A 72,089-nucleotide genomic window follows, 5' to 3' on the forward strand; every position below is an offset into this window, starting at 1 on the left:
GTTCCTTGGGAGGTCTAGTTTCCAAAATGGGGTCACTTGTGCGGGAGCTTCAATGTTTAGGCACACAGGGGCTCTCCAAACGCGACATGGTGTCCGCTAATGATTGGAGCTAATTTTCCATTCAAAAAGCCAAATGGCGTGCCTTCCCTTCCGAGCCCTGCCGTGCGCCCAAACAGTGGTTTACCCCCACATATGGGGTATCATCGTACTCAGGACAAACTGGACAACAACATTTGGGATCCAATTTCTCCTATTACCCTTGGGAAAATAAAAAATTCTGGGCTAAAAATCATTTTTGAGGAAAGAAAAATTATTTTTTTATTTTCATGGCTCTGCGTTATAAACTTCTGTGAAGCACCTGGGGGTTATAAGTGCTCACTATGCATCTAGATAAGTTCCTTGGGGGGTCTAGTTTCCAAAATGGGGTCACTTGTAGGGGAGCTCCAATGTTTAGGCACACAGGGGCTCTCCAAACGCGACATGGTGTCCGCTAACGATTGGAGCTAATTTTCCATTCAAAAAGTCAAATGGCACGCCTCCCCTTCCGAGCCTTGCCGTGCACCCAAACAGTGGTTTACTCCCACATATGAGGTATCGGCATACTCAGGAGAAATTGCCCAACAAATTTTAGGATCCATTTTATCCTGTTGCCCATGTGAAAATGAAAGAATTGAGGCTAAAAGAAATTTTGTGTGAAAAAAAAAGTACTTTTTCATTTTTGCGGATCAATTTGTGAAGCACCTGGGGGTTTAAAGTGCTCACTATGCCTCTAGATAAGTTCCTTGGGGGGTCTAGTTTCCAAAATGGGGTCACTTGTGGAGGAGCTCCAATGTTTAGGCACACAGGGGCTTTCCAAACGCGACATGGTGTCCGCTAACGATGGAGATAATTTTTCATTCAAAAAGTCAAATGGCGCTCCTTCCCTTCCGAGCCTTACCATGTGCCCAAACAGTGGTTTACCCCCACATGTGAGGTATTGGTGTACTCAGGAGAAATTGCCCAACAAAATTTAGGATCCATTTTATCCTGTTGCCCATGTGAAAATGAAAAAATTGAGGCAAAAATAATTTTTTTGTGAAAAAAAAGTACTTTTTCATTTTTACGGATCAATTTGTGAAGCACCTGGGGGTTTAAAGTGCTCACTATGCTTCTAGATAAGTTCCTTGGGGGGTCTAGTTTCCAAAATAGGGTCACTTGTGGGGGAGCTCCAATGTTTAGGCACACGGGGGCTCTCCAAACGTGACATGGTGTCCGCTAAAGATTGGAGCCAATTTTTCATTCAAAAAGTCAAATGGCGCTCCTTCCCTTCCGAGCCCTGCCGTGCGCCCAAACAGTGGTTTACCCCCACATATGAGGTATCAGCGTACTCAGGACAAATTGGACAACAACGTCCGTTGTCCAGTTTCTCCTTTTACCGCTGGGAAAATAAAAAAATTGTTGCTAAAAGATCATTTTTGTGACTAAAAAGTTAAATGTTCATTTTTTCCTTCCATGTTGCTTCTGCTGCTGTGAAACACCTGAAGGGTTAATAAACTTCTTGAATGTGGTTTTGAGCACCTTGAGGGGTGCAGTTTTTAGAATGGTGTCACTTTTGGGTATTTTCAGCCATATAGAACCCTCAAATTGACTTCAAATGTGAGGTGGTCCCTAAAAAAAATGGTTTTGTAAATTTTGTTGTAAAAATGAGAAATCACTGGTCAAATTTTAACCCTTATAACTTCCTAGCAAAAAAAAAAATTATTTCCAAAATTGTGCTGATGTAAAGTAGACATGTGGGAAATGTTATTTATTAACTATTTTGTGTCACATAACTCTCTGGTTTAACAGAATACAAATTCAAAATGTGAAAATTGCAAAATTTTCAAAATTTTCGCCAAATTTCCGTTTTTTTCACAAATAAACTCAGAAATTATCGACCTAAATTTACCACTAACATGAAGCCCAATATGTCACGAAAAAACAGTCTCAGAATCACTAGGATCCGTTAAAGCGTTCCTGAGTTATTACCTCATAAAGGGACACTGGTCAGAATTGCAAAAAATGGCAAGGTCATTAAGGCCAAAATAGGCTGGGTCATGAAGGGGTTAAAACATTTTAACAATAATAGTACAGCACGTTCACAAGTTTATAAGGGAGGGAGGGTGGGACAACAGCTTTCAAGGGTCAGCCGGGGAGAAAGAGGGAGGCACTGGTCCCGGGCACTAGAATTTAACCCCTGAGGGTGTGGCCAGACTCCCCTCTTTTTCTCGGTTGGTCCGCTGGGCATCCCAATTATGACATCACCTGGGGAGTAGTGGGAGGGGGGAATTAGGCACTGCACAGTTTTTTCATCTAGCTATCCCTTAGGGGCTCTGAAGTCAGAGGCACGCACCTTATACAGTACCGTGCCTACTAGACTGCAGAGACCCTTGTGTCGTAAAAAGTGCCTTCCCCCATCCCACCAATCCATAATAAGAAATACCGACAAGCCTGGATGGGTTGAACAGATCGGTCACAGTTTATTACTTGAAAAGTAGAGAAGGGCAATTACAATTCGCAACGGACTCATTGCTGAAGGCCCCGCCGACGACCGCTGGGCCAGCAAGCCGATGAGAGGTTACGAACCTTTGTCCCCCTCTACCTACCGCCACGGAGGATCATGTGTATGACCTACACAGGACTCCGACCTCCACACAACATCACTAAAGCCTGTTCAACACCATCCCGCAAGCCGGCCAAGAATATGTCAAGCCCGACGTCCGTGAGGTGGATGCCGTCCAGTCATAGTAAAGCTGAATTGTCCCCTTCTAGATCTTGGTGGCGAACCACAATGCCGTAATTTTCTCTCACAAACTTCGACATCTTCGTGTTAATCTTTTTTCTTGATTTATCGATGGCTTTAACGTCCTTGGCTCTGTGCCAAACCGCTCGAGGTATTATCTCAGACCACACCACCACCATATCCGGTAATAAACAGACAAACCGCTCAATGTCCATTGACATTACTGTGTATAGCTCAGCCCCTTTCCGTTTGCCCAAATCATTGCCTCCAGCATGTAGCACTAGAACCACCGGCCCCTTGGCCCTCTTCGCGATGTTGACCATCTCCGGGAAGATCTGACGCCACCGAAGCCCTCTGATGCCTCTCCAATTGACTTTCAGCTTCGGGAAGCCAAAATTTGCTCCGCCCGGCCGCAGTTTGGCCCTTTCGCACGCCCAGCAGACAAAAGAATGCCCCACTACCCAAACTGTAGGCTTACAGCTGCCTGTAAGAGACAAGATGTGTTAAAGCAGGTCTGGTCTTATGTATCTGGCAAAGCATGTGGATTTCCAGCGGCCCATTTTCTGCACTTCGACTTCAGATACCCCCGCTCTAGCTGCTTCGGTAGCCGCCCCTATTTGTAAGGAATGTGTCCCATACTCTTTCGGGGTAACCCTGACTGCCTCTAAGCACTGTTTAAAAATTGCGTGAAACTGATATTTAGTAAGAAAGGGCCCGTCAGTGTGTGAAAGAATAAATCTACCCGCATGTCTTACTACCGTATAGTGTTTGACTATTTTTATAGGGCATATAGGGCCGTCTGACGCCTTGACCAATACCCATGTCCAAGAAAGCTATATGTAATATTTGCGCTAAGGTCACCTATATGAAGCCATAAATAGTTAAAATGCTAGGACATGTCATAAGCAAGGTTCTTCGTTAAAGACTAGGATTAACAAGATGTGTTTACCTTAATATCAAGGAAAAGGAAAACTGTATCCAGTGCTGGCATGCGGAAAGGTCCTTCACTCATGCACTTAAAGGTTGGTATCTGAAGCCTTCTCTGAATCTCTGTTCTAAAAATATCCAATATGTTGCAGAGCAAATGGTGGTATAGGAGACGCTGTCCCGGCCGGTGACTAGCGTACTCCCCCAGAGCTTGGTAACTGCCGTGAACAGGCAGTGGCGGCCGCGTGTATAGAGCTGAAGCCGACAAGGTGCAGGACCTTGTGTGACGTCACAGTCACGTGATGTGTACACGTGACCAGCTGCGGAGCTGCGGAGCTACGAGTATCACACAGGACCAACTAATCCTACGTGTTTCAGAGTCACTGACTCCTTCATCAGGGATGGTGCTGTGTGCAGGATGTGTGCTTTATATAGCGTGCCGCTTTTTTTTTTCTTTTCCTTTTTAAATTATTGCTCATTGGATAAAAGCAAACAGTTCTATCTCCGTGTTTAGACCATGGGGTGCCAGAGTATTCAGTTCAAATATGTACCTCATTTCTTCTCTTGACATTTGGTGAATAAAGTTGCCACCCCTCCAGTCTTTTTTCACTATTTTCAGTCCAGTGACTGAAATGTCCTCAAGTGAACCTCCGTGATATTTGGCAAAATGTTAAGATAAAGGGTGTTCCGAGAATTTTTTACTAATATTGCACAAATGTTCCCTAATCCTTACATACATAGGGCGAATGGTGCGACCTATGTATAATTTCTTACAAGGGCACATAATGCTGTAGATAACTCCTTTAGTGGAACAGGTGATGAAATCTTTAATATTAATTACTGTTGACTGATTGGAGATGGAAATTTGTTTTCTTGTGCCTAATTTCTTACATGATAAGCATTTTTTGCATGGGAAGAAGCCATTGGGGCGTTTTGATAAGAAATGCTGATTTTTTTTCCTCTTTCTCCAGAGGTCTACATATCGTTGGAGCAATCAGATTCCCAAAATTTTTTGCCCTTTTGTAGACGAATTTTGGACGCACTGGTAGTGACTCCCCAATTACCTTATCCTCTTTGAGTATATTCCAATGTTTATTTACAATCTTGTTCAGCAGTCCACTTTTAGAATTATATTGCGTTATAATTGGAATCTCGTAATCTCCCCATTTTTCTCCATTCATTTTTCCTGACTTCTTATCTATCTGCATCAGGAGCCTTTCCCTCTGGTGTTCTCCAACCTGTTCCTTAGTTTCTAACAGGAATTTTTTGTCATTCAAAAGTTCCTGTTAGAAACTAAGGAACAAGTTGGAGAACACCCGAGGGAAAGGCTCCTGATGCAGATAGATAAGAAGTCAGGAAAAATGAATGGAGAAAAATGGGGAGATTACGAGATTCCAATTATAACGCAATATAATTCTAAAAGTGGACTGCTGAACAAGATTGTAAATAAACATTGGAACATACTCAAAGAGGATAAGGTAATTGGGGAGTCACTACCAGTGCGTCCAAAATTCGTCTACAAAAGGGCAAAAAATTTGGGGAATCTGATTGCCCCAATGATATGTAGACCTCTGGAGAAAGAGGAAAAAAATCAGCATTTCTTATCAAAACGCCCCAATGGCTTCTTCCCATGCAAAAAATGCTTATTATGTAAGAAATTAGGCACAAGAAAACAAATTTCCATCTCCAATCAGTCAACAGTAATTAATATTAAAGATTTCATCACCTGTTCCACTAAAGGAGTTATCTACAGCATTATGTGCCCTTGTAAGAAATTATACATAGGTCGCATAATTCGCCCTATGTATGTAAGGATTAGGGAACATTTGTGCAATATTGGTAAAAAATTCTCGGAACACCCTTTATCTCAACATTTTGCCAAATATCACGGAGGTTCACTTGAGGACATTTCAGTCACTGGACTGAAAATAGCGAAAAAAGACTGGAGGGGTGGCAACTTTAATCACCAAATGTCAAGAGAAGAAATGAGGTACATATTTGAACTGAATACTCTGGCACCCCATGGTCTAAACATGGAGATAGAACTGTTTTCTTTTATCCAATGAGCAATAATTTAAAAAGGAAAAAAAAAAAAAAAAAAAAAAAGCGGCACGCTATATAAAGCACACATCCTGCACACAGCACCATCCCTGATGAGAGAGTCAGTGACTCTGAAACGCGTAGGATTAGTTGGTCTTGTGTGCTAATCGTAGCTCCGCAGCTCCGCAGCTTTGCAGCTGGTCACGTGTACACATCACGTGACTGTGACGTCACACAAGGTCCTGCACCTTGTCGGCTTCAGCTCTATACACGCGGCCGCCACTGCCTGTTCACGGCAGTTACCAAGCTCTGGGGGAGTACGCTAGTCACCGGCCGGGACAGCGTCTCCTATACCACCATTTGCTCTGCAACATATTGGATATTTTTGGAACAGAGATTTAGAGAAGGCTTCAGATACCAACCTTTAAGTGCATGAGTGAAGGACCTTTCCGCATGCCAGCACTGGATACAGTTTTCCTTTTCCTTGATATTAAGGTAAACACATCTTGTTAATCCTAGTCTTTATCGAAGAACCTTGCTTATGACATGTCCTAGCATTTTAACTATTTATGGCTTCATATCTTCATATAGGTGTCCTTAGCGCAAATATTACATATAGCTTTCTTTGACTAACCACTTCTGGGACGATTGGGAGTGATCTCGTCCATATATTTGCTGCTTATTCACCTGGAGCAACTAAGCAGCGCCGTATGGTTCATTTTTAGACATATTCAATACCCATGTCCCCCTCCCGGTTGGATCGCATTTGGATCTCCGTACTCTAATGGGCAGAGCTTCGCTGCATATGATGAGGTCTTCGTTGATTAACCCGCCTACTGATGCCGTTTTTGACTGTGGCACTAATTCGCTTATGCGAAGTGCCCCGAAGAAGGCGATAGCGAATGCTGCAGATATCAGTGTTGCCGCGTATTGTGACTTGCACACTGATGAAGATATTGCAATAATGTTGTGCAGTAGCCTTAAAGAAACTGGGCGACGGCATTCCTGACTAGGTTGAAACCTTTTCCAGCCTTTAACGGCTTGCTTGATGAAAAAATATTTGGTTACGTCCGCCCACCCCAGCAGCTGAAAGAAGAAAGCTATTCCAGATAGATGACGTTGCACTAATGTCCCTGACGCACCTCTACGCTTGAGCCGTTCAAAGAGTTCTACTAACACGTCGCATCTCGCAAGCAAGCACTACTCCTCCCACGCCTTACCGTAAACCTGCCAAGTAGCCAGTTTCACTGAAGCACGGATCAAGGGCATCAGTGACTGGCCACCGTGTCCAAGAGGGAAGGAGGACACCGTAGGCCCGATGGCTGTGCATTGGGAAGGAAGACTTTGAAGGCCTGCCAATCGGAAGATAACAAAGAGTTAACAATTTTATCATCTACAATCGATGTAAATCTGGCATGGCACCAGATATTGTGTTTGAGGCATAATAGTGCTAGGCGGCGCAACAGTGTGAGTACTGGCTGTGAAGAAGAGGACATGCTGTTTAAGGTTTTTGCTGTTCTCGGCTGCTTGGTTAAAAATCTGATGTTCGTATTTTCCAATTGGGCACCCCATAGCTCAACTGATGTTACTATCGCCAAAATTTCTACCAGTGCTGGGTCATGGCCCCATGCGGCCGTGGTCCATAGATCAGGCCAGGTGCCTTTGCACCACGGGTCCTTGTAGATTGCTGCAAAACCATCTGTGATATTTCCACCCACCACTAGGTCTAAATCTTTGCTTGGCGTCTCCCGTGCCATGACGCATGTATGCCCATTGTAGGATTCTAGGAATGTCCTTCAGACCAGCAAGTCTGCCTTCAGGGAGCAGTTGAGTCTAATTCCGTGGCTCGGCTGGGCTATGCCCTTGGTTGCTAGTGATAGTCGGCGTGAAAAAGCTCTGCCCGCTGGCCTTACGCGACAGGCAAAGTTGAGCAATCCTAACAGAGACTGTATCTGCTGTAGGGTGACTTTTTTTGCTTCGTGGAAATTTTTAACCATTTGCAGAGTTTTTTGCAGTTTATCCGCTGGTAATCGAAAAACCATTGCATTGGTGTCTATTTCGATACCGAGAAAAGGCAGAAAGTTACAAGGGCCGACTGTTTTGTCCGGTGAAAGTGGTACTCCGAATTTACTAGCTAAAAACTTAAACTTTTGGAGAAGGAAGGAGCAGAGTCTAGAGTTCCCGGGACCAACGAACAAAATATCGTCGAGGTAGTGAATGAATTGTTGAATTGCTACCGGTTTTGTATCGTGCTATCCAGTCTAGGAAGGTACTGAAAAGCTCAAAATAGTGACAGGAAATGGAGCAGCCCATTGGTGGCACATGTCGAAGTAAAATAGCTTGTCCACCTCACAACCTAATAAATGGAAACACTCAGGGTGAACGGGCAAAAGGCGGAAGGCTGACTCTATGTCGGATTTCGCCAGCAGGTCCACCGGGTCCAGCTGCGCGCACGAGCTCGACAGCCCTGTCAAAAGAAGAGTAGGTTACGGACGTCTCTTCCACGGGTATCGCGTCGTTAACCGATGCGCCTTTTGGGTAAGAAAGGTGATGTATTAGCCGATATTTTCCTGGCTCTTTTTTTGGAACAATACCTAATGGCGAGATCCTGAAATTCTTGAATGGCAGTGATTTAAATGGGCCCGCCATCCTGCCCAGTTCTACTTCTTTTTGGATTTTATGATGTAAAATCTCGGGGAATTCGCGTGCCGATTTAAAATTATTTGCCGTAGTCGGTGTGTGACTGGGTTTGAAGGGGATATAAAAGCCGTATTTAAAACCGAAATAAAGCAGCTGCGCCGCTTCTTTATTGGGATAAAGGTTTAGTCATTAAAAAGTAAGCAGGCCCCAGGTCCGCGTGCGACCACTGCATGCTGCTGAGTAATAAGTGGTCGCTGCTGAAAAGGGGGGCTGTTTTTAGGACAGCATGAGTCGCAACCATACGTCCGTCGCTTTTACCCCCCTGCCCAAATCTGGTTGCATGGCCAACCGCCTGCGGAACTCCTAATCGTACCGCTTCCATGCCGACCCGTCGTGACACTTATATGAATTATAAATTAGGTCCTGATAAATAAGTAATTTGGAACAGCCTTCTGGATGCTTTTGGCTCATGATGCAGCCGAGAACCATGAAAGCCTGAAGCCAGTTATTCATCGTTTGCGCTATTTTTGGTTTGTTCCTATCTTGTAATCGCTCGCCTATCCTCCTTTCCTTGTCTACGGACTGTTGATCTGCCGATAATAGTGACCATATGTTTACGTATTCATTATCCCATATTTTCTGTTTTGTTTCTAAGTCGACATGTGCTCCAAATGGGCTAACTCCACAGAAAAATACATCCTTGTGAAGACTAGCTGCTTGGGTGGTGCTAGTGTTAGTTGGTACGCCTGGGTGAGTCAACGGCTGAACTAGGGCCTTGATAGCGGATGCTAGCTCGCTTTCTCCCACATTTTGTATTGTAGAGTGCTCACCGAAATGAAGGAACTCACCACTGTCAGGTGCAGCCAGAGTGTCTCCGGACGGAGGGACTCTGGCTCTGGCCGTGGCGTTCTCCTGGTGCTGGCAGCCAGCCCAGGAAGATGAAGATGGGAGGCCAGTGGCCAGCGCCGTGGCACGGGGGTGTTGTCCACTGCATTGCGTCTGGTGCCGAGCGACCCCTGGTGTGGGGGGAGCATCGGCTTCTATTGCCTCGATGGTTCGGTGCTGGCTGGTGGACCGGAGAGGCATGGGTGGGTCTCCCTGTGCGGCAGCCAGCGGAGCACGTGACGGATAAGATCTGCCATGTGCTCGGGGATGAGAGGCTACTGCTGCCGGTGGGGCTACGGCCCCCGCCTGGTTGGTGATGGGGGGTGTCGATGTCTGTTCCCTCTGGGTAACCACTCTGGGTGGCCGGTGAGACCGCTGTCTTTCGGCATGCGACCGACACCGCCAGTTGTGACTCCCTGATGTGTCTGATCCGTCAGTTGTGGATGGCGAGCACCATCTGGAGGAACGGGATCTACGGCAGCTCCTGTATGAGCTGTGTCGGCGTCTGGAGTGGGAATGCCAACAGCTAGAGGGACAGCGAGGATGGTGGCGGGAATCTTCTGATGAGGGTGAAGACGATCTGCGGCATCTATGCCTGCAATCGACATGCCTAGGGGTTGTGTTGGGGGCACTTGGAGTAGGGGGGGTCATTATTCTGGCTATGGGGCGTGAGTGGCGGTGTAGGGCGTAGAGCAAAGGAAGTTGCAGCGACTGTTAGACTTGCACCGTGGGGTGAGCTTAATGGGGCGGGGGCTGATAGGAAACTGCTAGGGATTTGCCTTTGGGACCATGGAGGTGTTGGTGGCGCATAATTTATTGTAGCTGTGTCCGTGCTTGGTGCGACTGTGTGCGTGCTTGGTGCATACTCTGCTGGCTGCAGAGCGTGCTTAGACCGGTCATCACGCTCTGCGGCCATATGGTGGGCTCTGGCCCCTGACCACCCGCCCCCTCGCACAGGCAATGCTGATGTGCCTGCTGGGGGGACATGGTGGGCCAGGAGTGGGCTGGCCAGAGGTCCACGGTGGTGTAGCACTGGGGTGGCTGGGGTCGGTGCAGTGCTGCGTGGCATGGCACGGTCCTGGCCTGTCAGGTAATTAGGCCTGGGCACCGAGAAGAAGGGAGAGGAAGTGAGCGGAGCTCCAGTTGCTATGGCTGCAGGACCAGAAGTTCGGGCCCGTAAACCGTAAGTGGGTAGGACTTTGCCCCGGCGCGCGATTCTGAGCCTGCCGGCTGAGCCCGGGCCCTGGAAGACACCAAGTGTGGCCCGTACATGACGCTACGTGACCAATCAGAAGCTGCGGATGTCTTCTAAGGTATTTCAAGCGCTTGAAAGACCTTAGGTGACGTCACGGCTTTGTGATTGGTCGCGTAGCGGTCACACGACCGCTACGGACCAATCAGAGCACCGTGACCTCATCTAAGGCCCTTCAAGCGCGCATTCTTAGGTACAACGGCTCCCGGTTACGGCGGTAAAGTCCAGGCTGCGTCGGAGGGTGAGTATATCCCTATTTTTTATTTTAATTCTTTCTTTTACACATTGATATGGATCCCAGGACCTGAAGGAGAGTTTCCTCTCCTTCAGACCCTGGGAACCATACAGGATACCGTCCGATACTTGGTGTCCCATTCACTTGTATTGGTATCGGGTATCGGTATCGGATTAGATCCGATACTTTGCCGGTATCGGCCGATACTTTCCGATACCGATACTTTCAAGTATCGGACGGTATCGCTCAACACTAGTAGCCAGTGTAATAACTGGCACAAGATGGAGGCATCGGTGAAGCGGCTGGACAGAAATATGACCCTGGCTGCTGCATTCAAGATGGATTGGAGAGGAGAAAGTTTGGTAAGAGGGAGACCGATCAGAAGAGAGTTACAGTAGTCCAGACGAGAATGAATAAGAGCGACAGTAAGAGTCTTAGCAGTTTCAAAGGTGAGAAAAGGTCGAATTCTCGAGATGTTTTTAAGATGGAGGTGTAAAGGAAATAGGGAGTAAAGGAAAGTTCAGTGTCGAGTATGACCCCAAGACAGCTGGCATGCTGCTTGGGAGTTATGGTTGAACCCTACAGGGTAATTTCGATGTTAGGTAGAGTGAGGTTAGTAGAGGGGAGAAACACAAGAAGTTCAGTTTTGGAGAGATTTAGTTTCAGATAGAGGGAGGACATGATGTTAGAGACAGCAGGCAGACAATCCTTGGTATTTTGAATTAGGGTAGGGGTGATGTCAGGGGAAGAAGTATATAATTGGGTGCCATCAGCATAGAGATGATACTGGAACCCAAATCTGCTGATTGTTTGTTCTAGGACTGAGCCCTGCGGAATCCCGATAGTAAGGGGACGATGAGAGGAAGAGGAGCCGGCAAAAGATACAGTGAAGGAGCTGAAAGAGTTAATCCAAGAACTAAACACATTGATGTGAAGTTTCACTTCTTGAGAGATCACCAGAAACAAGGAATCCTAAATTTAGAGTACTGCCCAACTGAATATATGACAGCAGATATGTTTCACAAAGGCATTGAATGCTGAAAGATATCAGAGACTGATGAAGAAATTAGGCTTAACTGAATAAGTCCTTACTGTTGAGAAAGGGTGTTGGCAGATATGCAACAGATACAGACTTATTTGTGTGCAAGAGGAGTTTACACCTTTCTCTGGTGAAAAGGTCTTTTACACTTCCTGTTATGCTGTATTAAGAAGCTGATGCATGTACCTCATGTTCTGTGAAGATAATTTGAATTACCCCATATAACTGTACTCTGACAAGTTTCTTCTGCGACCAAACTATGCAACAACCAGAATTCATCCTCGAGAATTCACCAAAATGAGGATGAAAACCATAATTACAAAAAAAGGATCTGGTAGACTGGTTAATAAGTCCTCCTACTGAGCCGCAACAAAACATCTTAGAATTTGCAACAACGACTGATTTGTCCTCTCTGTCCGATCGTTGGTTTTAGAATGGTATGCAGAGGAAAACGACAGGTCAATCCCCAATCTTTTACAAAACGCTCTCCAGAATTGAGACAAACTGCACCCCCTTATCAGATACAATGTTCAAAGGAATGTCATGCAAGCTCACTACATGATTGATGAATAACCTGGAAAGCATCTCAGCATTAGGCAACCCTGATAACGGAACAAAGTGAGCTTGTTTACTGAATCAGTCAACCACCACCAATATAACGTTTTTTCCAATAGACAAAGGCAAATTAGTGATGAAATCCATGAACAAATGAGTCCATGGTGTTTCTGGAATAGGCAATGGAGCCAATTCCCCGGCCGGCCGCTTATGACAAACTTTAGCACGTGCGCAAACCTCACAAGCAGATACAAAACCTTTAATGCGGTTAAGCATGGATGCCCACCAAAAAATGCATAGCAGTGACCCCGGGGTAACCACTCAAGATAGTCATGAAACTCCTGCAACAGACGTAATCTTAGCTACACAAATAATTTAGATCCAGGAGTAGCAGAAGGAGCCAAACACTGGATTTGGCGAATCTCAGCCTCCAACTCTGAGGACACCATAGAAATTACAATACCCTGAGGAAGAATGAAGGAAGGATTTTTTTTAGAGGAGAAACTGAATCAAGGCTGCGTGACTAAGCATCAGTCCTTACATTCTTAGACCCTCGCCTGAACGTGATGGAAAAATTGAATCTAGGAAAAAAAATAAGGACCACCTGGCCTGTCTAGGGGTTAAACATTTAGCAGATTCAATATAAGCTAAATTTTTATGATCAGTCACAACCGTGACCTGATGAGTAGCTCCCTCCAAAAAATGCCTCCATTCCTCAAATGCTAACTTGACAGTAAGCAGCTCACGATTTCCAACATCATAATTTCTCTCAGCAGATGAAAATTTCCTAGAAAAAAATTCATATGGCCGTAAGTTCGTCACGGTTTTAGGACCTTGAGACAAAACAGCCCCCACCCCAACCTCTGAGGCATTCACCTCTACGATAAACGGTTTCTGAAGATGAGGTTGGATCAAAACTGGAGCAGGCATGAAGCACTCTTTTAGTTTATTAGGACATGTTCACATGTTGTGGATTTTACCATGGATCTGCAGCGTTTTTGATGCTGCGGATCTGCAGCAGTTTTCTATGCGGTTTACAGTACCATGTAAACCTATGGAAAACCCAATCCGCTGTGCACATGCTGCGGAAAAAAATGTGCGAAAACGCAGCGTTGCTCCTTCCGCAGCATATAAATTCTTTGTGCGGATCTGCAGCATTTCTGCACCCATAGACTTGCATTGAGTCGGGCACATCCGCAGCAAAACTGCAAATGTAAAAAAGATCTGCGGTTTAGCTGCGGGGGAAATGCTGCAGATCGGGAGGAGGGAAATGTGTGGGCGGAGTGTGGGCGAAGACTGTGCATGTATGTGTGTGCGGGCGGGGTCTGCGGGCTGTCTGTGGGTCTGCGGGGGTCTGCTGGGGCTGTTGGGGGTCTGTGCGGGGCTGTCAGGGGTCTGTGCGGGGCTGCCGGGGGTCTGTGTGGGGCTGTTGGGGTCTGTGCAGGGCTCTGTGTGGGGCTGTTGGGGGTCTGTGCGGGGCTGTCGGGGTCTGCCGGGGCTGTCGGGGGTCTGCCGGGACTGTTGGGGGTCTGTGTGGAGCTGTCGGGGGTCTGCCGGGGCTGTCAGGGGTCTGTGCGGGGCTGTCGGGGGCCTGCAGGGGGTCTGTGCGGGGCTGTCGGAGGTCTGTGCGGGGCTGCCGGGGGTCTATGCGGGGCTGACGGGGGTCTGCCAGGGCTGTCCGGGGGGTCTGCGGGGCTGTGCGGGGGTCTTTGTGTGTGTGTGCGTGCAGGCATCGTCCGATGGGACTACAAGTCCCATCGGGCTATGCCTGCTACAGTGACAGTGATTGACACATTAGCCAATGATGGGACAGTAGTAGTCATAGCTGCCGCATTCACACACTTTCACTGTCCTTACATTAACTCTTTACACTCCATCCATATCGACCACTCTGTCCTTGCCTCTCCTATGTATAGCACTCATGCTCATGTCACATTGCTTAACAGCGCAGCTCCATTCAGTCCCACCATCCAACACAAGAGATGTTCTCACAAATCACTTAACCATCTGCTCACTCTTTCTATCCTCCTTCTCCTAGTCACTGGAGACATCTCTCCCAACCCCGGCCCCCCATGTTATAGCCAGTCAAACCTCCCAACTGCTACACTCAGAAACCCCTCTAACCTTATTAATATTTCATGTATGCCTTCTGTCTTTTTCAATTGTGCCCTTTGGAATTCTCGCTCTGTGTAATAAACTCTCCTTCATCCATGACTTTTTCCTTTCTAATTCTCTTAATCTCCTGGCTCTTACTGAACCCTGGATCCAACAGTCAGACACCACCGCTGCTGCAGCTCTTTCATATGGTGGACTACACTTTTCTCATACCCCAAGATCAGACAACAGAGCAGGTGGAGGCGTTGGTCTGCTCCTTTCACCCAAATGTACCTTCCAAGTTATCCCCCAAGTACCCTCACTTGTCTTCCCTTCCTTTGAGGTCCATGCCCTTCTTTCATTCTCTATCAAGAACTGCCATCCCGCTCAGGTCTCCCCCACTTTCCACATTTATAGAAACATACAGGCCATTGACACCCAGAAACTTATGAAGAACTTGCAGTCTTCATTGGCCCCAATCTTCTCCATCTCATGTCCTGATTCTGCTCTGAAGCATTACAATGAAACCCTGCAAAGTGCCCTGGATGAAGCTGCACCTCCTATACATAGAAAAACTCATCACACACGGCGACAACCGTGGCACACGCTGCAGACACATTTCCTGCAGCGGTGCTCCAGGTGCGCCGAACGTCTGTGGAGAAAATCTAATCTACCCGAAGATTTCATCCATTATAAGTTCATGCTACAAACATACAATTCTGCCCTTCACCTCTCCAAACAAACGTATTTCAACACCCTCATCACCTCGCTGTCCAATAACCCTAAACGTCTCTGACACTTTCCAGTCCCTACTAAACCCAAGAGTGCAGGCCCCAACCACGGATCTCCAAGCTGACGATCTGGCCAATTACTTCAAAGAAAAAATTGACCACATTCGATAGGAAATCATCTCCCAATCTCTTCATACCATGCACTGTCCTCCCTCCCCCACTGCATCTAGTTCACTCTCTGACTTTGAACCAGTTACAGAAGAAGAAGTAATCAGGCTCCTTGCATCTTCTCGCCCAACCACTTGCACCAGTGACCCCATTCCGTCACATCTCCTCCAGTCCCTTTCCCCGGCTGTCACCTCTCACCTAACAAAAATATTCAACCTTTCTCTCACTTCTGGTATTTTTCCATCATCATTTAAGCATGCCATCATACATCCATTACTTAAAAAAACATCCCTCGATCAAAACTGTGCAGCTAATTATAGACCTGTCTCTAATCTTCGCTTCATCTCTAAACTCCACGAACGCCTGGTCCGCTCCCGTCTTACCCGCTATCTCTCAGATAACTCTCTTCTCGACCCTCTTCAATCTGGTTTCCGCTCTTTACACTCTACTGAAACTGCCCTCACTAAAGTCTCTAATGACCTACTAACAGCTAAATCTAATGGTCACTATTCCATGCTAATTCTCTTGAATCTCTCCGCAGCATTCGACACTGTGGATCATCAGCTCCTCCTTACTATGTTCTGCCCCATCGGTCTCAAGGACACCGTTCTCTCCTGGTTCTCCTCCTATCTCTCTGACCGCTCTTTCACTGTATCTTTTGCTGGCTCCTCCTCCTCTCACCTTCCCCTTACTGTTGGGGTTCCTTAAGGATCAGTCCTAGCCCCCCTCCTCTTCTCTTTGTATACTGGCCCTATTGGACAAACAATCAGTAGATTTGGTTTCCAGTACCATCTCTATGCTGACGACACTCAATTATACACTTCTTCTCCTGTTATCACGCCGACCTTTTTAGAAAACACCAGTGATTGTCTTACTGCTGTCCATTATGTCCTCCCTCTATCTGAAACTGAACCTGTCAAAAACTGAACTCCTCGTGTTTTCTCCCTCTATTATCCTACCTTTGCCTGACATTGCCATCTCCGTGTGCGGTTACACCTTTACTCCAAAGCAACATGCCCGCTGCCTTGAGGTCATACTTGATTCCGAGCTTTCATTCACCCCCCACATCTGATCACTGACTCGCTCTTCTTATCTGCATCTCAAAAACATTTCTAGAATTCGCCCTTTTCTTACTTTCGACTCTGCAAAAACTCTTACTGTTTCACTTATTCATTCTCGACTGGACTATTGTAAAACGCTACTTATCGGCCTCCCTCTTACCAAACTCTCCCCGCTCCAATCTGTCCTGAATGCTGCAGCCAGGATCATATTCCTCACCAACCGTTACACCGATGCCTCTACCTTGTGCCAGTCATTACACTGGCTACCTGTTATGATCCTGGTGGCAAGGATCGCAAACTGACCTGCTAAGTAACAGAAAGCCTTAGGACAAGCTCTGGGGATGTGGGAGCTATACTGACCGCAACCCTGATCCTATCAATACACACTATAGGCAGCCGTGGAGCGTTACCTAAAATCCTAGACGCCTCGTCACAGCCTGAGAAACTAGCTACCCCTAGAGAGAAAGCAAAGCCTCACTTGCCTCAGAGAAATCACCCCAAAGTTTAGACACGCCCCCCACAAATAATAACGGTGAGTTAAGGGGAAAACACAAACGTAGAAATGAAAACAGGTTTTAAGCAAATGAGGCCCGCTAACACTAAATAGTCAGCCTTCCGGCAGCCTTCCTTCTTAAGAATGAGCACGTGAAGGACCTTTCGATGACGTCACGGCTTGTGATTGGTCGCGGCGGCCCACGTGACCGCTCAGCGACCAATCACAAGCCGTGACGTAATTCTCATGTCCTAAATTCCTAGAATGAGGAATTTAGGACCTGAAAATTACGTCACGGCTTGTGATTGGTCACTGAGCGGTCACGTGGGCCGCCGCGACCAATCACAAGCCGTGACGTTATCGAAAAGTCTTTCAAGCGCCATTCTTAGGAATGGAAGATGCCGGTTACCAGCGGCGATGTCCAGGCTGCGTCGGCGAGGTGAGTATATCAATATTTTTTATTTTAATTCTTTATTTTACACTTAAATGTGGATTCCGATACCGATTTCCGATATCGCAAACATATCGGAACTCGGTATCGGAATTCCGATACCAGATTCAGAAGATCGCCGACCTCATGGCCGACCCCACACAGGGGTCGGGTCGGGTTTCATGAAACCCGACTTTGCCAAAAGTCGGCGACTTCTGAAAATGGCCGACCCGTTTCGCTCAACCCTAATAAACACCAAAATTAGGATGTGACCATATGAAGGATGATATGGGTTAAGCCCTATAAGCATGCTGTGTCTCCTATCACCTTAAATACATCCAGTACCCCAATCCGTCGTTAATATATGACCGGTTTGCCTACCTATAAAGCAATCTCCCATGCAAACTCATGGGGATCCAAGGGGGCCCGATATAAGGCAGCTGCCAAATAGAAAGCACCCAAGGATCCAGTGGCTATCCCCCTACCATCAAGCAGGTCACCATCTAAATGAACAAAAAGACTCTAGCAATGTGTGACCCACGCGTATCGATGCTAGAGGCGTCTTCCTCAAGATCCACAGTCAGCTAGTAGTACCAGGTGTGCAGTATAATGGCGGCGAAGCTCAGAGAAAATCGATAAAGGCAGCGTATATGAGTCACCAGTGCGCAGGCGCCAGACTCTCAAAGTTTATGAACTGCGCATGCGTCAAACCGCGCCTTGTATCACCATGGCAACCCGTATAAACAGAAAGAGTCCCATGTAGGTTATCGCAAAGTCCGATCTCTTGCCACAATCTCTCAGAGATTAACCTTGATGTTCTCTAGATGGCGCAGCACCCGTACACTGATATGTGCGAAAACGGCATATTCCAGTCGCCCGACAAACGGATACCAGCCGTAAACACACTTGACAGTCACTGCGCATGCGGGTATGTTACCATGGCAGCCAGGACGCATAAGTAACGTTCTAAGTGTTTCTACTCCAAATAGTATAATAAATACCAGCTGAAAACCCTTGTGTCCCTGCCTCATGTATATCTAAAAGGGTATGCACAGTTCTTGAGAATTCTCAGTGGAAACTCTGCACACTTCAGCCTTCATACAAATTGCGCATGCGCAATCGAGAATAACTAACATAAGCCCTGTAAAGATGTGCCTGAGACCAAGCTAACCAAAAGAGGGAGTCTGGCCTCAAAAAGTTACTAGAGCTGGCAGGACCAACAGCCAGTTTAAAAATAATGCATGCAACAAAGTTTTATAGACAGGAAATAGAGATTTTAGCCTGCGAACACCACCAAAACTGGCAGAATGCTCGCCTAATGCCAAAGCTATCAAAAAATACCGCAAGCATTTACTGCAAAAGGTCACCAGTTGCCTGCGATATAGTAGCGTCAAGCCTTAATAATGCCAACGTTGTTACACTCTATGTGACATAGCTTGAGAAAGTCCAAACAATTAATTGTATTTATCACACAAAAGGCCACAACATAAAAAAAAAACAAAAACAAAAACAAAATCGGCATACTCAGCCAAGAATAAACCCTGAATGGGTACAATTGACGCCAAACCATCCTAAGGGGGAACTACCCTCCATATCGGATATAAAATACGTATATCAAAGTACGACAGCGCGATTTATTATATATGAACCATTTACAGGCTAATGCTGCTGATAATATAGCCCTAAACTACATATTCATGGATACAACCATACACTGTGGATGCCCAATCCAAGAAGTAAGTGACAGGGGAAGTAAAGACATGTGTGCCAAATCAATATGATTGCGAACCAACCCCTGTCCCAAGGCTTGGGTCAGAGGGTAGATGGTCAGTACTACAGAATTATACTAAGAAAAATATGAAGATGCACAAAAGGTGCTAGAAAACCCAGAATGGTCAAAAGGACCAATCAATATGTATGACAGGGGACACAGCATGCAGACATAAGCAAGTACCACGTACATAAGTGAAAAGCAGCCTATAGAAAATTACTAGATGTATATACAGATATCCATGGTCATATCGCAATCATTATGTCAATCTTAAGCCAAATTGTCCCAATACTCCAAGGTTGTGTCCATATGGAGTTAAAGCAGATAAATAGACTTGGTCCTGTTCTTCTTCAGAAAACCATAAGGTGGCACCCGATTATCTCCACTGTTCGAGCAGTCCAAATTAATGGAAAATCTAGGGAAAGGAAAAAGAACAAATAAAGGAAGGAAACAAGTAGATCGAACAGAAACTGTTCAGTCTAGCCCCCAACCGGAACCCTAAATCCTATAGCAATGATAGTCCATAATTATATGATAGTACTGGCTAAAGCCTTTTATAAAAGCCTGTATACAAAAGTTCTTCATTCAGGCCACCAGGTGATAAACTATTCAGTTTATATATCCAACGAGATTCTCTCTTCTAAAGTTCATCCGTGATTCTGCCACCCCTAATGCTCAGGGAAACCCTTTCCAAGCCCATGACTCGAAGGGTTCTGGGGGTGCCATTATGCTGGTCCAAAAAGTGGGCCGCCACCGAGGTAATCTGCTTACCCTTGTCTCTGTCGGTCCTAGCCATATGGATATTAGAGACATGCTGCTGGATCCTACGGCACAGTTCTTGCGTGGTCTGTCCGACATAGACCTTGTTGCAACCGCAGATAAGGGCATAAACAACATTACGGGTGCGACAGTTGAAGAAGGATCTTGGAGACACCTGGAAGGATAAAGATGGTAGTGAAATTCCAGTCTCTGCTAGCATATATGTACAAACAGAGCACCCTCCACACGGATAAGATCCAAAAGTTGGATGATCCACACGAATCTTGGAGATAGGACGTCTGAAATGGCTACTCGAGAGACAGTCCTTAAGATTTCTTGCCTTCCTAGCCACAATCCTAGGTTTATTGGATATCACCGATTTAAGCCTACTATCACTCAACAAGATCCCCAATTGTCTTCCAATACCTTACGAACATCCCCCCATTGGTTATTAAATTGTGTAATCAAACTAGATGTATTTACATTTGATCTCACCAGGGGCTTCAGGGCTTCCTCCCTTGACTTCTGACGAGAATGCTCAAAAGCACTGGAAATGATCCTCCGTGGATAACCACGTTCCCGGAAACGGTCTGTGAGTAATCTTGACTCAACTTGAAAATCTGACAACTGGCTACAGTTCCTCCTCAGGCGTAAGAACTGACCCTTCGGAATGCTGTTGCGCAAATGATGTGGGTGAAAACTAGAATAGTGTAATAGGTTATTTGTAGCTGTGTCTTTTCGAAAGAGGGTCATATAAATTCGATTATCTTGAAGAATTAACCTCAAATCCAAGAAATCGACAGAGCTGGTGGAACAATGGGAGGTGAGTCGAATATTTACACAATTGCTGTTAAGTTCTCCCACAAAAATCTCCAGATCTGCAGCCGAACCTGTCCATAAGACAACAATGTCGTCAATAAAATGATACCATTTCTGTACATTGTTACAGAATAGTGGGTTGTTCTTGACCTGTGTCTCCTCCCACCACCCCATAAACAGGTTCGCATACGAGGGCGCACATCTGGCCCCCATCGCGGTACCTGACACCTGTTTTTAAAAAACTCTGTCAAAAACAAAATAATTCCTTTCCAAGATCATTCTCAATAAGTCAAGAATAAAGGAATCATGCCCCCTATTCCCCGTAGAAAATTTATCCAAGAAAAAAGACACAGCCGAAATACCTAAGTCATGGTTGATATTCGTGTAAAGCGCTTCCACATCAAAGGTTGCTAAGATGGTATTATCCAGTACCAATTGTTGTATTAAGAAAGATGAATCACGTATATAGGACTCCAGGTTGAGAACAATAGGCTGTAAGAAGAAGTCCAAATAAATGCATGCTTTTTCAAAACGTCCCCCAAATCCCTGAGACAATGGGTCTGCCCGGGGGGTTGGACAGCGACTTATGCACTTTCGGGAGCATATAAAATGTTGGTATAACCGGGAATTTGACTGTCAATGGGCATTCCTTCCATCTATCTATCTATCTATCTATCTATCTATCTATCTATCTATAGAAGGAATGAGCTAGATGACAGATAGATCTATAGATAGATAATATCTATCGATCTATGTATAGATCTGTCTATAGATCTACAGTATCTGTCATCTATCTACTGTATCTAGCTCATTCCTTCTATCTATTTTCTATCTATATTTATATCTATTATTTATCTATCTATCTATCTGTGTGTGTAATAGAGTGTGGGTTGGACAAATGTAAAAGAGGAGGTTGGACAAGAAATGACATCACAATTTTTTTTTGTTCAATAATACATCTTTATTTAGCTTTCAAAAACGCATCAAAACCGCATCAAAAATGCGCAAAAAATGCATCAAAAATGCACCTGCGTTTTCTGCCAAGAGATGCAGATTTAGTGCAGAAAAATCCACAGGCAAATCTGCAAGTGTGCACATACCCTTGGCATCGAACAACCAAACCTTAAGATCTTGCCTCTTACTTGTGAGATCTATAAGAGGTTTATTGATCTGTGAAAAACCTCTAATAAATTTTCTATAATAATTGGTGATTCCTAAAAAAGTTGTAGTGCTTTAAGGTCGTGAGGTTGAGCCCGATCAATTATAGCTTGCCCCTTCCCAGGATCCATCTTATACCCTTCAGCAGGTATGATGAACCCCAGAAATGATATTTGTGTGAACTCAGATCAGACGAAAAAATGAGAATGTCATCCAGGTATATCACAATAAACCTTCCAATGATATCAGAAAAAATGTAATTCACAAAGTTCTGAAAGACAGCAGGTGCATTGGTTAACCCAAAAGGCATAACCAGGTTCTCCAATAAACCCTCAGATGTTAAAAACGCACACTTCCACTCATCACCCTCCCGAATCCGTATCAGATTACCGTATATACTCGAGTATAAGCTGAGTGTTTCAGCACATTTTTTGTGCCAAAAACACTCCCCTTAGCTTATACTTGAGTGAGGGTCCAGAAGATAGAGGGGGAGCAGCAGCGGCTGAGCAGAGGATCACAGGAGGCGGCTGGAGCGGCTAAAGCCTGTGCCCGCTGCTAAAGAGAAATGAATATTCACTGCAATGGCAATCACATGGTGATTCAAACAGGTGCAGAGAGAAACTCAAGTCCACAACACTTGGTGTAAATATTAAACGCATCTTAACAGTATATAGGAAACTTCAGAGGAAAATGCAATCACGCAGAAGGTCTATGAAGCACAATTATTCTTGAGGATACTTGACACGAATAAGTCTTTGGTAGTCCAAACACAGATAGATATGCTTATAAGGCAGTTCAAATAATATCTTAGCACAACCAGGGAGGCCTGGGTAAAAGTCTCAGGTTTAAGCAGAGCGGCAACAGCTTACATGTCCAGCAAATGCAGATGGAAACAAACACAAGCAGCCAGTTGGAGGATTACTGGAAACTGATGTATGCAGCAGAAACTCAGAGCTGAGTAGCAGGATCTCCACACAGGTTCACAGGAGCAGGTGCAGGTGCAAAGCCAGGGAGACGTCAGGAGCTGGATGCAAGGCAGAATACTCTAGCACAGACTAAAGGATGGGGTGGAGTTTTATAGCAGGAAGACACAGTGCACATGAGACCAAAGATGCCATCTTGGAAAAGGGCAGTAATGCACAAAAGGTAAAAAAGTTCAGAGTCCTGACACCGCAGTTTGGGTATTAAGACATTATTATGTCTACTGGGCGCGGAAAAGAGCCGAACTTTGGCTGGGTGGAAAAGATCTAGGCTCCCCGGGACTAACATTCAACTGGAGAGGTATCAGAGGTCTCTAATGGCAACATGTGTTGCCGGTAATAGTCAACATCGCTAAGAGGGCCAAACGGCCAGTGATATTAATGTTACATGCCGGAGGCAAAGATCTGGGCAAGTGAAAAGGTGCTGAGCTCTGTACAGTGATGTCAACACACATAGAGCATTTTTTCTGTCTGTTACCGGATATGGTGTTGGTGTGGTCGGAGATGGTGCCACGAGCTGTCCAGCACGGAGCTAAGGATGCAAAAGCCATAGAGAAATCAAGAAGAAAGATCAACACAAGGATGGTGAAACTTGTAAAGGGAAAAATATAGTAGTTCGCATTGTAGTTCGCCACCACCAGCTGGAAGGAGATAACTCGGCACTATTGAGACCAGATGGAATTCACCTCATGGACATTGGTCTCCACTCTCCATATATTTCTGTCAGGTTTGCAGGATGGCGTTGAACAGGCCTTAATGCTAATGGGTTGGGGTCGGAGTCTTGTGTAGGTCATACACATGATCCTCCATGGCGGAAGTGTAGAGAGGGGCAAAGGTTCGTAACCGCTTATTAGCCTGCTTGCCTGACGGTCGCAGACAGGGCCTTCGGCAATGAGCCCGTTATGACATGTAATTGCCCTTCTCTGCTTATGTAATTAATAAACTGTGACCGACCTGTTCAACCCATCTAGGCCTGTCTGTGTTTTCATTATGGAATCAGTGGGAGGGGTAAAGGCATTGTTTACGACACACGCAGTCTGTAGGCAGAAGAGTCAGCGGTTTCGGGGTCAATACCAAGAGAGTACGTAGATACCCAAGGGAAAAGATGAAGGCTTAAATCAGGTCACATTCCAGGGTCAAAAACAAGAGATAGTGGAACAAAATTCAAAGGACAAGACAAAGTGACAGAGCATGGTCAAAGGGTCAGGCAGCAGAAGATAAGAACTCAGAGCAACAAAATCAGGAAAAAACTCACCAAGAAGCACAAACTATGTCTGGCAGGGATCAGGGGCAGTCAGCTCAGTTAAGTAGCTGGGCAATCACCAGAACACTTAACACCTGTAGAAAGTCCTGCACGTCCCAGTTACAGATTGAACAGCTGAGCTTTCAATCAAAGCACCGACAGCCCATCAAGCCCATCACAGGATTGGACAGCCTAGCTGCCAATCAAGACAAAGACAACTCAGCGAAACAGTTTCCATAGAACAGCACAGCCATTACTCACTGATCAGAAGAATCGTAACTATGTGAGTGTGTAACAAGATGGCACGGGGTAGTAGTCATAGCCGAGTCCGCTAGGTCACAGTCAGTGAGCACCCCGGCCCCTTGCACATGAAATGACAATTCTAGTCCCAAGTGATGAAGAAAGGAAGGTACAATTCCTGATCTGTCCCTATCTCCAGCAATGGCTGCAGCAGCAGAGGCAGTAGCTCCAGACAATTTCCAGGAGCTGCAAGTCTCTTGGGCAACTCCCAGGCAGATCCCAGGAGCTGCAAGTCTCTTGTGGGGCACACACGCAGTCCCTGTGCCTGCTGCCTGACAGTCCACTGGCAGCTCTGTTTCCCTCCAGGGGTATGGCCAGCTCCCAGCAGGGGAGCACACCTGACCACAGGCAAGCCTGCCTGGGCACTGACCTGCAGACAGGGACTTCCTGTCTGCTTGGAAGCTGCTAGCCCAGCCTCCTGGGTTAACCCTTTCTGTCCCTGCCTCTAACGTGAAAGGCAAACATAGCACACTACAGTACATGTTAATAACAATGCAAAACAGAAGGAACATATAAGCAAATATATTACAAAGATACAGCATAAAGACGTCACAAACACAGTACATCACATGAACATAGCATTAATGCACTATTAAACAGGTACACCGCCCGGGTACCGCATAAGGGGCATGGGCCCAGCACACAGGAGAGAGGGGGTAGAAGAGGGTATCCTCCACCTCCTTACACCCCTCAACCCTAAAACATGGCTGTCCCTGGCCAAGACGACCCCTACAGGGTTTAAAACAGCACATATATAAAAAAAATCAGTACAAGAAACTTCAAGTAACATCAGTAGCAGAGTCCCAGTCTCTCGCTCAAAGTGGGTCCGCCTGACCCTGGTCCCCTTGTTCCTGGGACCGGTAAAACAGTCATCCTGGCTTGATGACCAACTTACCACACCGTCTTGATCCGGCTTGGTCCTCGGGTCCTCCTGGTCAAGCTCTCCCCCTCCCCCTTTGACCAGATCACGGGCTTAGCAGCAAATTGGTGCGCTGTGCTTAACAGGGGGCCTGTTGTGAATTAGACTTTTTTGGCTCCCTCTTGTGGTCACTGGTGATATTACTCTGGGGTTGTCTTTCCTCAGTTTGGCACCCACCTGGGTCGTTAGTCCAGGGGTGTTGCTATGTAAGCTTCCTGGTTTCTCAGTCCTGTGCCTGGCATCGTTGTAATCAGTTCCTTTCTGTTTGCTCCTGTCTGCTGGTCTTGGATCTTGCAAAATTAAGCTAAGTCCTGCTTCCTTGTTTTTTGGTTATTTGCTTTGCTCTTAGTTTTTGTCCAGCTTGTACTAAATGTGATTCCTGATTTTGCTGGAAGCTCTAGGGGGCTGGTGTTCTCCCCCCGGGCCGTTAGACGGTTTGGGGGTTCTTGAATATCCAGCGTGGAAATTTTGATAGGGTTTTTGCTGACCATATAAGTCATCTTACTATATTCTGCTATTAGTCAGTGGGCCTCTCTTTGCTAAATATCTAGTTCATTCTTACGTTTGTCTTTTCTCCTTACCTCACCGTTATTATTTGTTGGGGGCTTGTATCCAACTTTTGGGGTCTTTTCTCTGGAGGCAAGAAAGGTCTATCTTTTCCCTTCTAGGGTTAGTTAGTTCTCCGGCTGGCGCGAGACGTCTAGAACCAACGTAGGCACGTTCCCCGGCTGCTGCTATTTGTGGTGCTAGGATTAGATATATGGTCAGCCCAGTTACCACTGCCCTATGAGCTGGTTTTTTGTGTTTGCAGACTTGTATGTACTTTTGAGACCCTCTGCCATTGGGGTCATAACAGTATGCCAGGCCAAGGTTGAATGTTTAATGCATTGCAGAAGTGGGATTACAAGAAAGGAAAGTCTGAGTTTTTTTTTTTTTTTTTCTTTCCTCTCTTTTTTCCTCCCCTTTACCTCTGAGTGGCTTGTGCTTGCTGCAGACATGAATGTCCAGACTTTGATTACAAGTGTGGATCAGCTTGCTGCTTGTGTGCAGGGCATACAAGATTTTGTTACCAGTAGTCCAATGTCTGAACCTAAAATACCTATTCCTGAACTGTTCTCTGGAGACCGATTTAAGTTTAGGAATTTCAGGAATAATTGTAAATTGTTTCTATCTCTGAGACCCCGTTCATCTGGAGACTCAGCTCAGCAAGTAAAAATTGTTATCTCTTTCTTACGGGGCGACCCTCAGGATTGGGCCTTCTCGCTAGCGCCAGGAGATCCGGCATTGGCAAATATTGATGCGTTTTTTCTGGCGCTCGGATTGCTTTACGAGGAACCCAATCTTGAAATTCAGGCAGAAAAAGCCTTGCTGGCTATTTCTCAGGGTCAGGATGAAGCTGAAGTGTATTGCCAAAAATTTCGGAAATGGTCCGTGCTTACTCAGTGGAATGAGTGTGCTCTGGCCGCAAATTTCAGAAATGGCCTTTCTGAAGCCATTAAGAATGTGATGGTGGGTTTCTCCATTCCTACAGGTCTGAATGATTCCATGGCGCTGGCTATTCAAATTGACCGGCGTTTGCGGGAGCGCAAAGCCGCGAATCCTCTGGTGGTGTTGTCTGAACAAACACCTGATTTAATGCAATGTGGTAGAATTCAGACTAGAAATGAACGGAAAAATCATAGACGTCAGAATGGGTTGTGTTTTTACTGTGGTGATTCTACACATGTTATATCAGCATGCTCTAAACGCCTAACTAGGGTTGTTAGTCCTGTCGCCATTGGTAACTTGCAACCTAAGTTTATTTTGTCTGTGACTTTAATTTGCTCATTGTCCTCCTACCCTCTTATGGCGTTTGTGGATTCAGGTGCTGCCCTGAGTCTTATGGATCTGTCGTTTGCCAAGCGCTGTGGTTTTGTTCTTGAGCCGTTGGTAAATCCTATCCCTCTTAGAGGTATTGATGCTACGCCATTGGCGGAAAATAAACCGCAGTTTTGGACACAGGTAACCATGTGCATGACTCCTGAACATCGGGAGGTGATTTGTTTTCTTGTTCTGCATAAAATGCATGATTTGGTCGTTTTGGGTCTGCCATGGTTACAGACCCATAATCCAGTCTTGGATTGGAAGGCAATGTCTGTGTCAAGTTGGGGCTGTCAGGGAATTCATGGTGATTCCCCGCCGGTGTCTATTGCTTCCTCTACTCCTTCGGAAGTTCCTGAGTATTTGTCTGATTACCAGGATGTATTCAGCGAGTCCAGGTCCAGTGCTCTTCCTCCTCATAGGGACTGTGACTGCGCTATAGATTTGATTCCAGGTAGTAAATTTCCTAAGGGAAGATTATTTAATCTGTCTGTACCTGAGCATACCGCAATGCGTTCGTATATCAAGGAATCTCTGGAGAAGGGGCATATCCGTCCATCCTCTTCCCCTCTTGGTGCGGAATTCTTTTTTGTGGCCAAGAAGGACAGATCTTTGAGACCTTGTATTGACTATCGGCTTCTGAATAAAATCAATGTTAAATTTCAGTATCCTTTGCCTCTGTTGTCGGACTTGTTTGCCCGGATTAAGGGTGCCAAGTGGTTCACCAAGATAGATCTTCGTGGTGCGTACAACCTTGTGCGCATTAAGCAAGGAGATGAATGGAAAACTGCATTTAATACGCCCGAAGGTCATTTTGAGTACTTGGTGATGCCTTTCGGGCTCTCTAATGCTCCTTCAGTGTTTCAGTCCTTTATGCATGATATTTTCCGGAAGTATCTGGATAAATTTATGATTGTTTATCTGGATGATATTCTGTTTTTTTCTGATGATTGGGACTCGCATGTGGAGCAGGTCAGGATGGTGTTTCGGGTTTTGCGTGAGAATGCTTTGTTTGTTAAGGGCTCAAAGTGTCTCTTTGGAGTACAGAAGGTTCCCTTTTTGGGTTTTATTTTTTCCCCTTCTGCGGTGGAGATGGACCCAGTCAAGGTCCGAGCTATTCATGATTGGACTCAACCCACGTCAGTTAAGAGTCTTCAGAAGTTCTTGGGTTTTGCTAACTTCTACCGTCGTTTTATCGCTAATTTTTCTAGCGTTGTTAAACCTTTGACGGATATGACCAAGAAAGGTTCTGATGTTGCTAACTGGGCTCCTGCAGCCGTGGAAGCCTTTCAAGAGTTGAAGCGCCGGTTTACTTCGGCGCCTGTTTTGTGCCAGCCTGATGTCTCACTTCCCTTTCAGGTTGAAGTGGATGCTTCTGAGATTGGGGCAGGGGCCGTTTTGTCGCAGAGAGGCCCTGGTTGCTCTGTAATGAGACCATGTGCTTTTTTCTCTAGGAAGTTTTCGCCTGCTGAGCGGAATTATGATGTTGGCAATCGGGAGTTGTTGGCCATGAAGTGGGCATTTGAGGAGTGGCGTCATTGGCTCGAGGGTGCTAAGCATCGTGTGGTGGTCTTGACTGATCACAAAAATCTGATGTATCTCGAGTCTGCTAAACGCCTGAATCCTAGACAGGCCCGCTGGTCATTGTTTTTCTCCCGTTTTGACTTTGTGGTCTCGTATTTACCAGGTTCAAAGAATGTGAAGGCTGATGCTCTTTCAAGGAGCTTTGTGCCTGACTCTCCTGGAGTCGCAGAACCAGTTGGTATTCTCAAAGAGGGAGTTATCCTGTCAGCCATTTCTCCGGATTTGCGACGTGTGTTGCAGAGATTTCAGGCTGGTAGACCTGACTCTTGTCCACCTGACAGACTGTTTGTTCCTGATAAGTGGACCAGCAGAGTCATTTCCGAGGTTCATTCCTCCGTGTTGGCAGGGCATCCGGGAATTTTTGGCACCAGAGATCTGGTGGCTAGGTCCTTTTGGTGGCCTTCCTTGTCACGGGATGTGCGGTCATTTGTGCAGTCCTGTGGGACTTGTGCTCGAGCTAAGCCTTGCTGTTCTCGTGCCAGCGGGTTGCTCTTGCCCTTGCCTGTCCCGAAGAGGCCTTGGACACACATTTCCATGGATTTCATTTCAGATCTTCCGGTGTCTCAGGGCATGTCTGTCATCTGGGTGGTATGTGATCGCTTTTCCAAGATGGTCCATTTGGTATCTTTGCCTAAGCTGCCTTCCTCTTCCGATCTGGTTCCTTTGTTCTTTCAGAATGTGGTTCGTTTACACGGCATTCCTGAGAATATTGTGTCTGACAGAGGATCCCAGTTTGTTTCCAGGTTCTGGCGATCCTTTTGTGCTAAGATGGGCATTGATTTGTCGTTTTCGTCTGCCTTTCATCCTCAGACTAATGGACAAACGGAGCGAACTAATCAGACTCTGGAGGCTTATTTGAGGTGTTTTGTTTCTGCAGATCAGGATGATTGGGTGACCTTCTTGCCGTTGGCTGAGTTTGCCCTTAATAATCGGGCTAGTTCCGCTACTTTGGTTTCGCCATTTTTTTGCAACTCTGGTTTCCATCCTCGTTTTTCCTCGGGACATGTGGAGCCTTCTGACTGTCCTGGGGTAGATTCCGTGGTGGATAGGTTGCAGCGGATCTGGAATCATGTGGTGGACAACTTGAAGTTGTCACAGGAGAAGGCTCAGCGTTTTGCCAACCGCCGCCGCGGTGTGGGTCCCCGACTTCGTGTTGGGGATTTGGTATGGCTGTCTTCTCGATTTGTTCCTATGAAGGTCTCCTCTCCTAAATTTAAGCCTCGCTTCATCGGTCCTTACAAGATATTGGAAATCCTTAATCCTGTGTCCTCTCGCTTGGATCTTCCGGTGTCGTTTGCCATTCACAACGTGTTCCATAGGTCTTTGTTGCGGCGGTACGTTGTACCTGTGGTTCCTTCTGTTGAGCCTCCTGCTCCGGTGTTGGTTGAGGGCGAGTTGGAGTACATGGTGGAGAAGATCTTGGATTCTCGTCTCTCCAGGCGGAGGCTTCAGTATCTGGTCAAGTGGAAGGGCTATGGTCAGGAGGATAATTCCTGGGTGGTTGCCTCTGATGTGCATGCGGCCGATTTAGTTCGTGCCTTTCACGCTGCTCATCCTGATCGCCCTGGTGGTCTTGGTGAGGGTTCGGTGACCCCTCCTTAAAGGGGGGGGTACTGTTGTGAATTAGACTTTTTTGGCTCCCTCTTGTGGTCACTGGTGATATTACTCTGGGGTTGTCTTTCCTCAGTTTGGCACCCACCTGGGTCGTTAGTCCAGGGGTGTTGCTATGTAAGCTTCCTGGTTTCTCAGTCCTGTGCCTGGCATCGTTGTAATCAGTTCCTTTCTGTTTGCTCCTGTCTGCTGGTCTTGGATCTTGCAAAATTAAGCTAAGTCCTGCTTCCTTGTTTTTTGGTTATTTGCTTTGCTCTTAGTTTTTGTCCAGCTTGTACTAAATGTGATTCCTGATTTTGCTGGAAGCTCTAGGGGGCTGGTGTTCTCCCCCCGGGCCGTTTGACGGTTCGGGGGTTCTTGAATATCCAGCGTGGAAATTTTGATAGGGTTTTTGCTGACCATATAAGTCATCTTACTATATTCTGCTATTAGTCAGTGGGCCTCTCTTTGCTAAATATCTAGTTCATTCTTACGTTTGTCTTTTCTCCTTACCTCACCGTTATTATTTGTTGGGGGCTTGTATCCAACTTTTGGGGTCTTTTCTCTGGAGGCAAGAAAGGTCTATCTTTTCCCTTCTAGGGTTAGTTAGTTCTCCGGCTGGCGCGAGACGTCTAGAACCAACGTAGGCACGTTCCCCGGCTGCTGCTATTTGTGGTGCTAGGATTAGATATATGGTCAGCCCAGTTACCACTGCCCTATGAGCTGGTTTTTTGTGTTTGCAGACTTGTATGTACTTTTGAGACCCTCTGCCATTGGGGTCATAACAGGGGCCAGTTCAAGGTAAAGAGGGGACAAAGTTCCTGGTTAAGAGAATATAGTCCTTACTCAGTGACCGTGGTGGTCACTCCTGACGCCTCCATTGACGCCATGCAGGGCTCACTGCCCTCTTAAGGGATGCGGAACAGTCCATTCACACTGTACAGGTGCAACCGGCACAACTCACATTTTTCCTTAAAGGGGCCACGTCAACCAATGCATGGCTGCTGGCTACTGTAATGGGCCACATGCAGACCCTGTACCACAATATATGTGTGAGATGAGGATCCGCTTGAGGAGTCGCCACTGTTCTTTCTGCTCCACACCCCCTCCAGCGTCGGTCCCACAGCTCTCGGAGTTTTCGGCTCTGCTGTTACATTTGCGGCCACCTCACTGCATCTAGGCGCCGCTCTCTTCTGCACATCTGCCGAGACTGCGGCCGCGGCAACCGGCCACTCATCAGGTGGAGCCCTCTGCGGTATGTTGTCCTCCTGGTTGGAGGCCTTCTGCACAGCCACCTCATATGGCCCTCGGGGTCCCTGCTCTTCAACAAAAGTAACGTGGTCCTGCAGCTGAAGGGCACCTCTGGAGACCACGGACCCAGCATTCATGTAGACCTTTTTTCCTGTCTGGGTCTCCTGAATGAATCCATATCCTTTGGCCAGGTGGAGGTGCCGGACCACTACACTGGTCATCCGGCCAGCTGCAGCTCCCCTGCCGGGGCGCTTCAATGCTCTGACAATGCGGCATCCGTCGCTCTCCACTGGCCGCTTGAAAGGATGCCACTCTCTCAGCTCCTCCAACCTCCAGGCCTCGAAATGCAGACCCGTCTCCACCCGGGCCATGGATCGTCTCCAGTCCTGGTGGCCGATGCCACCATGGAGAGCTGTGCTGCGCCTTTCCATACCAGCAGGTAATGGCATCTCTCTTGCAAACATGCTGTCTGGTCTCTTTGGGTTCCACCCATTCGTGGGTGGGGACACTTCCTGCAACTCCACCCATTTCTCCAGATCCTGCTCCAGGGGCGGGAGCTCTCTCTGCGCCCGCACCCATTTCGGGCGGGCATCCATCACAGTGGGGTGCGGCCTTCTTTGGCGCCAATTTTCTCACATGACTCCGACGAAAGGCGGCACCCTCCTGCACTTTCACGTCACTGACCTCCATCTTCTGGCCAGTGTTCGGCTTGCAATCACTGTCTGCTGCCATCTTTAATTCCTTCATGACGGGCAACAAATCACAATTCTCAGGCTCAAAGTCACTGTCAGCCGCCATCTCCAATTCTTTCATGGCGGTCAACAATACACATATCTCAGGCATTTCCTCCATCAGTCTCGGGATTGCAGGGCTGCTGGGGTCGATCATGCCGACTACGTCAAATGTAACAAGGTGGCATGGGTTGGTAGTCATAGCCGAGTCCACTAGGTCACAGTCAGTGAGCACCCCGGCCACTTGCACTTGAAATGACAGTTCTAGTCCCAGCCACGGGTCACAGTGGGTTACCTCAGACATCTGGCTCCTGTCCATGCTGGAACGGATGCACCACGCATCACACATTGTAGGGCCCAACAGTGGCAAGTTGTATTTAATAAAGGCGATGAAGAAAGGAAGGTACAATTCCTGTGCTGTCCCTATCTCCAGGAATGGCTACAGCAGCAGAGGCAGTAGCTCCAGACAAATTACAGGAGCTGCAAGTCTCTTGGGTAACTCCCAGGCAGATCCCAGAAGCTGCAAGTCTCTTGTGGGGCACACACAGTCCCTGTGCCTGTTGCCTGACAGTCCACTGGCAGCTCTGTTTCCCACCAGGGGTATGGCCAGCTCCCAACAGGTGAGCACACCCGGCCACAGGCAAGCCTGCCTGGGCACTGACCTGCAGACAGGGACTTCCTGTCTGCTTGGAAGCTGCTAGCCCAGCCTCCTGGGTTAACCCCTTCTGTCCCTGCCTCTAACATGTGCTCGGCAAACACAGCACACTACAGTACATGTTAATAACAATACAAAACACAAGGAACATAACAGCACATACATTACAATGATACAGCATAAAGACGTCACAAACACAGTACATCACATGAACATAGCATTAATGCATTAATAAACAGGTACACCGTCAGGCTAACGCATAAGGGACACAGGCCCAGCACTAGGGAGAGAGGGGCAGATGAGGGTCCCCGCCACCTCCTTACAAGTGTGTGGTCCTTTCAAAGATAGACAAGCTGATCCCTTTATAACCCAAAGCAATGAGACAGCATGTTTTGATGTTGTATCTAGGAGTGCATTGGCGCATGACAATTGGCGCAAGTTCTAGCTTCTATCGAGCAGCACCCCCCTCTGGCTGATTGACAGATCACTGGTCATGTACCAGAGCAAATAAACTGTCAATCAACCAGGGAAGGATGCTGCTAGATAGTTCATGCTCTTTTACAAGCTGCTTTGAACTGCTGCTGTAAAAGACAATCCGTAGTCAAACATTAGTTACACACTCTCTCTGTGCTGGCTTCTCTGCTCCAATCCTCCCTACTCAGACAAGAGTGTTTGTAAATACTGTATGAGATTTCTGCTCAAAGCATCTGGAATAAAAGCATGGACTAGGCAGATAAACCAGCACATTCAGAAATGTGTTGGAGATTGAAGGAAGCAAAATAATGTAATTGAGTATATTACAAAGATTTATGTTCTTGTAAATGCTGAGCAATGATTAAGAAAAATGTTTAGTTACTTTCTAAGTTCCAAACAAATGAAGCAGTGGTGAGGAGGAAAGATGCAGTTTTGACTGACGTGACCACTAAAAAGCCAAATAATCTCTAATTGATGGACTGTCGCCAGTCTTTGGTGTCCTCATTATTCTCAGCAGCTTATCTCACACCTAGAGATAATACTTTACATATACAGTATTTCAGAATTTATTTTTTATAGCCTTCAGATCAAAGTCCAGGATGCAGGATGAGAACTGTCTAGACAATATGGAATACCTGACACAGCAACTACAGGCACAGAAACCGCTGCCGCTATGGAAATGATTCATGAAATGTTCCTTCATTCCTTCTATGTGACCATCAGCGCAGGTCAACCCACTATAAAGTTATCAACGTTTAGAAAATTAAAGGAAACTCCTATCTGCCGCCAACTGCAGGAATGTATATAGGGTATTATGTGTACTGGTCTCACCAGACAACACTGTTATATCACAGGTAGAAATAGCTTAGTGGCTCTGATTAATGATCTGTGTATCCCATGTCCATCCATCCATGTGTGTCCAGGGGTGTAACGATCGTGCTCGCAAAGGGTGCACTTGCGACCCGTCCTGTGCAGGAAGGGGGCCCGTCAACACCAGTGCCTACTACAGCTGGATGTCCATCTGAGGATGCACAGTCAGATAAAATGTACTGTGTGGCAGAGACCTGCATCGCAATACACGCCACCAACCAATCAGAGGTCGACATCTGAAGCTGGCAGGAGGCGCGTGGCAGTGACGTCATACATTGCCCATAGTAGGCACACAGATGTCAGCTGCCGGCCTTTGCGCCGGCTACATAAGAAGACACCTCACGTCATGGGAGCGAAGGAAGGTGAGTACATTTTGTTATACGTATCATTCCTTTATACAAATGCATATAATCAGTTTTTCTATGCTTGTATTGATCTGTGGTGTATTGTGATAACTTATCCAACAGCGCCATCTATTGACAAGGTTGTAATTACAGTTTACTTTTTGTTTCATTGCTTACTGTGCAATTTAATATTTAAGGCTCATCAAGGCTTCCGTAGTTTCCCATCAGCCTCTGCATTAGTCTTGCCCTCTTCTTCTCCAGCAGCAATTTTGGCCTCATGGATACTGACGTGCTGATTATCTCTCCCGGATTTTCAGCCCATCTGGTTTTTTACCTCCACATAGCACAGTCAGTGAGTTATTTTCCCTTGTTAGAGCTCACCATGTTGTATTATATAGCTACATATGTTTTATTTCAAAGTAATCTTTTGCCATTACAGATGTTTATACTACCGCCATGTTGTGCAATTACACTATGAATGTCCAGTACCATGCATACTGCTATGTATTTAGATATGCTGTATGCCTTGTACTGACTACTTTCATTTTTTCTCATAGTTTTACACTATCTTATCAATAAAAGTTGTAAAGGATCCCCTGTGTCTACCTCAATGCATCAATAGGAAAGAGTTTAGCTGTCAACTTGCTTTTCTTAAGCACAAAGTTGAGTTGAGAGCAATATGTTAGAGGCTCATATATACCACGATGGAAGACATAGATGAAAGGCAGGATCCCAAGAGGGGGGGGGGGCATATATACCAAGAATGGGCCCAGGATGAGGGGACAACATACCTCCCAACCGTCCCGATTTCAGCGGGACAGTCCCGCTTTGGCACCGGGGTCCCGCTGTCCCGCTTCGGGCATTTAAAATCCCGAATTTGCGGCCGCCGGTGAAGCCCCGCCCACTTCCGGGACGTAGAGAGAGCCTGGTTTTTTTTTTTTTTATAAAAGCTGCCTCCTGACCGCCCGCGCAACACCCCCCCCCCTCCCGCCCCCTGTGCGGCGCTGCCACGCTGAAGGAGAGAGCCTGCAGCAATCAAGAAGAAAGGTCAGCGATTCACTACCTCTGGCTGTGTGTGCACGGAGCTCCGGCTTCTGCTCTTAGCTGCTATCCCGGCAGAGAAGGAGAGACGGGGGAGGTGCCGGGATAGTGCAGAGCTGTGAGCAGGAGACTGAAGACTTCAGCAGAGAGCTGCACATGGACATCAGCCGCCCCTGCATCACAGAGGAGATTGTGTGTGTGTGATGTGTGTGATGGCTGCGTGTGTGTGTGTGATGGCTGCGTGTGTGTGTGTGATGGCTGCGTGTGTGTGTGTGATGGCTGCGTGTGTGTGTGTGATGGCTGCGTGTGTGTGTGTGATGGCTGCGTGTGTGTGTGTGATGGCTGCGTGTGTGTGTGTGATGGCTGCGTGTGTGTGTGTGATGGCTGCGTGTGTGTGTGTGATGGCTGCGTGTGTGTGTGATGGCTGCGTGTGTGTGTGATGGCTGCGTGTGTGTGTGATGGCTGCGTGTGTGTGTGTGTGATGGCTGGGTGTGTGTGTGATGGCTGGGTGTGTGTGTGTGATGGCTGCGTGTGTGTGTGTGATGGCTGCGTGTGTGTGTGTGATGGCTGCGTGTGTGTGTGTGTGTGATGGCTGCGTGTGTGTGTGTGTGATGGCTGCGTGTGTGTGTGATGGCTGCGTGTGTGATGGCTGCATGTGTGATGGCTGCGCGTGTGTGTGTGTGTGTGTGATGGCTGCGTGTGTGTGTGTGATGGCTGTGTGTGTGTGATGGCTGCGTGTGTGTGTGTGTGTGTGTGTGATGGCTGCGTGTGTGTGATGGCTGCGTGTGTGTGATGGCTGCGTGTGTGTGATGGCTGTGTGTGTGTGATGGCTGTGTGTGTGTGTGTGATGGCTGCGTGTGTGTGATGGCTGCGTGTGTGTGATGGCTGTGTGTGTGTGATGGCTGTGTGTGTGTGATGGCTGCGTGTGTGTGTGTGTGTGTGTGTGTGTGAATGATGGCTGCGTGTGTGTGATGGCTGCGTGTGTGTGTGTGTGTGTGATGGCTGCGTGTGTGTGTGTGATGGCTGCGTGTGTGTGTGTGATGGCTGCGTGTGTGTGTGATGGCTGCGTGTGTGTGTGATGGCTGCGTGTGTGATGCATTTGTGTCAAAGCTGCATGTGTTTGTGAGCTGCGTGCGTGTGAGCTGCGTGCCTGTGTGTGAGCTGCGTGCCTGTATGTCATTATACAGTCTGGAGCATCATGTGCGGTCATTATACAGTCTGGAGCATCATGTGCGGTCATTATACAGTCTGGAGCATCATGTGCGGTCATTATACAGTCTGGAGCATCATGTGCGGTCATTATACAGTCTGGAGCATCATGTGCGGTCATTATACAGTATGGAGCATCATTTGCGGTCATACAGTATGGAGCATCATGTGCGGTCATTATACAGTATGGAGCATCATGTGCGGCCATTATACAGTATGGAGCATCATGTAGGGTCATTATACAGTATGGAGCATCATGTGCGGTCATTATACAGTATGGAGCATCATGTGTGTTCATTATACAGTATGGAGCATCATGTGGGGTCATTATACAGTATGGAGCATCATGTGCGGTCATTATACAGTATGGAGCATCATGTGTGGCCATTATACAGTATGGGGCACTGTGTGGCCATATTTTTTTGTTTATAATTATTGTATATGAAACAGTGTGATCGGCAGTGCTAAATGGGTGTGGTTGGGATGTGGATATGGGTGTGACTAATTCTGAATGGGTGTGGTCAGAGGCGTGGCCTAAAATTTGCCGCGGCGCGCAAAGCGCGCCGCAAACTTTGTCCCTCTTTCCCATCTTCAAAAGTTGGGAGGTATGGGGGACAAATATACTAGGATTGGACACATATACACCAGGAAGAGGCCCAGGATGAGGCACATATATACCAGGATGGGGAACATATATAAAAGGGAGGAACACAGGATGGGAGGCATATATACCATAATGGGGGACATATATCAAAGGAAGGAACCCAAAATGGGGGGCAGGGCCAGCGTCAGCACCCGGCACACCTGGGCAAGTGCCGGGGCCCTGAGCAGACGAGGGGCCCACTCGCCGTCAGGGACACCAGCGTGCGCAGTGGACGCTCCATGAGACTGTCTGAGATCGGGCTGTGAGCTCTCCATGAGACGGCACAGACACGAGTGGGACTGTGCGCTCCGTGAGACAGAGGCTGAATGACGGATATAGGGCTCTGAGCAAGGGGGCTGGCAGCGGCTGGAGGAGCAGTTCATGCCAGGCTGTGGCTGCTGCAGGCAGTGAGGGTGGAGCCGCGGAGCTCAGGCTCATACACCCGGTGCCGCCGCTCTTCTCACCCAGCAGCTGGGGGCTTCTTACAAGGAATGCGCCTGCACCCAGCACTTACTAACTTGCACTGCCACTGTTGTCACTGATAGCTGCTGTAAATAGTGACCCCAAACAGCGCCATATATGTGCTGCGACTCCCAATTGTCTGCACCCCTGTATCGTGTGTGATCCTGTAAGTGGGAGCAGACATAGTCCTGTGTCTGTGTGCACCCCTATATATCTATATGCACCCCTATACGCCTGTCCAATGTGTCTGTGTGCACCCCCATATATCTATATACACCCCTATACGCTAGTCCTATTTGTCTGGGTGCACCCCCAAATATCTATTTGTACCCCTATACGCCTGTCCAATGTGCCTGTGTGCACCCCCATATATCTATATGCACACCTATACGCCTGTCCTATTTGTCTGTGTGCACCCCTATACATACCTGCAAGTCTGCGAATGACACAAGGCTTCACATGCAAACTGCAGGGACCTTTTAAACGTGAGAAATTAACTGCAAAGTCCTTGCTGTGTTTATAGATACCACATTGGCCCCTTGTTTAAGCACGAGGCTGGGATGTTTGGCCAGAGGCCTTTGTGGGGGGGCTTGGTTTGGTTGTGGGGATTGCATGTTTATTTTCAGTAAAGGAAAAGTGTTTTGCTGGAAATGACTTCTCTTTCTTCTGATTATCAGAGATATCCAGGAACAAACAGATGGTTGGATTCAACAATTACTTTGAGATCCAAGACGTTCTGCAATTAGAGTACACTGCATTACAAGATACTTCTGAAAACCTGAGTGCACGAAACAAGGTTGTATAGAGGCCACAACTCTGGTTGAGTCCCCAAAGGAACTATGGCTTTTCTTACAGTCATTACAAGGTGGGCAACTGTCCCCTTAGGCTCTTGACTATCATGTCTCTTAAGGGGCTAAAACACCTTCAACCCATTCTTCTGTCTCCCAACTTCATCTTTCGAGAATGAGAGAATCAGAGTTCCCATACACAACAAATTCTTTGTGTGTTTTGCTGAAATCAGTGGATTTCAATTGCTTTTCTCTGATATACTGTATATTGTGACTTTACAAGGAATTAAAAAAATAAGAGGAGAATGAGGGTGAAAAATTGGGTTCTCCTATTTTATGGGAAGTGTGGTGGCTACCTTATTAGTTGTGAAGGTGCACTAAGAAGTCCCTCTACGAGATTGAAACTGGGGAGCAAATAGCACAATATAGGGTTATATCTGTGATATAAGGTATTAAAATAGAGAGGTGCTTGCTTAAATGTGTGCAATTGCAATAATTTCAAAGTGTGAACCAGCTGCTGCAAACCATGAGTCACAGACCAGAAGGTAGCAGTATGGTGGTAGGCAGTTTTTAAACCACAAAATAAAAAACGCTTTTATTCAATTCCATCTCCTGAGTCCATTCGTGGTATATTACCAGCAGAGCAACAAACCCCCCCCCCCCACCTACCTCCATACTACTAACAAGCCCCTCTAACTTACTTGTTTTGCAGATTTCGCTGCTTTCCTACTCGTAGGACAACATCCAGCTATCTTCTGGGTAATACGGTGATTCCCTTCTTTATGGTGGACCAGGAAGAAGGCCCTCTATCAATTCTGGTCTTATACAGCTGCCTTTTGTTTCTAAATTATCTCGATAAATTCTCAACGCGTGCCACCTTTTTTTCCCCTCCAATGTCTCATGCCAAATACAGACTTGGATAAGAAAATGACTGATCATCCTTTCTGTCATTTCCTAAACAGTTCTGCCCCCAAAAAACATTCTCTCTGTATAGTACCTCCTTATGTCATTTAGATCCTCAACACTACGAAAAGTCACCCATGCAGCCGCCTTACCCCACTTCTACTATATAATTGTCTAAGGGTCACTTCCGTCCTTCTGTCTGTCTGTCTGTCACGGATATTCATTGGTCGCGGCCTCTGTCATGTAATCCAAGTCGCTGATTGGTCGTGGCAAAACAGCCAGGACCAATCAGCGACGGGCACAGTCCTTCGGAAAAATGGCCGCTCCTTCCTCCCCACAGTCAGTGCCGTACTCCCCTTCAGTCTTTGCTCACACAGGGTTAATGGCAGCGGTAACAGACCGCGTTATGCCGCGGTGTAATGCACTCCGTTACCGCTGCTATTATCCCTGTGTGACCAACTTTTTACTATTCATGCTGCCTATGCAGATCGACAACAGGCCTTTCCCGCTCGCGACGCTCCGGTAACCGGTCCATGCTGCGATCTCGCGAGATGATGACGTAGCGGTCTCGCGAGACCACTACGTCATCATCTCGCGAGTCCACAATGCACTCTTGGGACCGGAGCGCACGAGCATCATCGGTAACCGCTTCGCTTGGATCCGGGGGCTCCGGAAGGTGAGTATATAACTATTTTTTATTTTATTTCTTTTTTTTAACAGGGATATGATGCCCACATTGCTATATACTACGTGGGCTGTGCAATATAATACATGGGCTGTGCAATATAATACGTGGGCTGTATAATGTACTACGTGGGCTGTGAAATGTACTACGTGGGCTGTGCAATGTACTGCATGGACTGTGCTATATACTACGTGGGCTGTGCAATACACTACATGGGCTGTGCAATATAATACATGGGCTGTGCTATATACTACGTGGCTGGGCAATATACTACATGGGCTGTGCAATATAATACATGGGCTGTGCTATATACTACGTGGCTGGGCAATATACTACATGGGCTGTGCAATATAATACATGGGCTGTGCTATATACTACGTGGCTGGGCAATATACTACATGGGCTGTGCTATATACTACGTGGCTGGGCAATATACTACATGGGCTGTGCTATATACTACGTGGCTGGGCAATATACTACATGGGCTGTGCTATATACTACGTGGCTGGGCAATATACTACATGGGCTGTGCTATATACTACGTGGCTGGGCAATATACTACATGGGCTGTGCTATATACTACGTGGCTGGGCAATATATTATGTGGCTGGGCAATATACTACAGTACATGGGCTGTGCTATATACTACGTGGCTGGGCAATATACTACATGGGCTGTGCTATATACTACGTGGCTGGGCAATATACTATATGGGCTGTGCTATATACTATGTGGCTGGGCAATATACTACATGGGCCGGGCAATATACTACATGGGCTGTGCTATATACTACGTGGCTGGGCAATATACTACATGGGCCGGGCAATATACTACATGGGCTGTGCTATATACTACGTGGCTGGACAATATACTACATACTACGTGGCTGGGCAATATACTACGTGGCTCTGTGCTGTATACTACATGGCTGGGCAATATACTACGTGGCTGGGCAATATACTACGTGGCTGGGAAATATACTACATACTACGTGGCTGGGCAATATACTACGTGGCTCTGTGCTGTATACTACATGGCTGGGCAATATACTACGTGGCTGGGCAATATACTACATGGCTGGGCAATATACTACGTGGCTCTGTGCTGTATACTATGTGGCTGGGCAATATACTACGTGACTGGGCAATATACTACGTGGCTGGGCAATAAACTACGTGACTGGGCAATATACTACGTAACTGGCCAATATACTACGTGGCTGGGCAATATACTACGTGACTGGGCAATATACTACGTGACTGGGCAATATACTACGTGACTGGGCAATATACTACGTAACTGGCCAATATACTACGTGCCTGGGCAATATACTACGTGACTGGGCAATATACTACGTAACTGGCCAATATACTACGTGGCTGGACAATATACTACGTGGCTGTGCTATATACTAAGTGGACATGCATATTCTAGAATACCCGATGCGTTAAAATCGGGCCACCATCTAGTCTTCAATAAGATCCATCTTACAAATGGACACCAGGCAGACAATGATTTGACCTGGAAAAGATCAGTATCTTTTGTTGTTGTTTCACACCAAATGAACTTTATTTCTTCATAGATACAAATAGAGGTTGGAACCCAGCAAGATGAGCTACTGTCCTTTTAGGTTCTTGAGTATTATTTTTCTTAGGGCTCATACCTATTTGCGAGAAAAAAAATGGTCCGTAATCTGGACTGAAAAAATTGGATGCAAACTATGCGATTGTCATGCGATTGTCATGCGAGTTCAATGCGATTTTTAATCGCACCATCCGTTTTACATCCGTATGACATGCGTATGGATCGCCCCGCAAGGGCCGTGGGGTACTCGGTACTGGGTCCTTTGGTTCACAGGGGGATGTCACGGTGGCTGACCTGGTCCGTCACTCTGGGACGTCCGTACAAAAAGGAAAGGTCTTTAAGGGGAATGTTCGTGACGCCACCTGTGGTATTCAGTCAGGGTGACCGACGCTGCTTTAAGGGGTCCGCTGGGGTGATGTTATGGCAGCTAGATGGTATACCTTCCCACAAGTAAAGTGTATCACCAGGGCTTCCCGGTGTATAGATGGTGAATGATGAATGGCGCAGTGAAGAACGAGGACACAAGGTTGCAGTCTCTTTACCTTTACTGAAGACTTCAGCATCCACAGTCCAGGGCACCAGATCACAGGGCAGGCAGAGTCCGGCCAGTTTGGAGGCAAGTCCAGAGTCCCCTTGTCCAGGTGGAAATCAGTAGCCTTCCCTTGCGCTGCGGTGGTGTAGTCCCTTACTGCCTATGGCTTCACATAAGGGTCTCACAGATGTGGTGTTTCGTTCTCTCTGTCCCCCATATAGGATAGGATAAAACCCGTATGACTGGTGACTTGAGCCTGTTTATAGGGTCTCTTAGATAACCCGGCTCTGTAGGTGTCACCGTGCCTCCTGGGTTTAGGTGCGTACAGGTAACCTGCAATTAGCTGTCCTGCCGGTCTCTGAAATAAGGCGTACAGGTCCTTACTCCCTCGGTGTTCCGGCTACCGGGATGTTGCGCCTCAGAAGGAGACAGCTTGAGCGGGGCTGGTCCCCTTCTAGTATCCTCTCCTTTGCTTCGACTTCCTTCACGCTCACTGCAATACAGTTCGGCCTTTCAATGTCTCTTTCTGGGAGCTGCAGCTCTGAGGGCATGCACAGCTCCTTTGACCCTCTGTCCTCCTCAGACTCTGGTGTGGAACGTTCTAACTCTCCCTACAGACTACCAGTTATATATATATGGGGAGTGACCTAATAAATAGGAGCAGAAGCCCCCCCTGGTGGTCTGGAGTGTGAAATGTGTTGCATGTTTGTGATACCTGGATGCAGTTATCCTTCTTTGCCTCCAAACGTAGCATCACTCTCCCCGAGAGGAAAGCAATAGCACTGCGACGACCAGGACCCTGGGGTGCAACATGTATGTAATGTGTTTTTTGTCTCTGCAACTATTTTTATACAATCATTTACGGATGGTCCGTATTCCGTGCGTTTTTTTTCTCGCACCCATTGACTTGCATTGGCGAGTCTCGTCCGAGACTTGCAGCAAATCGCAGCATGCTGCGATTTTTTTCTCAGTCCGATTTTGGCTGAGAAAAAAAATCGCTAATGAGATGTCACCTAGTGAATAACATTGGTCCGAGTGCAATCCAATTTTTTATTGGATTTCACTTGTCCGTTTTTCTCGCAAATGAGTATGAGCCGTTAAGGTGCTCATACACCTTCAACTCATTCTTCATTTTCTCAACTTCATCTGTCATGAAAAAAGTAAAAAGTTCCCATACACAATAAATACTTGGTGTCCTCCTGGAATCAGCAGACTTTTCTCTTATGTTTATTGGACCTTTATGATGAATGAAAAAATATAGGGATGAATGGGGAAAAAATTTGATTCTTCTTTCTTATTGGAAGTGTGGAAGATACTAAATTAGTTGTGACGACTAGGGTTGAGCGACTTTCATTTTTTTAAGATCGAGTAGGGTTTTGGGAAACCCGATTTTGTCCAGAGTCGAGTCGAGTGCAGTCGGCCGATTATCGCTAAAAGTCGGGGATCGACCGAAACACGAAACCCAATGCAAGTCAATGGGGAAGCATAGTCGGCAGTGAGTGGAGGCCAGGAAAACACCTACAGTGCCCATTTTAATGCCAAAAACATCCATTCTTGTTTCTGAAGCTTGCCAATCTTAATTAACTGTATAATAATAGTTGGGCATAGGGAATTGGGTGAAAGTTGTGGGGGGAGTAGGGCTGGCTCAAGTTTTTCGTGGGCCCAGGAAATGCGGACTACGTCACGGCGGTGTTGCAGGGAAAGGTAAGTATTTAAAAGTTGCAAGTGCTGTGATCCTGAGCAAGCAGGGGGGGGGCCCACTCGTTCGCATTGCCACTGGCACAGGGCCCCTCAAAGTACGGCGGTGTGTTTGCATGGCGGGGGCGCCTCCCACCAGCAGCGACACTTTTGCGTACTCTGAGGGGCCCTGTGCCAGTGACGTCGCCAACGAGTATGCCCCCCCACCTGATGAAGGAACCTGCACTTTCATCTGCACCTTCCTCTTTGTCCCTGTGTAAGGTGGTATAACATGCGGGAAGGGGAACCTTACTTTCAGCAGGGACAGATTCTGGCTGTGTAGAGTACAAGGGGAATGTAGTGGTCTAGGTCAATGTACCAGCAGACTCATTTAGCAGTGGCTGGGCAATGGGCAGGATGAGGAGGAAACAGATATAGGGCCAAAGAATAAAGTAGGCTACATGCAGTTCAAAATTGGTAACAGGACTAAACAGGCGGCATTGCTTTGTTCAGTGGAGTAGCAAACCCAAGAGCAGCAGACACTGTTTCAAGGGCCTAACCACACTAGTAGGCCAAATGCAGTTTAATATCTGATAGTATAGGGCGAAAGCCAGAATGTGGAAGCTCAGCTTTGTTCAGTTGAGGACAACACCAGGGAGGGGCAGACACCTTTAGTAGGCCGGAAAAGCCTATTGCATTTTTTAAAATGGTAATTTGGAGCAGAAGGTTGAAGCTCAGCTTTATTTACTTGAGGGCAACACCAGGGAGGGGCAGAAGCCGTTAGTAGGCCCTAACCACCATTTTTTTTTTTTAAACCACATAATGAGAGCCGGAAGGTTGAAGCTCAGCTTTATTTAGTTGAGGACAACACCAGGGAGGGGCACACAGACAGACACCTTTAGTAGGCCTGAAAAGCCTATTGCATTTTTCAAAATGGTAATTTGGAGCAGAAGGTTGAAGCTCAGCTTTATTTAGTTGAGGGCAACACCAGGGAGGGGCAGAAGCCGTTAGTAGGCCCTAACCACCATTTTTTTTTTAAAACCACATAATGAGAGCCGGAAGGTTGAAGCTCAGCTTTGTTCAGTTGAGGACAACACCAGGGAGGGGCAGACACCTTTAGTAGGCCGGAAAAGCCTATTGCATTTTTTAAAATGGTAATTTGGAGCAGAAGGTTGAAGCTCAGCTTTATTTAGTTGAGGGCAACACCAGGGAGGGGCAGAAGCCGTTAGTAGGCCCTAACCACCATTTTTTTTTTTTAAACCACATAATGAGAGCCGGAAGGTTGAAGCTCAGCTTTATTTAGTTGAGGACAACACCAGGGAGGGGCACACAGACAGACACCTTTAGTAGGCCTGAAAAGCCTATTGCATTTTTTAAAATGGTAATTTGGAGCAGAAGGTTGAAGCTCAGCTTTATTTAGTTGAGGGCAACACCAGGGAGGGGCAGAAGCCGTTAGTAGGCCCTAACCACCATTTTTTTTTTTAAAACCACATAATGAGAGCCGGAAGGTTGAAGCTCAGCTTTATTTAGTTGAGGACAACACCAGGGAGGGGCACACAGACAGACACCTTTAGTAGGCCTGAAAAGCCTATTGCATTTTTTAAAATGGTAATTTGGAGCAGAAGGTTGAAGCTCAGCTTTATTTACTTGAGGGCAACACCAGGGAGGGGCAGAAGCCGTTAGTAGGCCCTAACCACCATTTTTTTTTTTTAAACCACATAATGAGAGCCGGAAGGTTGAAGCTCAGCTTTATTTAGTTGAGGACAACACCAGGGAGGGGCACACAGACAGACACCTTTAGTAGGCCTGAAAAGCCTATTGCATTTTTCAAAATGGTAATTTGGAGCAGAAGGTTGAAGCTCAGCTTTATTTAGTTGAGGGCAACACCAGGGAGGGGCAGAAGCCGTTAGTAGGCCCTAACCACCATTTTTTTTTTAAAACCACATAATGAGAGCCGGAAGGTTGAAGCTCAGCTTTGTTCAGTTGAGGACAACACCAGGGAGGGGCAGACACCTTTAGTAGGCCGGAAAAGCCTATTGCATTTTTTAAAATGGTAATTTGGAGCAGAAGGTTGAAGCTCAGCTTTATTTAGTTGAGGGCAACACCAGGGAGGGGCAGAAGCCGTTAGTAGGCCCTAACCACCATTTTTTTTTTAAAACCACATAATGAGAGCCGGAAGGTTGAAGCTCAGCTTTATTTAGTTGAGGACAACACCAGGGAGGGGCAGAAGCCGTTAGTAGGCCCTAACCACCATTTTTTTTTTTAAAACCACATAATGAGAGCCGGAAGGTTGAAGCTCAGCTTTATTTAGTTGAGGACAACACCAGGGAGGGGCAGAAGCCGTTAGTAGGCCCTAACCACCATTTTTTTTTTTAAAACCACATAATGAGAGCCGGAAGGTTGAAGCTCAGCTTTATTTAGTTGAGGACAACACCAGGGAGGGGCACACAGACAGACACCTTTAGTAGGCCTGAAAAGCCTATTGCATTTTTTAAAATGGTAATTTGGAGCAGAAGGTTGAAGCTCAGCTTTATTTAGTTGAGGGCAACACCAGGGAGGGGCAGAAGCCGTTAGTAGGCCCTAACCACCATTTTTTTTTTTTAAACCACATAATGAGAGCCGGAAGGTTGAAGCTCAGCTTTATTTAGTTGAGGACAACACCAGGGAGGGGCACACAGACAGACACCTTTAGTAGGCCTGAAAAGCCTATTGCATTTTTTAAAATGGTAATTTGGAGCAGAAGGTTGAAGCTCAGCTTTATTTACTTGAGGGCAACACCAGGGAGGGGCAGAAGCCGTTAGTAGGCCCTAACCACCATTTTTTTTTTTAAAACCACATAATGAGAGCCGGAAGGTTGAAGCTCAGCTTTATTTAGTTGAGGACAACACCAGGGAGGGGCACACAGACAGACACCTTTTGTAGGCCTGAAAAGCCTATTGCATTTTTCAAAATGGTAATTTGGAGCAGAAGGTTGAAGCTCAGCTTTATTTAGTTGAGGGCAACACCAGGGAGGGGCAGAAGCCGTTAGTAGGCCCTAACCACCATTTTTTTTTTAAAACCACATAATGAGAGCCGGAAGGTTGAAGCTCAGCTTTATTTAGTTGAGGACAACACCAGGGAGGGGCAGAAGCCGTTAGTAGGCCCTAACCACCATTTTTTTTTTTAAAACCACATAATGAGAGCCGGAAGGTTGAAGCTCAGCTTTATTTAGTTGAGGACAACACCAGGGAGGGGCAGAAGCCGTTAGTAGGCCCTAACCACCATTTTTTTTTTTAAAACCACATAATGAGAGCCGGAAGGTTGAAGCTCAGCTTTATTTAGTTGAGGACAACACCAGGGAGGGGCACACAGACAGACACCTTTAGTAGGCCTGAAAAGCCTATTGCATTTTTTAAAATGGTAATTTGGAGCAGAAGGTTGAAGCTCAGCTTTATTTAGTTGAGGGCAACACCAGGGAGGGGCAGAAGCCGTTAGTAGGCCCTAACCACCATTTTTTTTTTTTAAACCACATAATGAGAGCCGGAAGGTTGAAGCTCAGCTTTATTTAGTTGAGGGCAACACCAGGGAGGGGCAGAAGCCGTTAGTAGGCCCTAACCAAAGTTGAAGGCCAAATGCAGTTTAATTTCTGATACTATAGGCCGAAAGCCAGAAGGTGGAAGTTCCGATTTAGACAGTGGAGGACAATTTGAATTAGGGACTGCAGACAGACTTAGTAGGCTGTCCCCTGTGGACCATGCATCCACCACATTAACCCATTGCGCCGTAATGGACACGTAATCTTCCGTGGCCATGCCTACAGGTCCATGCGTCTGTTGTCAGGTGCACCTTTGTACTCACAGATTGCCAGAGTGCATGGACAATGCGGTCTTCTACATGCTGGTGGAGGGTTGGGATGGCTTTTCTCGCAAAAGAAGTGTCGACTGGTTAGCTTGTAGCGTGGTACAGCGTAGTCCATCATGGCCTTATTAATAGTAAATAAAATATATAACTAGGCTCTATGAACTTTTAAATAGGTTCCAGGGGTACACGGGCAGCATTGGTGTGGTCAGTGGAGGAGTATTGCAAGTAGGGGCTGCAGACAGGCTATCAAAGGCCTAAAATAACAAACAGTAGGCAGTCATGGCAGTTTTACATCGGTTACATGGATACACAGGCAGGCACTCCAGGCAGCATTGTGGTCAGTGGAGGAGTATTGCAAGTAGGGGCCGCAGACAGGCTATCAAAGGCCTAAAATAACAAACAATAGGCTCATGGCAGTTTTACAGCGGTTACATGGATACACGGGCAGGCAGCTTGGTGGTCAGTGGAGGAGTATTTAAAGTAGGGACCGCAGACAGGCTTCAAAGGCCTAACATAAGAAAATGGGCTGGCTGTAGGCACTTTATAATTGGTTCCAGGGGTACACGGGCAGCAGTGGTCTGGTCAGTGGAGGAGTATTTAAAGTAGGGACCGCAGACAGGCTATCAAAGGCCTAACATAACAAACAATAGGCTCATGGCAGTTTCACAGCGGTTACATGGATACACGGGCAGGCAGCTTGGTGGTCAGTGGAGGAGTATTGCAAGTAGGGGCTGCAGACAGGCTATCAAAGGCCTAAAATAACAAACAGTAGGCAGTCATGGCAGTTTTACATCGGTTACATGGATACACAGGCAGGCACTCCAGGCAGCATTGTGGTCAGTGGAGGAGTATTGCAAGTAGGGGCCGCAGACAGGCTATCAAAGGCCTAAAATAACAAACAATAGGCTCATGGCAGTTTTACAGCGGTTACATGGATACACGGGCAGGCAGCTTGGTGGTCAGTGGAGGAGTATTTAAAGTAGGGACCGCAGACAGGCTTCAAAGGCCTAACATAAGAAAATGGGCTGGCTGTAGGCACTTTATAATTGGTTCCAGGGGTACACGGGCAGCAGTGGTCTGGTCAGTGGAGGAGTATTTAAAGTAGGGACCGCAGACAGGCTATCAAAGGCCTAACATAACAAACAATAGGCTCATGGCAGTTTCACAGCGGTTACATGGATACACGGGCAGGCAGCTTGGTGGTCAGTGGAGGAGTATTGCAAGTAGGGGCCGCAGACAGGCTATCAAAGGCCTAAAATAACAAACAATAGGCTCATGGCAGTTTTACAGCGGTTACATGGATACACAGGCAGCTTGGTGGTGAGTGGAGGAGTAGTGCAAGGAGTGTCTGTCCCAGTACTCCCAAAATATAAATAGATGTTAATGTCTCGCAAAACAACCAAAACAAAAAAAAAAGGTGGCATACTTAGGTACAGGGGTGGGCTCATCTACTGAGTTTCTGACATAGTAATTTGGCAGTAACTATTTAATGGTGCCAATATAGGACACAGACACAGACTACTTTAAGTTGCATCATAGATGTCTACAAATTTGTATTGTCAGTGCCAGACATTGAATGATGTCAGCGAATAGACTAAAGATTGGTGGAGCTGTGCGACATAATTTTGCACGTGGTAGAGCACATTTTGAGCTGGGGTAGGGGGGAACTCTCTTGAGGCCGGCGGGACCGCCCCAGGGCCCCTCATGTTACAACGGTGTGTCTGACGTTGGGTGCGCACCACCACCGCCAGAGACACTACATTGTACTATGAGGGACCCAGTAGCAATGCCGTCAACCAAAAGCGAGCACACCCACCTCTTCAGACAAACAGCAGTCTCACGGGTGCTTGCGCCAAGTCGCGATACCACGGCCCCGTGTGGGGAGTTTTGCCATTTAGGGAGGTGTAAACATGTCGTATGCTGTACAATCAGCTGCAGCAAATTAGACATTAGAAAAGTAATTCACAGGCAAGAGCTTTTCATAGGAAAGCTAGGTGTCGGCCGGGCAAGGTGGGGCAAAAGATTTCGAAATCCAGTTGTGGTTCATTTTAATGAATGTTAGATCGTCAACATTTTGGGTAGCCAGACGAGTCCTTTTTTCGGTTAATATTGAACCTGCAGCACTGAATACTCTTTCTGATAGGACACTTGCTGCCGGGCAAGCAAGCTCCTGCAATGCATATTCTGCCAATTCTGGCCAGGTGTCTAATTTGGAGGCCCAGTAATCAAATGGGAATGACGGTTGAGGGAGAACATCGATAAGGGATGAAAAATAGTTAGTAACCATACTGGACAAATGTTGTCTCCTGTCACTTTCAATTGATGCAGCAGTACCTGTCCTGTCTGCGGTCATAGCAAAATCACTCCACAACCTGGTCAGAAAACCCCTCTGTCCAATGCCACTTCTGATGTGTGCACCCCTAACACTCCTAGTCTGCTGCCCCCTGGAGCTCGTGTGAGAACGATCACGTGCGCTGTGTGCTGGGAATGCCTGAAGCAAACGGTCAACAAGAGTTGATTGTTTGGTTGCTAATATTAGTTCCAAGTTCTCATGTGGCATAATATTTTGCAATTTGCCTTTATAGCGTGGATCAAGGAGGCAGGCCAACCAGTAATCGTCATCGTTCATCATTTTCGTAATGCGTGTGTCCCTTTTTAGGATACGTAAGGCATAATCCGCCATGTGGGCCAAAGTTCCAGTTGTCAAATCTCCGGTTGTGATTGGTTGAGGGGCAGTTGCAGGCAAATCTACGTCACTTGTGTCCCTCAAAAAACCAGAACCCGGCCGTGACACGCAACCAAATTCCTGTGCCCCCGGGAAAGGTTCGGCATTAAAAATATACTCATCCCCATCATCCTCCTCGTCCTCCACCTCCTCTTCGCCCGCTACCTCGTCCTGTACACTGCCCTGACCAGACAATGGCTGACTGTCATCAAGGCTTTCCTCTTCCTCTGGTGCAGACGCCTGCTCCTTTATGTGCGTCAAACTTTGCATCAGCAGACGCATTAGGGGGATGCTCATGCTTATTACGGCGTTGTCTGCACTAACCAGCCGTGTGCATTCCTCAAAGCACTGAAGGACTTGACACATGTCTTGTATCTTAGACCACTGCACACCTGACAACTCCATGTCTGCCATCCTACTGCCTGCCCGTGTATCCTCCCACAAATAAATAACAGCACGCCTCTGTTCGCACAGTCTCTGAAGCATGTGCAGTGTTGAGTTCCACCTTGTTGCAACGTCTATGATTAGGCGATGCTGGGGAAGGTTCAAAGACCGCTGATAGGTCTGCATACGGCTGGCGTGTACAGGCGAACGTCGGATATGTGAGCAAAGTGCACGCACTTTGAGGAGCAGGTCGGAGAACCCAGGATAAGTTTTCAATAAGCACTGCACCACCAGGTTTAAGGTGTGAGCCAGGCAAGGAATGTGTTTCAGTTGGGAAAGGGAGATGGCAGCCATGAAATTCCTTCCGTTATCACTCACTACCTTGCCTGCCTCAAGATCTACTGTGCCCAGCCACGACTGCGTTTCTTGTTGCAAGAACTCGGACAGAACTTCCGCGGTGTGTCTATTGTCGCCCAAGCACTTCATAGCCAATACAGCCTGCTGACGCTTGGCAGTAGCTGGCCCATAATGGGACAACTGGTGTGCAACAGTGTCATCTGCCGATGGAGTGGTTGGCAGACTGCGTTCTGTGGAAGAGCTGTAGCTTCTGGAGGAGGAGGAGGAGGAGGGGGTGCGAACGCCTACAGCCAACTGTTTCCTAGACCGTGGGCTAGGCACAACTGTCCCTAAATTGATGTCGCCTGTGGACCCTGCATCCACCACATTCACCCAGTGTGCCGTGATGGACACATAACGTCCCTGGCCATGCCTACTGGTCCATGCATCTGTAGTCAGGTGCACCTTTGTACTCACAGATTGCCTGAGTGCATGGACGATGCGCTGTTTAACATGCTGGTGCAGGGCTGGGATGGCTTTTCTGGAAAAAAAGTGTCGACTGGGTAGCTCGTATCGTGGTTCAGCGTACTCCATCAGGGCTTTGAAAGCTTCGCTTTCAACTAACCGGTAGGGCATCATCTCTAACGAGATTAGTCTAGCTATGTGGGCGTTAAAACCCTGTGTACGCGGATGCGAGGATAAGTACTTCCTTTTTCTAACCAGAGTCTCATGTAGGGTGAGCTGGACTGGAGAGCTGGAGATCGTGGAACTTTCGGGTGTGCCGGTGTACATGGCAGACTGAGAGACGGTTGGAGACGGTATTGTTTCCGCCGGTGCCCTAGATGCAATATTTCCTCCTACAAAACTGGTGATTCCCTGACCCTGACTGCTTTTGGCTGGCAAAGAAACCTGCACAGATACTGCCTGTGGTGCGGAAAATGGTGGCCTTACAGTGACGGAAGGGATGTTGCGTTGCTGACTAGCTTCATTGGCCGAGGGTGCTACAACCTTGAGGGACGTTTGGTAGTTAGTCCAGGCTTGAAAATGCATGGTGGTTAAGTGTCTATGCATGCAACTAGTATTTAGACTTTTCAGATTCTGACCTCTGCTTAAGCTAGTTGAACATTTTTGACAGATGACTTTGCGCTGATCAGTTGGATGTTGTTTAAAAAAATGCCAGACTGCACTCTTCCTAGACTCGGATCCCTTTTCAGGGATTGCAGACTGAGCTTTAACCGGATGGCAACGCTGTGCTCCAACAGGTTTTGGCTTTGACACGCGTTTTGGGCCAGATACGGGCCCGGCAGATGTAACCTGTTGCGATGTTGATGCCTGCTGCGGCCCCTCCTCCACCTCCGCTTCTGAACTACTGCCGCCTGCACCCTGTTCCCCCAATGGCTGCCAATCGGGGTCAATAACTGGGTCATCTATTACCTCCTCTTCGAGCTCGTGTGCAACTTCGTCTGTGTCACTGTGTCGGTCGGTGGTATAGCGTTCGTGGCGGGGCAACATAGTCTCATCAGGGTCTGATTGTGGATCTGTACCCTGAGAGGGCAATGTGGTGGTCTGAGTCAAAGGAGCAGCATAGTACTCTGGCTGTGGCTGTGCATCAGTGCACTCCATGTCAGAATATACTTGTAATGGGCATGGCCTGTTAAATGTTTCACTTTCTAAGCCAGGGACGGTATGTGTAAAGAGCTCCATGGAGTGACCCGTTGTGTCGCCTGCTGCATCCTTCTCTCTTGTTGTAGTTTTTGCTGAGGAGGACAAGGAAGCGACTTGTCCCTGACCGTGAACATCCACAAGCGACGCGCTGCTTTTACATTTACCAGTTTCGGAAGAGGAGGCAAAAGAGCTAGAGGCTGAGTCTGCAATGTAAGCCAAAACTTGCTGTTGCTGCTCCGCCTTTAAAAGCGGTTTTCCTACTCCCAGAAAAGAGAGCGTTCGAGGCCTTGTGTAGCCTGACGACGAAACTGGCTCCACAGCTCCAGACTTAGGTGGAATATTTTTATCCCCACGACCACCTGATGCTCCTCTACCACTACCATCATTACCAGCTGACAATGAACGCCCACGACGACCTCTTGCACCAGACTTCCTCATTGTTTTAAAATCTTAACCAAAGTAACTTTATTTGTTGCTGTCAAACAACTTACACGGTGAGCTATAACTTCAGTATGATTTCAATATCCCTTAACAGGTTGGTGAGACCACAAGGAAAATCAGGCACAATGTTACACACTCTGTTTTCTGTGGCACAAAATCACAGAGATGACACACACGCAGGACTGTCACTCAAGCACTAATGTCAATATTAATCTCCCACCTAATTTATTTATTTTTTTTTCTCAGGGAGACTTTAGAAACCAAATAATATTAAAAAAAAAAAAAAAAAAGGCTTTCTATGGCCCACAATTAGAGAGAGAGAGGTGGCACACCCAGGAGTCAAGACTGGCACACAAGCTGAGAGGGCAATATTACTCTCCCACTGTTTTTTTATGTATTTTTTGTTTTTTCAGGGAGACTTTAGAAACCCAATAATATTTTAAAAAAAAAATAAATAGGCTTTCTATGGCCCACTGAATGAGAGGGAGAGAGGTGGCACACCCAGGAGTCAAGACTGGCACACAAGCTGAAAGGGCAATATTACTCTCCCACTGTTTTTTTAGGTTTTTTTTTTTTTTTCAGGGAGACTTTAGAAACCCAATAATATTTTAAAAAAAAAATAAATAGGCTTTCTATGGCCCACTGAATGAAAGGGAGAGAGGTGGCACACCCAGGAGTCAAGACTGGCACACAAGCTGAAAGGGCAATATTACTCTCCCACTGTTTTTTTATGTATTTTTTGTTTTTTCAGGGAGACTTTAGAAACCCAATAATATTTAAAAAAAAAAATAAATAGGCTTTCTATGGCCCACTGAATGAGAGGGAGAGAGGTGGCACACCCAGGAGTCAAGACTGGCACACAAGCTGAAAGGGCAATATTACTCTCCCACTGTTTTTTTAGGTTTTTTTTTTTTTTTCAGGGAGACTTTAGAAACCCAATAATATTTTAAAAAAAAAATAAATAGGCTTTCTATGGCCCACTGAATGAAAGGGAGAGAGGTGGCACACCCAGGAGTCAAGACTGGCACACAAGCTGAAAGGGCAATATTACTCTCCCACTGTTTTTTTATGTATTTTTTGTTTTTTCAGGGAGACTTTAGAAACCCAATAATATTTAAAAAAAAAAATAAATAGGCTTTCTATGGCCCACTGAATGAGAGGGAGAGAGGTGGCACACCCAGGAGTCAAGACTGGCACACAAGCTGAAAGGGCAATATTACTCTCCCACTGTTTTTTTAGGTTTTTTTTTTTTTTTCAGGGAGACTTTAGAAACCAAATAATATAAAAAAAAAAAAAAAAAATAGGCTTGCTATAGCCCACTGAATGAGAGATAGCACACACAGCAGTGGCACACAAGCCCTGACTGAGGCCAATATTTTTCTCCCACTGATTGATGTAGTGTTTTTGTGTTGAGGTAGAATTTAGAACACAAATCACGGAAAAAATAAATAGGCTTTCTATGGCCCACTGAATGAAAGGGAGAGAGGTGGCACACCCAGGAGTCAAGACTGGCACACAAGCTGAAAGGGCAATATTACTCTCCCACTGTTTTTTTATGTATTTTTTGTTTTTTCAGGGAGACTTTAGAAACCCAATAATATTTAAAAAAAAAAATAAATAGGCTTTCTATGGCCCACTGAATGAGAGGGAGAGAGGTGGCACACCCAGGAGTCAAGACTGGCACACAAGCTGAAAGGGCAATATTACTCTCCCACTGTTTTTTTAGGTTTTTTTTTTTTTTTCAGGGAGACTTTAGAAACCAAATAATATAAAAAAAAAAAAAAAAAATAGGCTTGCTATAGCCCACTGAATGAGAGATAGCACACACAGCAGTGGCACACAAGCCCTGACTGAGGCCAATATTTTTCTCCCACTGATTGATGTAGTGTTTTTGTGTTGAGGTAGAATTTAGAACACAAATCACGGAAAAAATAAATAGGCTTTCTATGGCCCACTGAATGAAAGGGAGAGAGGTGGCACACCCAGGAGTCAAGACTGGCACACAAGCTGAAAGGGCAATATTACTCTCCCACTGTTTTTTTATGTATTTTTTGTTTTTTCAGGGAGACTTTAGAAACCCAATAATATTTAAAAAAAAAAATAAATAGGCTTTCTATGGCCCACTGAATGAGAGGGAGAGAGGTGGCACACCCAGGAGTCAAGACTGGCACACAAGCTGAAAGGGCAATATTACTCTCCCACTGTTTTTTTAGGTTTTTTTTTTTTTTTTCAGGGAGACTTTAGAAACCCAATAATATTTTAAAAAAAAAATAAATAGGCTTTCTATGGCCCACTGAATGAGAGGGAGAGAGGTGGCACACCCAGGAGTCAAGACTGGCACACAAGCTGAAAGGGCAATATTACTCTCCCACTGTTTTTTTAGGTTTTTTTTTTTTTTTCAGGGAGACTTTAGAAACCCAATAATATTTAAAAAAAAAAATAAATAGGCTTTCTATGGCCCACTGAATGAAAGGGAGAGAGGTGGCACACCCAGGAGTCAAGACTGGCACACAAGCTGAGAGGGCAATATTACTCTCCCACTGTTTTTTTATGTATTTTTTGTTTTTTCAGGGAGACTTTAGAAACCCAATAATATTTAAAAAAAAAAATAAATAGGCTTTCTATGGCCCACTGAATGAGAGGGAGAGAGGTGGCACACCCAGGAGTCAAGACTGGCACACAAGCTGAAAGGGCAATATTACTCTCCCACTGTTTTTTTAGGTTTTTTTTTTTTTTTCAGGGAGACTTTAGAAACCCAATAATATTTTAAAAAAAAAATAAATAGGCTTTCTATGGCCCACTGAATGAAAGGGAGAGAGGTGGCACACCCAGGAGTCAAGACTGGCACACAAGCTGAAAGGGCAATATTACTCTCCCACTGTTTTTTTATGTATTTTTTGTTTTTTCAGGGAGACTTTAGAAACCCAATAATATTTAAAAAAAAAAATAAATAGGCTTTCTATGGCCCACTGAATGAGAGGGAGAGAGGTGGCACACCCAGGAGTCAAGACTGGCACACAAGCTGAAAGGGCAATATTACTCTCCCACTGTTTTTTTAGGTTTTTTTTTTTTTTTCAGGGAGACTTTAGAAACCCAATAATATTTTAAAAAAAAAATAAATAGGCTTTCTATGGCCCACTGAATGAAAGGGAGAGAGGTGGCACACCCAGGAGTCAAGACTGGCACACAAGCTGAAAGGGCAATATTACTCTCCCACTGTTTTTTTATGTATTTTTTGTTTTTTCAGGGAGACTTTAGAAACCCAATAATATTTAAAAAAAAAAATAAATAGGCTTTCTATGGCCCACTGAATGAGAGGGAGAGAGGTGGCACACCCAGGAGTCAAGACTGGCACACAAGCTGAAAGGGCAATATTACTCTCCCACTGTTTTTTTAGGTTTTTTTTTTTTTTTCAGGGAGACTTTAGAAACCAAATAATATAAAAAAAAAAAAAAAAAATAGGCTTGCTATAGCCCACTGAATGAGAGATAGCACACACAGCAGTGGCACACAAGCCCTGACTGAGGCCAATATTTTTCTCCCACTGATTGATGTAGTGTTTTTGTGTTGAGGTAGAATTTAGAACACAAATCACGGAAAAAATAAATAGGCTTTCTATGGCCCACTGAATGAAAGGGAGAGAGGTGGCACACCCAGGAGTCAAGACTGGCACACAAGCTGAAAGGGCAATATTACTCTCCCACTGTTTTTTTATGTATTTTTTGTTTTTTCAGGGAGACTTTAGAAACCCAATAATATTTAAAAAAAAAAATAAATAGGCTTTCTATGGCCCACTGAATGAGAGGGAGAGAGGTGGCACACCCAGGAGTCAAGACTGGCACACAAGCTGAAAGGGCAATATTACTCTCCCACTGTTTTTTTAGGTTTTTTTTTTTTTTTCAGGGAGACTTTAGAAACCAAATAATATAAAAAAAAAAAAAAAAAATAGGCTTGCTATAGCCCACTGAATGAGAGATAGCACACACAGCAGTGGCACACAAGCCCTGACTGAGGCCAATATTTTTCTCCCACTGATTGATGTAGTGTTTTTGTGTTGAGGTAGAATTTAGAACACAAATCACGGAAAAAATAAATAGGCTTTCTATGGCCCACTGAATGAAAGGGAGAGAGGTGGCACACCCAGGAGTCAAGACTGGCACACAAGCTGAAAGGGCAATATTACTCTCCCACTGTTTTTTTATGTATTTTTTGTTTTTTCAGGGAGACTTTAGAAACCCAATAATATTTAAAAAAAAAAATAAATAGGCTTTCTATGGCCCACTGAATGAGAGGGAGAGAGGTGGCACACCCAGGAGTCAAGACTGGCACACAAGCTGAAAGGGCAATATTACTCTCCCACTGTTTTTTTAGGTTTTTTTTTTTTTTTTCAGGGAGACTTTAGAAACCCAATAATATTTAAAAAAAAAAATAAATAGGCTTTCTATGGCCCACTGAATGAGAGGGAGAGAGGTGGCACACCCAGGAGTCAAGACTGGCACACAAGCTGAAAGGGCAATATTACTCTCCCACTGTTTTTTTAGGTTTTTTTTTTTTTTTCAGGGAGACTTTAGAAACCCAATAATATTTAAAAAAAAAAATAAATAGGCTTTCTATGGCCCACTGAATGAAAGGGAGAGAGGTGGCACACCCAGGAGTCAAGACTGGCACACAAGCTGAAAGGGCAATATTACTCTCCCACTGTTTTTTTATGTATTTTTTGTTTTTTCAGGGAGACTTTAGAAACCCAATAATATTTTTAAAAAAAAATAAATAGGCTTTCTATGGCCCGCTGAATGAGAGGGAGAGAGGTGGCACACCCAGGAGTCAAGACTGGCACACAAGCTGAAAGGGCAATATTATTCTCCCACTGTTTTTTTAGGTTTTTTTTTTTTTTTCAGGGAGAATTAGAAACCAAATAATATTAAAAAAAAAAAATAAATAGGCTTTCTATGGCCCACTGAATGAGAGGGAGAGAGGTGGCACACCCAGGAGTCAAGACTGGCACACAAGCTGAAAGGGCAATATTACTCTCCCACTGTTTTTTTAGGTTTTTTTTTTTTTTCAGGGAGACTTTAGAAACCAAATAATATTAAAAAAAAAAAAAAAAAATAGGCTTGCTATAGCCCACTGAATGAGAGATAGCACACACAGCAGTGGCACACAAGCCCTGACTGAGGCCAATATTTTTCTCCCACTGATTGATGTAGTGTTTTTGTGTTGAGGTAGATTTTAGAACACAAATCACGGAAAAAATAAATAGGCTTTCTATGGCCCACTCAGTGAGAGATGGCACACACAGGGATGGCACTGTAGCAGAAATGCCAATCTTAATCTCCCACAAAAAAAAAAAAAAAAAAACTGTCCTACAATTACTATCTCCCTGCAGTAATGTAAGCCAGGTATGGCAGGCAGCAATAGGAGTGGACTGATGCACAAATTAAATAAAAAGTGTGGACAAACAAAAAAGATAGCTGTGCAGAAAGGAAGGAACAAGAGGATATGTGCTTTGAAAAAAGCAGTTGGTTTCCACAGTGGCGTACACACAGCAATACAGCTATCACGGAGCCTTCTAGGGCAGCCCAATGAGCTACAGCGCTGAGGGGAAAAAAAAAAAAAAATAGCTTCCACAGTCCCTGCACACCGAAGGTGGTGTTGGACAGTGGAAATCGCTGCAGCACAAGCGGTTTGGTGGTTAGTGGACCCTGCCTAACGCTCTCCCTGCTTCTGACGAAGCGGCAGCAACCTCTCCCTAAGCTCAGATCAGCAGCAGTAAGATGGCGGTCGGCGGGAACGCCCCTTTATAGCCCCTGTGACGCCGCAGACAGCAAGCCAATCACTGCAATGCCCTTCTCTAAGATGGTGGGGACCAGGATCTATGTCATCACGCTGCCCACACTCTGCGTTCACCTTCATTGGCTGAGAAATGGCGCTTTTCGCGTCATTGAAACGCGACTTTGGCGCGAAAGTCGCGTACCGCATGGCCGACAAGCACAGGGGTCGGATCGGGTTTCATGAGACGCCGACTTAGCCAAAAGTCGGCGACTTTTGAAAATGATCGACCCGTTTCGCTCAACCCTAGTGACGACAGTTCACTAAGAAGTCATTTTGCACTTGCTTGATGATGCAGGCTCGGTTGAGTTCTTCTCCGTCTAGCCCTTTTTGTCGGAGACAACAATGATGTCCAGGCATGTTGTAGTTATTACCAAGAATTCCTTCTTCTGGGTGCTTTCCATTACGAGGATGTTGAGTTCGTCTCTACCCTTTTACTCATTCCGCTGCCTCCTGTGTCCATTATTTTTGCCTCTTGCATCTAACCTGTCTTAATATTTTCCACCAATGCCACCACTTTCTCTTGACCAACATTAGGCACTGACAACACACTTGAGAAAACCACCAATTGATCTTCCTTTGGTCAGTTCATAAATACTTATTAACTCTAATCTGTCACTACAGTAGCTCATTCTGTTGGATATCTCCTTCACACTAGAGAAAGTCACCTAAATAGACTTGGACAACATCCTTGATGGTTTCCATCTTGCAAGTGAAGACTAATCAGACCATGATGTGTCTTGGAAAAGAACAGTATTTTTTGGTCAGGGCTTTAAGCCCAATGAACTTTGATATTCCATAGCTACTTGTAGGGTTGTCAAGGTGAACAGAAGCTCTGACCTCCACCTGACTTCTTGAGGGTCACGGGAAATGGTTCTTAAACAGCCGAGATTTTATGGCTATTTTCAGACAATGGTCTTTATGGCAGAACTAGATGCATATGGCATCCAGGAGCTTAAAGAGTTGTAAATCACAAATTTCACCCTTCGGGAGACACAGACTTCTAGCTCATAAACCTGAACTTTCCTCCAGTTCCACTTCAAAGCCAAGGTGATTGACTTTTGTTCCCATTCTTCCCCTTTTGATACCCTTATGCCAGAGGTCAGGGAGGTCATTTTCTCAAGTCCATTGCTCTATTTTCTCAATGGTGACAGTAGGCTATAAACCAATTCTCAATAATTCTGCCGAAGAGTCTCCCAAGATTGGCACAATGTTGACCTCAGTTCAAAACTGTTTTGTATTATACAAGAAAACGATATAAAGAAAATGTCATGACCAGGGGGCCTCCCATGGAAAAAAAATGAGTGGGAGCAAATGTGCGAGTCCCCTTTTGGCCTCCTATTGCCCTCCTCCTCTCTTCAGTTCTCCTGGGGGCTTACCCTCCACATCACATCAGGATCTGCTTAGTTTCAGCTGTCAGTCGAAGGTCAACTGCAGTTGAGCGTTGGGCCTGCAGGGCATGAAGCCACATTGCTTTTGTGTGATGTCTATTGAAGCTGACGGCCCAAAAGAGCAAACAGGACAGGGACTCTTTAAATTTCTACAAAGATTTTATCAGTCTTTCCATATTTTTCTTTTTGAAGAAAAAAATGCAGTTTTCATGGTGTTATATTATATACCGCCAGGGCAAATTTCCTGTAAGAGTCTCCAGTGAAGTTGATCAAGAAGGTCCCAATATTTCCTTTCCCAATCCACCAGCCCCAAAGTTCTCTCTGAATAAATGGCATTAAGTTGTATGACCTTACCCTTATGATTCCATATATCCAAGGGTTCAGTTTTGGCGTCTTGAGTAGTGATGAGCGAGTGTGCTCATTACTAGGGTTTTCCGAGCATGCTCGGGTGGTCTCCGAGTATTTTGGGCGTGCTCGGAGATTATGTTTGAGTCGCCGCAGCTGCATGATTTGCGGCTGTTAGACAACCTGAATATATGTGGGGATTCCCTAACAAACAGGCAACCCCCACAAGTATTCAGGCTGCCTAGCAGCCACAAATCATGCAGCTGTGACGACTATAACATAATCTCCGAGCACGCCCAATACACTCAGAGACCACCAGAGCATGCTCGGAAAACCCGAGTAACGAGCACACTCGCTCATCACTAGTCTTGAGTCAACATGACTTCAGAAAGGACATCTAACCGGCCAACTAATACCCTGCTCTTCGCTGATGAGGGGCAAAAACTCCAAAGCAGCTTTGAGCAAATGGTTGTCTTTTCTTTTTGGAAGACATTCTTATTTGCCGTAAATATGCTTAGTCATTTGCCAAGGCTCATTAGAGGGTTGCAGCTACCTCTAATTGGTGACAGTAAAGGGCATCTTAATGGAGGAAAGCTAATTTGCATATTTTTCCCAGTGATGCTTGACTAGCCATAAGTCTCGTTAACTACTTAATTGGCTCCAAAAGAATAAACAGTAGCCTTAGACCCCTTTGTGACCATATAACATAAATTTAAGTCACATGGGTGCAGGAGGTGTATATATATATGAAGTATCATACCCGGTAGATGCTGACTGTATTACCCAGCCAGCATCTGCCTGTAACATGGCTGGGGATGCCAATGAGTATGTGGCCAGCACCCAATGGCCTCAATGGCACACCATGACAGCTGATGGCCTGTTGAAGGAACCCATAGCTGTCATGTTGGACTTTTCAAGGATGCGGTTCCCTTTTGGATTCCATCCTGACCGGTCTAGGGGGAGGGAGTATGTGGCCATCAGGTTTCGCAGACCCCACGCTCTTCTCCTTTAGGAGGATAGTAGTTGTAGATTGGGCTCCTACTTCCACTAGTTTAGCATCCCAGGTGGAAGCTGAGAGCGTGACCCTGAGCTTTGGCGAACGGAGACCACCAATCCATAAACCTTACGGTGGGCTTCTGCTCCAGAGGGCAGGGAAAGGTTTATTGGAGGTCCTTTTCCTTTGGGAGTGAGCTGCAGTAGATGGCATCCTAGAGAATTTTTTGTGGCACTTGGTGGAGAACCTGATGTCGGACTTTCAAAATAAAAAAAGGCTGCCATGTTGGTGTTTCTAGGAAGCGAAGACTTCAGATTTCCTGTTTTGTTTGAAAAAAATATATAAACAAATGTATATAAAAATTTTACAAATTCCCCCCAGTTAATAAAAGAACGTAAACATATTTGATATCGAACAGAAAAGTAAAAAAGTACTGAGTCTAAAAAAGGTGACTTTTTTTTCTGCCTACGTTAGAAAAAAATTTTGACTACTAAAAACTAATAAAAAAACTTTACAATTTGGGTATGGCTGTAATCGTACTGGTCTGGAGAATCACACCAGCAGGTCATTTTTACCGCACAATGAACGCAGCAAAAACAAAATCTAAAATAAAATGGATTCTATTTTTCTACACATTTTTTTCGGGCAGCACCTGGAATGTTGGATGCTTCCGCACATAGACCACATCATTATCATTCTATACGGGGACAGTTTGTTTTGCTTTTTTTCGAGCTTTACGGGGTAATTGAAACAAATTGCTTTGGTTTGGCTGCTATTTCTGCTCTAAAATTTCTGCTGAGAGGTTGAAAATAGAACAATGCAGATCTAATTCCCCGGCACACAAGAATTGATAGGGATTATATGTAGTGCTCACTTTCAATCACGCCGGACTTTCAGGAACATCGGAAGCTGCTGGAGGAACACATCCAAGGAACTACAGGAATCAGCCTGCCTTAAAGTGGCACTCCACCTGTCATCACTATTGTACCTGTAACATATAATAAATGCCCTTTGTCGGCGTTCAATCCCATAATGCAATATAAAGCGCAAGCTGCCTGAAAACCATCAACATGTTGCTGTTGTCAGATCTAACTTTCATAAATCTACCTTTATTCATTAAAATGGATTTCTGTAAAGATTTCTCATAGTTTCATTACTTCAATTATGATCAGCTTTGTGTCTCACTCGTACCAAGATCTCTGCTTGCAGTCAGTGAATAGAAACAGTCATGTCAACAGCCTGAGACCGGAAACCTGTCAATATACAGCTCCACGTACCTGAGTGAAAGGAGTGGAAAGCTGGGGTTATCAGCGCTCATCCCTGAATTTCCGAACTCCAGGTGGAGGTACCCTTTATTTAGATCGCCCATGTTCCCCTTGAGAACATTTGCTCAGGAGAGTCAATAATTACAGAGCGGGCACTCTGCAGCGTGACTCATGTAATTACACACCACGACCCGGGCGCCGTGGGGCGCTCATCTCCATGTCAAGGGTTTTGTTTTTCACTGACTCATTTTTGGGACTGGACACGTTCTGACTACCCCGTATGACCAAATGTGAATCGACCTGACCGTCTCTCCACTTACCTCTAATGTCCACAAAAGAGGGCAATGAGACACGAAGGGTCACGACCGATGGAGCCGATGTTACAATTTCTTACCACGTTTATTATCTCTGCTTGATGTAAGTAAATGAGAACAATCTTGTTTACTTCAAACCCATAAAAGCACTCATCTGTTCTGTCCTGTTTGTGACAATGTATCAGTGCAGGTTGTGATATCCACTTTTTTGTTACCTAAATGCATGCATTTTAGGCCTAGAAACCAATTTTGCAATTGGATTTTATTAAAAATGTTGCAATGTTTTCTTCCTATAGTATCTACATTGTATGAGTTAAGCGAGAAGCCATCAGTGAGCTGGTACTGACAGCTTTATGGGAGAGTTTGTAACTTATTTTATCTATTTTCTTTTCCTTTAGTACTTAGTAGAACCTCTCTAGCTGTGATAATCTGCTGTTCCTCTCACTATTATGACCTGCTGCCCCTCTGGCTGTTATGACTTGATGTCCCTCTGGTGATTATAACCCGCCGCCCCTCTGGCTGTTATGACCACTTGTTATAATACCTGTGTTGGGATATTTACATTATTTTATTGCAAACAAAAGTTCAGAAAGTTTGTAAATTTTACTAACTAACCAAATTTACAAAACAAGGAGGAATGATTTTGATTTCAACTGTATATATGGCATATATATAAATTATGACAAAAATGGAGAGGCTGTGCAGAGTTTGTTCCCTAATAGAAGTGACTCAATGAGTATATGTGTATCATTGGGGTGGTCAGCAGCCATGTATCTTCCATATCCTATAGGAGGATGCATCTATCACCAAGTCCAATGAAACAGTGCCACCTAGTGGCCACAACACTGATGGCAATACTATGAGACATGCAATTAAAAGGAGTCTATCAGGCGCAGTGTAGAGGACTCGCCATAAATAGGTCATATTGTGTAAATGCCGCTGTTCTCCTAAATCTGGCCATGGTTTTCTTTTTCTTCCTGTGTCTCACTGTTCCTGGCTTCCCCTTCCCTGTAGTGGGAGTTACAGTGGGGCAAAAAAGTATTTAGTCAGTCAGCAATAGTGCAAGTTCCACCACTTAAAAAGATGAGAGGCGTCTGTAATTTACATCATAGGTAGACCTCAACTATGGGAGACAAACTGAGAAAAAAAAATCCAGAAAATCACATTGTCTGTTTTTTTATCATTTTATTTGCATATTATGGTGGAAAATAAGTATTTGGTCAGAAACAAAATTTCATCTCAATACTTTGTAATATTTCCTTTGTTGGCAATGACAGAGGTCAAATGTTTTCTGTAAGTCTTAACAAGGTTGCACACACTGTTGTTGGTATGTTGGCCCATTCCTCCATGCAGATCTCCTCTAGAGCAGTGATGTTTTTGGCTTTTCGCTTGGCAACACGGACTTTCAACTCACTCCAAAGGTTTTCTATAGGGTTGAGATCTGGAGACTGGCTAGGCCACTCCAGGACCTTGAAATGCTTCTTACGAAGCCACTCCTTCGTTGCCCTGGCGGTGTGCTTTGGATCATTGTCATGTTGAAAGACCCAGCCACGTTTCATCTTCAATGCCCTTGCTGATGGAAGGAGGTTTGCACTCAAAATCTCACGATACATGGCCCCATTCATTCTTTCATGTACCCGGATCAGTCGTCCTGGCCCCTTTGCAGAGAAACAGCCCCAAAGCATGATGTTTCCACCACCATGCTTTACAGTAGGTATGGTGTTTGATGGATGCAACTCAGTATTCTTTTTCCTCCAAACACGACAAGTTGTGTTTCTACCAAACAGTTCCAGTTTGGTTTCATCAGACCATAGGACATTCTCCCAAAACTCCTCTGGATCATCCAAATGCTCTCTAGCAAACTTCAGACGGGCCCGGACATGTCCTGGCTTAAGCAGTGGGACACGTCTGGCACTGCAGGATCTGAGTCCATGGTGGCGTAGTGTGGTACTTATGGTAGGCCTTGTTACATTGGTCCCAGCTCTCTGCAGTTCATTCACTAGGTCCCCCCGCGTGGTTCTGGGATTTTTGCTCACCGTTCTTGTGATCATTCTGACCCCACGGGGTGAGATTTTGCGTGGAGCCCCAGATCGAGGGAGATTATGAGTGGTCTTGAATGTCTTCCATTTTCTAATTATTGCTCCCACTGTTGATTTCTTCACTCCAAGCTGGCTGGCTATTGCAGATTCAGTCTTCCCAGCCTGGTGCAGGGCTACAATTTTGTTTCTGGTGTCCTTTGACAGCTCTTTGGTCTTCACCATAGTGGAGTTTGGAGTCAGACTGTTTGAGGGTGTGCACAGGTGTCTTTTTATACTGATAACAAGTTTAAACAGGTGCCATTACTACAGGTAATGAGTGGAGGAAAGAGGAGACTCTTAAAGAAGAAGTTACAGGTCTGTGAGAGCCAGAAATCTTGATTGTTTGTTTCTGACCAAATACTTATTTTCCACCATAATATGCAAATAAAATGATAAAAAAACAGACAATGTGATTTTCTGGATTTTTATTTCTCAGTTTGTCTCCCATAGTTGAGGTCTACCTATGATGTAAATTACAGACGCCTCTCATCTTTTTAAGTGGTGGAACTTGCACTATTGCTGACTGACTAAATACTTTTTTGCCCCACTGTATTCTAAACGGGACACCCTGAGAAAAGACCACACCCCTAGATTTATATACAGGGAAGCGAGGGCCATGTTGATTGTATAATCATGAAATATAAATCATTATCATTCCCGTGCTTTCTGTACCTGGAAACCATCAGCAAGAAGGCTCGCTGGTAGCTGCTTTATTTTTTTTTTAATTCTTACTATGGCTTGTATCACACTATCCAGGATAACCAAAGTCATAACTACTCAGCCTCCTCCTCCAAAACCAGTGTCTCCACCATTAGAAAAGATCAACTTTCATCTCTAAATCGCACCTCACGCCCGGTGAACTTGACCCGATCCCATCTCATCCCAAACCTCACCAGTCTTTATCCCCCTAACCCATCTCTTCAACCTGTCACTAACAGCTGATGTCGTCCCCTCATGCTTCAAACATGCCAAGATCACACCCATCCACAAGAAGCCCTCTCTTGACCCATCCTCTGTATCTAGCTATCGCCCCATATCACTTCTCCCCTATGCCTCAAAACTACTGGAACGGCATTTCCATTTTGAACTGTCCTCCCACCTCTCCTCCTGCTCCCTCTTTGAGTGCACCATTCCATTGAAACTGCCCTGACTAAAGTCACCAACGATCTACTAACCACCAAATCCAAGCGACACTACTCTGTCCTCCTCCTCCTGAAGGACCTACCATCTGCCTTTGACACAGTAGACCACTCCTTATTACAGACCCGCTCTTGGCATCACAGACTTGGCCCTATCTTGGATTGGGTGATACCTAACAGACAAGACATTCAGCGTCTCCCACTCACACACCACCTCCTCACCGCACCCCCTATCTGTCAGAGTCCTATGTCCCCTGATCTTCTTCATCTACACCTTCAGCCTGGGACAGATCATGTAGTCCTACAGCTTTCCTTATCACCTCTATGCTGATGACACACAGATCTACATCTCTGGACCAGATATCACCTCCCAACTAAACAGAATCCCACAATGTCTGTCTGCTATTTCATCCTTCCTCCCGCTAGATTTTTAAAACTTAACATGGACAAAACAGAATTTATCGTCTTTCCCCCATCTCACTTGACTCCCCCAACAGACCTCTCTATTACAGTAAACGGCTGCCCACTCTCCCCAGTCCCACAAGCTCGCTGTCTCGGGGTAATCCTCGATTCTGATCTCTCCTTCATACCACATATCCAAGCCCTTTCCACTTCCTGCCGATTCCAACTCAAAAACATTTCACAAATCCGTACATTCCTCAACCAAGAATCTGCAAAAACCCTAGTCCATGCCCTCATCATCTCCCGCCTTGACTACTGCAACCTCCTGCACTGTGGCCTCCCCTCTAACACTCTTGCACCCCTCCAATCTATCCTAAACTCCGCTGCCTCACTAATCTACCTGTGTAACCGCTATTCCCCGGCCTCTCCCCTCTGTCAATGCCTTCACTGGCTCCACATTACCCAGAGACTCCAGTACAAAAGCCTAACCATGACATACAAAGCCATCCACAACCTGTCTCCTCCATACATTTGTGACCTTGTCTCCCGGTACTTACCTGCACGCAACCTCCGATCCTCACAAGATCTCCTTCTCTACTCCCCTCTTATCTCCTCTTCCCACAATCGTATACAAGATTTCTCTCGCGCATCACCCCTACTCTGGAACTCTCTACCACAACATATCAGACTTTCACCTACCATCGAAACCTTCAAAAAGAACCTGAAGACCCACCTCTTCTGACAAGCCTGCTAACACACACACACACACATACATATACACACACACCGTATATACTAGAGTATAAGCCGACCCGAGTATAAGCCGAGACCCCTAATTTTGCCACAAAAAACTGGGAGAACTTAATGACGCGAGTATAAGCCTAGGGTGGGAAATGCAGCAGCTACTGGTAAATGTCAAAAATAAAAATAGATACCAATAAAAGTAAAATTAATTGAGACATCGGTAGGTTAAGTGTTTTTGAATATCCATATTGAAGCAGGAGCCCCATATAATGCTCCATAAAGTTTGTGATGGGCCCCAGAAGATACTCCATACAAAATACGCCCCATATAATGCTGCACAAATGCTGATTCAGGCCCAATAAATGCTCCATACAGACATTTGCCCCATATAATGCTCCACAAATGCGGATTATGACCCCATAAGATGCTCTATACAGTCATTTGCCCCATGTAATGCTCCAAAAATGCTGATTATGGCCCCATAAGATGCTCCATACAGTCATTTGCCCCATGTAATGCTCCATAAATACTGATTATAGCCCCATAAGATGCTCCATACAGTCATTTGCCCCATGCAATGCTCCATAAATGCTGATTATGGCCCCATAAGATGCTCCATACAGTCATTTGCCCCATATGATGTTGCTGCAATTCAAAAAAAAAAAAAAAAATCACATACTCACCTCTCGTCGCTCAGGCCCCCGGCACTTGCTATATTCACCTGCTTCCCGTTCCACCGCCGCCATCCACGTTCCCCGTCTACTGCACTGACTGCTCAGGCAGAGGGCGGCGCGCACTAATCGCGTCACCGCGCCCTCTGACCTGAGCGTCACTGCAGAGGACGGGGAAGACGCAGCAGTGGCCGGCGACGGTGGAACAAAGAGCAGGTGAATATAGCGCACTGCTTATACTCACCTGCTCCTGGCGCGATGTCCCTGCTTCCCCGGCAGGTTGTTCCTTTAGTGAGTGGTCTCATCGCACCGCTCATTACAGTAATGAACATGCAGCTCCACCCCTATGGGAGTGGAGTTGGGTCCATATTCATTACTGTAATGAGCGGTACCATGAGACCGCTCACTACAGAAAGAAGCTGCCGGCGCCGGGGACGCAGGGATGCGCAGGGACCGCGCCAGGAGCAGGTGAGTATTATTAGACAGCTGCTGCTCTCCCTCCCCTGCCGACCCCTGGGAATGACTCGAGTATAAGCCGAGAGGGGGACTTTCAGCCTAAAAAAAAAATGGGCTGAAATTCTCGGCTTATACGGTATAATATTATATATATATATATATATACATATATATATATATATATATATATATATATATATATATATATATATATATACATATATACATATCAGCAACTTTCAAAGTCATCAAAAACAATTTTAATTAAGACCTTGAAGCAATTGGTGCCATTTTGGGGAACTTCCCCCTCTGAATGAGCTGGAGGTTTGTATCCAGGTGACCGCACATAATCGAATTTCTCTAGGAATCCTGGAGGTCGTGTGACTGCTGGGGGAGGACAGAGGAATAGATGAAATTCTCCAGTGACAGGAGGAGATGACAGAGTGACGGCTCCGCTCCACTGACCGTAGGAGACGACTTAAACATTCCTGGCCAGGCTCAGAGCTCATGAGCAGATCCAGAGGCGTAGCTAGGGGTTGAGCTCAGGGAAGGGGGGGGCAAAGCATGTGAGTGGGCCCCTAACAGGCGGACATATCATTAGTGCAACCTATGTGGCAACACATGGGCCCAAGAGATAGAAATGGGCCCTTTATCTCTAAATAAGGTGCAATTTTGTATTTTTAGGAGCTCTTGGGCTGCAAAGGGTCCATATATTGCTCTTGCACATGGGCCCTTTTCTGTCTGTGTCCGCCTGTGGCCCTTAACCAGGTAACCATGATTATAACTATGGTGAGTATAGGGGGAACCACAGGAGATGAACACACTGTTATTGAAAATAAATCCCTATACAATGACCAGCACTGATATTACCGCCATATGGTGACATATTGTGGTAGACACCAGTCCTGAATAACATATAGAGATCACAGTACAGTTATACATGGTGACATACAGAGGACATTCTTTCTGATGGAATTGTTCACTTTTCCCCATCTTTTCCATTTGGCCCAGACCGACATGTTTGACTTTTCCAGCCAGGACTCGGCTGCAGAGATTACAACAAAGACACATTTCACTTCCAGCCCCATCACCATCTATTCCCAACCTGCACAAACTGCTCATCCTGCTAATACCCCAATACTGAGCCGCTGCTGCCGTATGTGTCCCTATTACTACACCTGATACCCCAATACTGAGCCGCTGCTGCCGTATGTGTCCCTATTACAGCCCCTGATACCCCAATACTGAGCCTCTGCCGTATGTGTCCCTATTACTGCACCTGATACCCCAATACTGAGCCGCTGCTGCCATGTGTCCTTATTACTGCCCCTGATACCCCAATACTGAGTCCCTGCTGCCGTATGTGTCCCTATTACTGCACCTGATACCCCAATACTGAGCCGCTGCTGCCGTATGTGTCCCTATTACTGCCCCTGATACCCCAATACTGAGCCTCTGCCGTATGTGTCCCTATTACTGCACCTGATACCCCAATACTGAGCCGCTGCTGCCATGTGTCCTTATTACTGCCCCTGATACCCCAATACTGAGTCCCTGCTGCCGTATGTGTCCCTATTACTGCCCCTGATACCCCAATACTGAGCCACTGATGCTGTATGTGTCCCTATTACTGCACCTGATACCCCAATACAGAGCCGCTGCTGCCGTATGTGTCCCTGTTACTGCCCCTGATACCCCAACACTGAGCCGCTGCTGCCATATGTGACCCTATTAATGCCCCTGATACCTCAATACTGAGCCGCTGCTGCCTTATGTGTCCCTATTACTGCACCAAATACCCCAATACTGAGCCGCTGCTGCCGTATGTGTCCCTATTACTGCCCCTGATACCCCAATACTGAGCCGCTGCTGCCGTATGTGTCCCTATTACTGCACCTGATACCCCAATACTGAGCCGCTGCTGCCGTATGTGTCCCTACTACTGCACCAAATACCCCAATACTGAGCCGCTGCTGCCTTATGTGTCCCTATTACTGCACCAAATACCCCAATACTGAGCCGCTGCTGCCGTATGTGTCCCTATTACTGCCCGATACCCCAATACTGAGCCGCTGCTGCCGTATGTGTCCCTATTACTGCCCTGATACCCCAATACTGAGCTGCTGCTGCCGTATGTGTCCCTATTACTGCACCTGATACCCCAATACTGAGCCGCTGCTGCCATATGTGTCCCTATTACTGCACCTGATACCCAAATACTGAGCAGCTGCTGACGTATGTGGAGCGGCCCCCAAACGCAGGGCAGCGGGTCACTCGGTCTCGGTTCTAGGGGTGTCACGGTGGCCCGACCCGGTCCGTGGCCCTGCTAAGGGGCACCCAAATAAAGGTGTAGGTGAGAGTTTGTCAGGTGTTCGTAACGCCACCTGTGGTATTCGGTCAGGGTGACCGACGCTGCTAGGGATCCGCTGGGGTGATGGGGTGGCAGCTAGATGGTGTAACTTCCCACAGGTGAAGTATGTCCCCAGGGCTTCCCTTGATGAGTAGATGGTAATGGTGTAGGTCGCAGTAAATGACGAGGACACAAGGTTGCAGTCTCTTTACTGAAGGCTTCGGCATCCACAATCCAGAGCACTGCTAACAGGGCTGGCTGAGATCGGACGGTCCGAAGGCACATCCAGAGTTCCCTTTACAGGTGGAAATCAGTAGCCTACCTACTAGCGCCTGGGTGTTGTAGTACTTCCCTGCTGAGCACCACGGGATAGTCCTCACAACTGTCGTGTATGTTTCTATTCTCTCTCTCCAACCCCCAGATGATGTGGACAGGACGCACCCGCAAGACGGGGTAGGCCTGCAGTTATTTTATAGGGACCCTAGAGACGCCCCTCTCCCACAATTGCCTCCGTTGTCTTCATTAGGTGTAAAGGTGAGACAGCCAACCTAGAGTTAACTGCCCTGCCGTAGTTCAA

General features: G+C 46.1%; 1 long non-coding RNA gene across 1 annotated transcript; it reads left to right on the forward strand.

Annotated features, from left to right (window-relative positions):
* Positions 1-34,880: 34,880 nt before the first annotated feature.
* Positions 34,881-39,641, forward strand: LOC143807328 (uncharacterized). The gene is made up of 3 exons (XR_013221705.1): positions 34,881-34,971; positions 38,652-38,839; positions 39,475-39,641. It is a non-coding gene; the product is annotated as an uncharacterized LOC143807328 (long non-coding RNA).
* Positions 39,642-72,089: the final 32,448 nt, after the last annotated feature.

The sequence above is a fragment of the Ranitomeya variabilis genome, chromosome 1 (assembly GCF_051348905.1).
Source record: "Ranitomeya variabilis isolate aRanVar5 chromosome 1, aRanVar5.hap1, whole genome shotgun sequence".
NCBI lineage: Eukaryota > Metazoa > Chordata > Amphibia > Anura > Dendrobatidae > Ranitomeya > Ranitomeya variabilis.